A 54,437-nucleotide genomic window follows, 5' to 3' on the forward strand; every position below is an offset into this window, starting at 1 on the left:
TGATGTCAGGAATCAGGCTGTGGCTATTAGAAAGTGAGGGGTTTCTTACAGCCCAGCAAGTAGGCAGTTTCCTTCAGCAGGCAGGTAAGCCATGTGAGCAAGCAGTTATATGACACCGGCCAGCAGGTGTGGAACACTTACCAGCAGGTGGGTCAAATCTGCAAACAGGTGAGTCATGCTGGGAAGGGGACCAGACACTTCTTTAATTAGATGATGGTATGGGCTGAACTGTGTGTCCCTGCCCCCTTAAAATTCATATATTGAAATCCTCACCCCTAGTACCTCAGAATATGACTGCATTTGGAGATAGGGCATTTAAAGAGATAATTAATTTAAACGAGGCCACAGAGGTTGGCCCCAATCTGATCAATGTCCTTATCAAAAGAGATGAGGACATACACATGCACAGTGGAGTAAACCACATGAAGATGGAGAGAAGATGGCCATCCATAAGCCAAGGAGAGTGTCCCTCAGAGGAAACCCTCTCTGCTGACACTTTGATATTGTCCTGTTACCGGAAAGTGGGGGAATTTTCAGTCCTTAGTCATTTTGGGAGAAAGATTTCAGCCAAGAAACAGTCCAAAGATAGCAGAGAGCTTTATTGAAGGGAAATGCAGAGGAGAGAGTTTATTTAAAGAGACAGTGCACTCTGAAAGATGGGGCAGAATGGGCTCCTGAAAGAGTGAGTAGGCCAGCAGCCTCAAGAGCTCTGCATTGCAGTTTTTATTATGTGAAACCCTTTCTTGAAGTTCCCACCTCTGTTTTAAGTCTCTACCTTTTCTCTTTGTCTAGTTTTTCCGCAACTGCCTTAGGTCCCTGCCTCTCCCCCACCTAGTTCCCACACCAGGGTTGCGGGAGTCAGTAGTCCTTTACTGTCAGTAGATGTGCATGCGCAGCCCAGTGTTGGCTGCAAATTTTACCTAATGACAGCACTGCTCATCACCATCACCCCCGGCAGATGGGATAGCAGTCAAAGCTATACTTATTGCACTTGTGTATCTCTTAGGAATTTCTCTTTTGCCCTCTTTCCTCCTTATCAGCATGCATCTAGCTACATTCTGTCAGGTTAACTTCAGAGCATGCTCCATGCTCCTACTGGGTTAACTGCAGAGCATGCTCCACTGGGCATCCTGTGTAGGAACTCCTGTGTAGGTACTTGCCCTCCTCTCTGATCCTGTCTAGCATGCATGTTCAGGTGATCTCTGGTGTGTGAGATTTTCCAGACCTCCCTTTTTTGAAGGGGTCCTCCTGGATGCCTGCATCAATCTGCCTATTCTAACAGTTCTTCAACCCTTCAGAATTATGAGAAAATAAATTGCTGTTGTTTAAAGCGTCCCAGTCTGTGGTACTTTGTTATGGCAGTCCTAGCAAACTAACACAGGTGGACAACTTGCGTAAATCTCTGAGAGGTCCTGCATGTGTCTGAGGGCTACAGGAGCAGCTGAGGGAGGTTGCTGAGTGTATGGGAGACATGGGAGAGTGATATGGAGGTCATGGGTGGCTGGGGGATTCTATAAACCAGTGGGTGACCAGGGCAAAAATCCAGGGATGATAGCAAGACAGCTCTTTGATACAAGGATATCTGAGCACTGATGATGAGTTATGCGGAGAGGAAAGTGAGAAGACAGGGGATTTGAGTAGTAGCTTAGCAACTTCATTGAATCCCTGGAGACTGGACCACGGTAGGTGATCCTGGAGAGATTCTGGACCTCTGGTTGAGAGCTTAGGAGGATGGTTGGAAACCATGATGCTAAGTGTAATTTGAGGAATTGGGCCTAGAGGTTATTTATGGGCAGTCAATAATGACACCACTGTCATCTAAACAGGAACAGTGAGAAGCCAGAACTCTACTAGCTCCTAGAAAAGGGGTCAGAAATCCACCTCCTTTTTCACCAAGGCCACACCTTGTGGCTGAGCAGAGATTCTGACTTTCCCATCTTACCAGGTATTTTAATTTACCAAATTTCTTGCTCCGTAATCTGTTTCTGGGTCTGCAGAATCTGTTAGGGGTGTGAGCAGGCAACACAGATAAGCTGCTCCAAACTGTGCTTCCTCTAGTCCTCTAATTTCATCATAATTTTTTCTCTTTTTTCAGCTTTTGGGTTTTACTATAGAGTTACACTAATTAAAACTTTCCATTTTGTTTGTATGTTTTTACCTTCGGAAAGCACTAACACAATTACAGTATTGTTAACCAATTGTGTACGCCTTCTACAAAAAGTGACTTCAACAGAAGCAGCCTCTGTTTATCTCTGAAAAATTATGTCACTGAAACAAGTAGACCCTTTATTTTTAATGAATGTCAAAAGAGATTGTAATGCCTGGGTTTCTGTAATCTGGAGGAAAGATATTTACATGTATCTAACAAAACCAGTTACACCCAGGGGTCTTAGATTAAGTAAATCAGATGGCATTCATGCCAGGTCAGAAATAGGGCAGGGCCCAGCCAGTTTTTCACATGACATAAAAGAGGGAACCGGTATCTTCAGGGATGGAAGCTGGCCTTAAAAAGTTCAAGGAAGTTCAAATCAAATGTAAAATTACCTGGAAATTTTGGATATAATTATAAAAAGTCATGCTATTTTTTTATCCTCCTCTATAAATTATCTATATTGTTAGAACATGTGAGAGTGGGGCCCTGACCCCATTGGTATAGCCATTGCCAAGAGACATAGAATCATTAACAAGACTTTAGGGTATAACCATTAGCAAGACCACAGAGTCTGGAAGTAGCTGTGGAGATAATCTGAGGCTAGATGTATTCTGTTTTTTTCTGATTTCTTTAGTTTGTGCCTTGATAGGTTAATTCCAGTTTCAAGCCTCAAGGCTGGCCTGTGAATTGGTGAATATGGGCTGTCAAAGCTGGGGGGATGGTAAAGGTTATGTGGAACAATTCCTAGAACCTGCCAGACCTGAATTTGAATATTCACTCTGCCACTTAGCGGCAGAACAATCATGGGCCAATGTCTCAAGCTATTTGGGCTTTCATTTCCTCATCTGCAAAAAGGGCCCCGTTAAGTACCTATCTCTCGGGGTTACTGTCGAGTGAATGAGATGTTTTAAAGCAAGTACTCAGCACAGTATCTGACACATGTTAAGTGCAGGGGATTATTATCATTATGACCAGAAAAATGTACCCCAATTTGAACAATAGGGTAAGGCCAAGTTCTGGGGGAATGTATGTAATATCCAATTTAGCAGAACTTAAATTTTCTAGCATTTGGGGGATATTGTCCATATCCTCTTTGTTCATTCAGTAGGTGCCGGGTTGCTTAAAGGGTGGACAAAATTGATGGCCATCTAGGTCAGATGTGTGGTGAAGTCAGCTGCTGATGGCATCAGAAGAGACGGGCTCCCTTCATCCACTGCTCCTGCATCCCTGACACTTCCCATTGAACCTTAGGTGAACACCTTAACCTCTGTGATTTAGAAATAACATGGATATAAAGGGCATGCTTTTTCACAGACCAGTTGTGAAAACCAAGTAAGACTCTAATGTAAAAGCATTTTGTAGGCTGCAAAGCACTCAACACATTCAAGGTTCAATTACTATTCTAGACTTCCTTTCTTTCCTTAAGCAGTTAGTGACCTCAAATTGTCCCTGGCCAATCTGAGGCTCTTCTCTACCTAGTGCACAGAGCCCCATGTTTGACGCAATAGCTTCTCCCCTTCGTGCAAGTGTCCCCATGGTGTCCTGTCAGCCACACTCCACCATGTAACACAGCAGGATACCAGGTTACCACTTACTACCTAATCTGATACTTCCCAAACATGCCTGATCATGAGACACCCAGTGCTTGTGAAAAATAGAAGTCCTCAGACACCACGAAAGATTTACTAGATCCAAATCTTCAAAGGAGGGGCTTGGGGCATTTTTAACAAAAGCCACAGGTGATTCTATAATTCAGCAAGTTTGGGAAACAGTAAACTAATACATGCAAATGTGTTGGTTAACTATTACTCTATCTGGACTCAACCCAATTAAAATGTATAGCTCTTTTAATATCTTAAATGGGCTGTACTAATTCTGGAGATTTCAAGGAGGATCCAAGGGAGGGTTTCTGAGTAAAAAGAATTATTTTAATCATACTGTTAGGAAGAATGTTTATTAAATTCTACATACATTTTTGGAGTACCATAGTTTGAGATATAAATATCCTTGGGGGAAAGCTATAGGATGACCAATGATTAGAAACACCAAATAACAATTTTAAAAAACTGAAAGAAATTAAACAAGTCCAGAGGTGAGCCACTTTAGCAAGAATCTTTAAATCTGAGAGGAAATATTATCTTATTTCACTTATTCTAAAATAGACTTTTTTTTCACATTTTAACATCTCTGAAATCAGAATGTTTCTTAAAGCTGATTAGCAACAATTTTTCTTATACCTTTTAAGGTATATAAAATAATAGGATTTCTTAACAAAGGGTATATCTTGGGTTCAGTGAAATACTGAAACACAAGACAGTGACAATTTTCTCCATCTCTATTGACACATCACAAATGGCCCAGGTCTACGCCCTTGCCTGGGTGCCTCCTGTGCGTCTTTATTTCCACAAGCCTGACTACATTTGAAGCTCCAGTGCCAACTGTACATCTCACTGGCTGCAGCCTGCCTGGCTCACCCAGGCTGCACGGATGTCTCTCATCTTCTTACAGCTCTTGTTGTCTGTAGCACCTATTTTCTGTTTCTCTTGTTTAGCATTTATGCTGCCGCTTTGTTGACTAAATATAATTTATATTATCTTATCAGGTTATAAACATCTTTGAACTCTGAAACTAAATGGTAAACACCTTGAGCCCAGAGAATTTGCCTCTATCTTCTGCTTTCTCCCAGGGTCTAACACAGGGCTCCTACATGGTAATATTCAATAAATATTGATGATGATGCCATTTAGGTAGGGTGATCACATATTTCATCATCCAGACCAAGACATTTTGAAGGTGAAAAGGGGCACAATGAATATTTATGGGACACAACAGGCATAAACTAGGACTACCCTGGGCACTTTACATATAGACGCCTTTCTCCCTACTACATTGTAAACTTTTTGAGGGTAGAGATAATGTTATCCTCATCCTTATTTCTATAATACAAAAAGTATAGTGCTTTGTACCTCATTAAGTACTAAATGAAATATGATTCTTTCCCTCTCTACAACATATGATTTCAACCAACCTTTCTAGCCTCAATCCCAACGATCCCTCAAATATTTTCCAGGAAAATTAAATTATTTTCAAGGACTAATATACTTCTCTTATCTTGGTGCCTTTGCCAATGCTATTCCCTCAGCCAGACATTAATAGTCACCCAAAGATGTCTACATCCTACTCCCCAGAACGTACAAGTTACCTTACATGATAAAGGGGACCTAGCAGGCGTGATTAAGTAAGGGTCTTGAGAAGAGGAGACATTATCTTGCATCACCTAGGTGGGCCCAATGTGTAATCACGATGTGAATCCTTATCAGGGAAAAAGGAGGCAGGAGAGTCAGAATCAGAGAGGGAGAGATTAGAAGATGCTTTGCAGATAACAGTATGAGGCCACAGGTCGAGGAATATAGGTGGCCTCCAGAGGCTGGAAAAGGTAAGGAAATGAATGCTCTTCAAGATCTCCAGAAGGAATGTAGCCCTGCTGACCCATTCTCAACTTCTGACCTCCAGAACTACAAGTAAGAAATTTGGGTTGATCAAGTCACTAAGTTTGTGGTAGTTAGAGCAGTCATAGGAAACTACTTACACCAGGCTAATCTGCAAGAATTAATCAAACACCAGCTCATCCTGAATCCATTTCCTGACTTCTTGCAGCTGAATCTAACTTCTGCGTGGTTTAACCTCTTCTCCTTTTAGGACTCTTTTATAGCATTTACCTCACTTGATGGTATAGTGTAAACACATGGTCCCTCTTCTGAGCCCTTATTTAGACACAAGTAGTAGAAACCTAATTAAAACTGGTTTAAGCAAAAAGATAATTTACTGAGTCATGTAAAGTGAGAAGTTCAAGGATGGAGCTTCAGGGAAACTTGCACCACACGTGCTCAACGTCATCACGTGTCAGACTCCAGCTCTCGGCTGTGCTTTCTTCTGTGTTGCCTTCATTCTCAGGAAGACTTTCCCTTTACAGTGACAATGATGGCCACCAGCAGCTCCAATGATTGCTAAATAGGTAGAGTATCAACAATTGCCAAATAGGTAAGCTTATGCTCTACCTATTTAGCAATTGTTGCTGAAATACTGACTCTTTCCCAATTGTTTCAACAAAAGTTTCAGAATTGAGTCTTTATGGCCTGGTCTGAGGCATGTCCCCATCACTGAACTAATTCATGTGGTTAATGGATTAAAATGGGCTCCAAAAGGCCAAGCTTGAGTCAGGGTTAGGGTGACCAACTCACCCCGATTTGCTTGTTGCTTTTCTGATTTTAGGATTAAAAATCCCATGTCCCAGGAACCTCTATGAATTCGGGACAAACCAAGATAGCTGGCACCTTAGGAGTCTCCCCAGATGAGCAGATGAGCAGAATTACGATCAGCCCCATCTGACTCCCATAGTCAAAGAATGAAGGTGGGTTGGTTTCCTGGAGGAATCGCCAGAAGAAGGAATAAATGCTGGGCGGGCAAAAGCAACAGAGTTATGTCCTCTCCATTCACTTTCCTAGATTAGAAGCACCTTGAGGGCAGGGAATGAATCTTACTTATTTTTGGATCTTTTGAAAAACTGAGCACATTGCTCTCCACACAGGAAAGCCTCAAAAGAATTCATACTGATTCTTTCACAGCTTTATTAAATATTTGGAAAAATTCCTTCAGAGTGAAGGGTCTAACACAATAGTTCATGGTGGTTAATATAGAATCATTTTTTAAAGGAGCACTTAAAAATATTTTACAATCTTAACTTGATTGAGATTATTCCAATATAATCTTACTGAAAATGGAGTAGGTAAAAAGTTTTCACCAAAGGAACTTTCAAAATCACTAAAATGCAATGATTCATAAGGTCCTTTTCCCTTGTTACATTTAAGATAAAATCTGTATTATTTACTTTAACATCTAATTTATATTAAAAAGTGAACCTTAAATACTCTTATTGAAATTCATTTATTTAGTTTCAGTTGCGTTGTTTAATTAGAACTGAGCAGTGGACAGGAATTGTTTTTCTTTGGGCAGGGTGTGGCTTTTGCTTTGAAACCTTTTTCCTGTAACTTCTAACTTCTGACATACTCCTGCCAGCAATGAGTTATACAGCACAATTAGGAGTATAGAAGAGAAATAATTGTATAGAGAGCTATGTCTTTAATTTTGAAAACAGGATACAATGTTAAAAATATTTTGTTAATGAATAAATATTCAGTCTTAAGTGTAGTTCATGGGAGAAAAAGAAACTGCCTTTGACATGCTGCTTCTAAATCTGACATTGCCCCATAAAGGCAAATACTCTAGTTGTACTTAGTTTCTGTGAATTTTTTAATTAATAAATAATAATTCTAAATACATTTATAGGGCAGATGTGATATTTTGTTACATGCATTGAATGTGAAACAATCAAGTCAGGGTATTTAGGGTATCCATTACCTCAAGTATTTATCATTTCTATGTCATGGGAACTTTCAAGTCCTGTCTTCTAGCTATTTTGAAATATAAAATACATTTAACTATAGGCTCTCTACTCTGCTATCAGACATTAGAATATATTTCTTCTATCTAACTGTATGTTTGCTCAGTCATTTCTCTATGGGGTATATTGATTTGTAAATAATAAGTTTAGACTATTGCCTCTAGTTCATTTCAATCTCTAACATAAAATGGGTTTAAAGGCTCTCTATATTTCCAAACTTTATGTAAAATTCCATTTGCAAAAGCTGAGCTGGAAGAACATAACAAGTGAATATTATTTTGCCTACCCAAATAAAACAATGCTTATACATAAAATGGGTTTAAAGGTTTTCTCTATATTTCCAAAATTTATGTAAAATTCCCTTTGCAAAAGCTGCGTTGAAAGAACATTACAAATGAATTATTATTTTGCCTACCTAAATAAAACAATGCTTATGTCTAAAAATCACATTGTAAATAAGAAATTTGTTACTATTATGTTTTCTTTTATTATCATTAAATTCCTACAATGAAACTATAGTGAACTTTGTGGCCGACTTCCCAGCACACATTCCACCTCATTTCCACTGAGAAAAAAAGCAAAGTTTGGGCGAGACCTCAGTTTAAGATGTGGACTGCATTGGTCTACAGGTAACCATGTCCTTTGCTGGCTTAGATTTGGATATGTGACACAGTTCTGTCCAAAGTGATTGAAGGAGATGGTTGCTGAAGACTTCTAAAAGACAGAAGAAATCTAGACGTCATTTGTATCACCCAGTGGAAGTGCAAAATGAATTACATGGTTCTTGTTGCTGCTGGTAGTTATATTTCCCACTAAAGGAACCAGAAGGCAACTCTGTTAAAAGCCAAGTGTAAAGCTGCAAAGAACTGAGTACATTATGATATCGTTGAGTTGCTAACTCAACCAGTCCTGAAGTCTGCCTTACCTCTGGACTTCTTGTTCCACAAGATGATAAATATCCTTACTATAACAGGATTTTGGTTGTGGTTGAAATAGTAAATATATAGAGGATAACAAAAGTTTAGGGCCAAAGGTCCTTATGTGTTATTTTGTCCCTCTGTTCCTGACCACTTTATCTTACAGAGCAAGAGCCCTGGCGGCATGAGACGCCCTAATTTAACCCAGCCACACAGGCAGTAGCAGTGGATAAAGAAAATTCTTCTCTCCTGATGCCCATCCAGCTGCTATCTTCACCACACATCTGACCTAGATGGCATACAGTTTTGTCCACCCTTTAAGCACATATGCACCTACTGAATGAACAAACAGGATATGCACAATACCCCCAAATGCCACAAAATTTAAGTTCTGCTAAACTTAAATTTTATGTAATTGGACATTACCTAAATTCTCCCAAAACTTGGCCTTACCCTGACTATTGTTCAAATCGGGGTTTTTTTTTTTTTTGGTTATAATGATAATAATCCCCAACATGTGTCAGACACTGTGCTGAATACTTTACTTGCTTTATCTCATTCATTTGATAGTAAGAGGTTGGTATTGTAACAAGACCCATTTTGCAGATAAGGAAATGAAAGCTCAAATAGGTTGAGACACTGGCCCATGATTGCTCTGCTGGTGAGTGATAGAGGGAGTATTCAAACCAGATCCCAGGGTCTTCAGGTTCTAGGGATTCAGCTACATACCCATTACTATCCCCTCCAGCTTTGAAAGCCCACGGATCTAAGATGCCCATATTCACCAATGCACAGGCCAACCTGAGACTTAAAACTGGAATTAATTTATCTAGGTGCAAACTAATAATCTAACGGAATACATCTATTGCCAGATCATCTCCATGGCTGCTTCCAGATTGTTGTTAACAGCTATATTGTAAAGCTCAGACCAAGGCGACCAACTTCAGAATTTGTTATTTAAGGTCCACTACTGCAGTTTACTAATCCAGGTACTGGATTTACAGCTATTAAATGCTTAACACTTGAGGATATTACATGTCATTAATATTCTTATTTGCACTTTCTATTTGAGCTGGAGATACAGTAGTGAACAAGAAAGAAAATACCTCCTGAAGCCTGCATTTTAACACGGGGGACAGCGAACCTGATGCACCTTTAAATGTTCCATTAAATTCAATAATGATTTAGTAAGTACTTCTATACCAAGTTCTGTTTGGCACTACAGATTAAAAAGAGAAAAAAGATGCTATTCTCTCATTGCCAAGTGTGCCTGGACAACCCAACTATTAGTGAATAATTCTACTTCTGTTTGGTAATTGCTTTTTATGTTGGAAAGTTTAGTTACATTATTCTATTGAATAATCTTTCCATTAAAAGCAGGAGCACAATCCCACATACGCGTCTGTCAAAGCACCCATTTCTCAGCTGTAACTCATTACTGGTTCCCTGCCGCAGGGACTGTGCTGCTTTTAACCTTACTTCTAAACTATTACCCAACTTCCCCTGTAAAGGTGCTCGCTTATCCAGTAAGACGGACAGACTTCTATGGTAGATCCACGTTTCATTTATCCCAACTCACTGGATCTGGCTGAAACCTCTCCAGACTTGTGCCGGACCTTGGTGCAGCCAATGTTGCTTTCTCCGCGGTCACCTAAGCTGCCAGGTGCACATTAACTAAGTGGCAGAAGGTCATCGGCTTGGGAATTGCCAGAGGCCTTTCCGGGACTCGCTAGTTTTCAGGTTCCCTGAAGGGCATCCAGATCTAGGATGATAAGACAGGGGCGCGGTGGGAGAGTGGAATGAACCTCTCTACTCTTAGGTCCAATTCGACCCCTCCAAGAACCTGTCTAACCAATCGGAAAGAAAGTTACATTCAACTCTGGCTCTAGCATCCAATCCAAGGACGTGTCTCAGACTCTGCTGCCCTGTCCCAGCCAGTCCCGAGCTGGTGCCGTAGACGCTCGCCTGGCAGCTGCGCACATTCGGAGCGCCCCGAGCGGCGCAGATAGGGAGGTTGGGGCTGTGCCCCGCGGCGCGGCGCCCGCCACTGCGCAGGCGCCTCAGGAAGAGCTCGGCCTCGCCCCTCTTCCTTCAGGTCCCCCTTCCCCGCAACTTCCCACGAGTACCAGCCTCGAGCGCCGAGTTCCGCGTGTTGGAAAGAAGCGGCGGCGGCGGCTGGTGAGTACGCGCCTCGCGCGCTCGGCGTTCTGTGGGGCAATGTCACCCCCTCCCCAGTTCACGGGGGGCTTTGAAAACAGAGATGGTGAGACGATACCCTCTGACCCATTCTCCCCCACTACACGCACGTCCCCTGGGGCGCGGCGGGGACGTCCACGAAGGGACTGAAAGCCAGGGAGGTGGCGGGCCGAGGCGGAGGCCAGTAAGGGAAGAGGAAAGAAAATTTAGCAGGTGGTTGTGGAACTGGGGAAGGAAACCTGTGGTGTTAAGTGTGAAGGGAGGGAAGTCAGCTGAACGGTAGTAGAGGAACCTAAGGTGGGTCTGGGGTGAAAATGAGGGGAGCTGGGGAGGGGTCGCCAGGCTTTTGGTTTTGAAGGAGAACCACCCATGGCATCGACATCCGTCTGTCTGGGGAATATTAGATTAGAGTTTATGTTAATTATAGATATATTTAAGAACTAATTTCCTAGAAAACAAGCCAACCAAACAATAAAAGGTACATTTAAGTGCCTTTTTAAAGGGCTGGATTAAAAGCACGTAAGGACTTAAAAACAATGCTTTCTTTTCTTGTCACAACCACCCTGTGAGATCATAGCATTCCCATTTTACAGATGACGAAAGTCAGGCTCAGAGAAGTGAAGGGACGCGTCCAACCAAGATTGTACAACTAGTGACAGGCGGATTCAGCTTTACACCAGATCTGATTCCAGAAGGGCTTTGCTTAATCAGGCAATCTGGTGGACCCAAGTGTGAAGGGAAGATTTGCCAACTACTGTGAAATATCAACTGCTGGTTTCAGTATTATGATCTTTTATTTCTTCTTCCCCCCACCTCCGAGATTGTTTCAAGCTATTTTAAGGAAATTAAGAGGCCTGCAGCACTTGTGCATCTTCCCCCCCACCTCCACTTAGATTAGTTACAGGATATAATTTGGAATAAATTCTGATGAAACGACAAGGCGTAATGGAGGGAGGTATTTTACTATGTAGAAAGTAAGATAAGTATGTTTTGAAGATGCTAGAAAATTTTGTGTATGCTAGAAATTTCTGTGTGTTTTACAGAATCGGAGAATAATTTAGAATCCTACGATTTTTAAGACCAAGGAATTTTTTTTAGGGAGTGTATGTTTTATCCTTAGACTATAAGAAAGCAACTGATAATAATCTAAAAGTAACGGCCTTATTTATAGACATAGAATAAAGTTTTTAAAGGTGTATGAGAGTGTCATTGTATTACAGAGCAGATGGCATGCTAATGGTGACAAATCTCTTTCACCATATCCTGTAACGGTTTATCCTCTCTTGGCTTCACATGGGCTAAGAATGCCCCAGTCAGAGTTGACTGCATTCCATCCATGCAAGAAGGTCTTCCCAGAGAAGTTAGAAGGTAGTTTGTTCCCTGAATTGAAGACTAACTCATACTTCCAGTTGTTTTGGGGATATTTGGTTGCAGTCCAGAGAGGTCTGCTTTTTTTCTTCTCTTTGACACCTTTTGGGTGTGAAAAATTACAGAATTTCTCCCAATATTTTGTAATATAACAGTTTCATTCCCTGCAAACTTTATTTTCATTCCTTGGAAACTGCTTGAGAACTTCTCGTTGTTGGTTTGTCTGTAGCTTAACACTCCCTGTTAGAATGAGACAGAATGTGGTAGACATGGATCCAGCACTGCTAATAAAAGAAGAGTTCTGTTAATAGTTTGGAGATTATTACCAGATTTGTTAACTTGCTATTACTGGATTTGTAAACTTATTGAGGACATGAAATTAGTAAGAACACAGTAAAGCAACTGATTGCTTTCTGAGCCCAGCCAATCACTGGACTTTAGCTTCATCATATACAAAGTCATATGAAAGGTCATCATATGCGAGGAGATGAGACTAAATTTTTCCTAGTGTATTTTATAGTTTCACAATAATATTCTGCCTGTCATAGTATAGACTTGTTCCCCCCCCCCCCCCCCCAAACAGCTTCGTAACTAGAATGATAAAGGGAAACTAATTTTGAGGGCCCGTTCTGTAACCTTTACACATCCCCATTTTACACACAAGGAAACAGAAGCCAGGAAAAGTTGGATCTACCCAAGATCACCCATCTACTAGTTGTGAGCTCAGGTTCTGGGACCCTTCTGACTTCAGTCTATAGTCTTTGCACTTTGTCTGTAATCCTAATCCTGAGGACAAGGACTGCGATGCTTGGATGCCAGCAGTGTGCTGAGGGATTACTGAGCCACAGGATTAACAGCATGTGTTCCTGGAGCATCCTTTTAACTCAAGATTTGAGGAAGAAGCATTTTGATTAGTATTTCATAGGGGAGGATGGACACAGGTTTTTGGTCTGTTTTGCACATGGGAAGTGGTATAAAGCTTTCACATTAAAACACTCAAGTCTGTATTATGGAGTATAAAATTCACTTTTTTTTTTGAGGTAAAATGAGATTAAAGATGTTTCCTATTCTGTGGCGGGACATTTAAGATTACAATTTCACTTCTGCTCTTTTTAAAAAAATAACCGTTTTATTGAGATATAAATCACACACCATTCAATTCACTCATTTAAAGAGTACAGCTTTATGGAATTGTGCAACTGTCATCACAATCAATTTGAAAACATTTTCATAACCCCCAAAATAAACTTTATACCTACTGGCATTTACTACCCATTTCCCCCCCAACCCCTAGCCCTAGATAGTTACTATAGTTACTTTTAGTCTCTGTAGATTTGCCGATTCTAGACATTTTATCTAAATGGAATCATACAATAAGTGATTTTTTGTGACTGCGTTCTTACATTTAGCATATTTATCCAGGTTGTAAAATGTGTCAGCACTTCCTTCCTTTTTTTGTCAAATAATATTTCATTATATGGATATATCACATTTTATTTATCCATTCATAAGTTAGTGCACATTGAGATGTTTCTACTTCTTGAGTCTTACAAATAATGCTGCTGTGAACATTTGTGTACAAGTTTTTGCGTGGACATATGTTTTCATTTCTTTTGGGCACATGCCTAATAGTAGAATTGCTGGGTTATATGGTAGTCCTATATTTAACCCTTTGAAGACTGCCAGAATATTTTCCAAAGTGGCTGTACCATTTTACATTTCCTGTAGCAGTTTATAACAGTTTCATTTTCTCTATCAACACTTATTATCTCTTTTATTTACTCATCCTTCTGGGTGTGAAGTGCTATCTTATTGTGGGTTTGATTGCATTTCTCTGATGACTAATGCTGTTGAGCATCTTTTCATGTGCTAATTTGTCATCTGTGTCTTTGGAGAAATATCTTTTTCAGATCATGCTCATTTTTTAATTGGATTATCCGACTTTTTATTATTGAGTTGTAGCAGTTCTTTGTATAGTCTAGATACAAATCTCTTCAGATATATGATTTGCAAATATTTTCTTCCATTCTCTGTGTTGCCTTTTCACTTTCTTGATGGTATCGTTTAAAGCACGAGACTTTTTAATTTTGAAGTCCAGTTCATTTCTATTTTGGTCACTTGTGCTCTTGGTGTGGTATCTAAGAACCCAGGGTTACAAAAAGTTACTCCTACATTTACTCCTACATTTTCTTTTAAGAGCTTTACAGTTTTAGCTCTTAACCAAGGTCTGTGATCTACTTTGAATGAATTTTTGTGTATGGTATGAGGCAGGGCTCCAATTTGTTCTTTTGCATGTGGATATCTAGTTGTCCCTGTACCATTTGTTGAATTGTCTTGGCACCCCTCTGCTCTTAGAGGTAAATCTACTGGAAAATTTTTAGACATACTACAATATTCCATTTTTAGTAATTTCTCTTAGCATTAAAAATAATACATTATGGTGTATGAATCTCAAACACAGTTACAAATATGTACTCATAAATTTATGAGTATTTTTCCCGTGAGAAGATACTGTGCTACCTATTTGCTGATTGAAGTCTGTTCTGTTATTTGGTGTTGTAGAACAAAATTGATTAAAGTGTAAAGCTTGTCTTTTTCCAGATGACAGCCTGATTTATTATTTTTGTTATTTATGCTCCTGCTTTATTATATATTTGAAAAGTATAAGTTCTTTGTTCCCTAATACATGGCACATACATATACTTTTGTGTTATGGAATTAGTGATAGTAGATATTTGTTGAATGATTTTTTACAAAATGACCCAGGTGTCTGCTGAGCCAGCCTTCATATGTAGGAACTAATTTTAGGATATTCTGGAAATGCAAACTAATACTGAAGAGCTATTATAGACCACCAAGAGGAATGATGATTATACTTTACATGTTGTAATACATTTCAGAAAGATCGTGACAATGAAATATGGTGAATGGAAATTCAAGTTGACAGTTATTTCTGTATTTATTTCACAGTAATTTGCATGCAAGTTGGGCCTGGATATTGGAGGGAGGGACTTGAATGTGAGACTCAGGCATTTGGGCTTTTTGTATAGGCAGGGGGATCTGTTGAATATATTTTTAATTAAGGGAATATGAACAGAGCTGTGCCCAGGGAAACTGAGTTGGCAGTAGATGTGAGGTGAGAAAGTGGAAGGTGGTTGAGGTAGAAAGGTGAATGAAGAGACAAAAGTGCTCTGGACAAGAGGTATTGAGGTCTAAAGAAATATAGCAGTAGTAGAGATGGATGAGTGGGTAGCTGTTAAAAATGTTTGTTTCACATGCAGGTTTCTGGCCTCTACTGTGGGCTGACTGAATCAGAATCTCCTAGTTATAGTGACTTGACAGCTGCACTTTTAACAAACTTCCTTTAGTGATTCTTATGTCTGATGTGCTGTATTAGATGATGTGAAGATAGAATTGACTAGACTGGCAACTGATCATATACTCAGGGGATCTCTTTGTGACTGAGAGAATGGTGAAGCTGTTTTAAAGGATTGGGAACTAAGGAAGGAGGAAAAGATGTGGAGGTATAGAGAATGCATTCCATCTGACACATATCAGATTGGATTTGGCAGCAGAACAGCTGTGCGATGGGATAGGACTGGTTGGGAATGTAAAATAGTTACACAGGGAAAGAGCCAGAGAAGTAAATAGTGTTTTTCAAAAAGTAAATTTATGAGTATGTTTTCCCTGTGAGAAGATACTGTGCCACCTATTTGCTGATTTAAAAGTCTTTGTTGTTGGAAAGAAATATTTGGATATGGGGAACTATACTGAGAGAAACCAGGGAATCTACTCAATCCAAGCTTTCATGGAGACCTGCATGCCCTTGACACAAGTTCTAAAATTGTAGCAACCCACATGATACTATCATCTGATTGAATCCAGTTAAAACTCTCTGAGGGAGGAGTTAAGTCATACATAAACACTGTGTTGGGAGCATAAAATATTGAATGAAAGGGAAAGTACCATTGTCTAGTTTCTTGAAAGCTGAAATTGCTGAGATATGACTAGGGCTGTGTCTGTGGAAATACCCATATGCCTCCTCTATCCCTTATTAGGTTTGTTACTCTGTCCTTTGGAGAGGTGGTTTTGTTACTCTGCATTATTTTTGGTTATTGGGGAGCACCAGGAACAAATGTTCCATGCACCATATTCAGAAGGCAACCTGTCTCAGATTAAAATAGTAGAGATTTTCTAGACCCCAAGATCCTCATAAATCAGATTCTGTGCCTTTGGTCTTTCTAATTTTAAGTCAGTTTTTAAGAGGATCACAGCCACTGTCAGTAAGTATTTGACCACAAGTACACAGATCCTCCAGGTGGCATGTTTGAAAGAAAGAGAGAAAGTATTTCCAGTCTACTTGAGAGAATACACAATACATGACTCCTGAACTTCATAATCATATTAGTTACCTTGCTGCTCTTCATACCTGGGACCTCAACATGCATACCCATTACCATGTTCAGGGTCTTCTTAATCTGAAATAATGCATTCACTTGTTGCATTGTAACTGCCATCCCAGATCTTTGTAACTTTCACTAAAAGTTACTCTTAACTAATCTTAATTAGTTCTTTGACTTCACCAGAACCTCTAGTTGAAAAACTCTACTTCTCACATCTGTCCGTTTCAGCTTAGATGCTGGAGCCCAAATTTCAGCTGCTCTTTAGTTAGCATCTTCAACTTCCTTTGTCTTCCTTCAGTTTCTGGCAGAATCTCAAATCCAGGGAGGATCAGCTGCCTGTTTTGTTCATGCCTGTGCCAGGTTTACTGAGTTGCTAGAGAAAACCAGTCAACCGTGTCACTATGAAAATTCATGACAGCTGTCAACATTGACTCCAGTTCTGCTGTTTCCTCACATTTTCACCCATCCTCCACATTAACTATTTCAGACATTTTTTCTGTTCCTCAGACCTCTGAACCTTTTACCACTCTACTCCCTCTCAATAATTGACCCTACCTCTGGCAACTCTCTTCACCTCCAGCCCTCAAACCTGTCTACTCCCCTACCTGTGCCCCTTCTCTCCTGTTACAATGGAAGAGGCATCCCGTCCATGTAAAATGAATCATTCTGCCTAAATCACCTCCTACTTTCTTAGAGGCCAAAGAAGATAGAGACTGAAGGCAGGGAGATTTATTAAGGAAAAGCTGTTTTTGTCATCAGTGAATTGATTTAAAAAAAAAAGAACAAAGAATCAGAGATAGCTTTAAGTCTAGGGAAACTATTAGTGAAAATAGTTGTTGATCACAAAAAGGAAGTTTAAGAGGGACGTGGTAATAAAATTCATTTCAATAGCTATTGGATTTCTTCATAAGTTACTGGAGCATCCATGTCCCTGTAGGGTTTGTATGTTTGTTAATCAACTTCATGTGACTATTGGGGCACGTACAGACTGATGGGGGCTTTTTTTCAATAGCATTTATTTCTTATCCCCCCTTTTTTATAGCAATATTTCCCACAAGAACTGGCAATAAGCCAATATGGTAGAATTTCCACCAATTATTTCTGTGGGTTAAAGAAACTATAAAGTACAATTTATTAAACTGGAAAAATAATCATCATCTCTGGAGCCTCTGAAAGCTTGGCATTAACTTTATATTATATAAAAGAATCATTTTAGTGTCTGCATCTATTTTTATTAAGCCTTTAGAGGAATTTCTAATGCAGCAAATGCGCATGACAGCCTAGGAGGAGTATTGATGTGGAGTATAAAAATGGTCCATATAAAGGATAGAGTAGGGCATATATATTAACAGGAAACTGGATAAGTAAAGACAATTTTTATTTTTTCCAAGTTTAGCTTTATTTTTAAATAAATGGCATTATTTAAGTTAATATAGGTAAAGCTGGCATATAAATATTGGTTCTCTCCTCCTGTGGGCTAAAATTCTAAAACTTAACCCAAATGAAATAGCATTGCTACTTATGAATTGTGTTTTTACATTTTAGGAACCCTGATTGCTGTCGTCCAACGTGTTCATTATGAAGTTATTAGTGATACTTTTGTTTTCTGGACTTATTACTGGTTGTAGAAGTGACTCTTCCTCTAGTTTGCCACCTAAGTTACTACTAGTATCCTTTGATGGATTCAGAGCTGATTATCTGAAGAACTATGAATTTCCTCATCTCCAGAATTTTATCAAAGAAGGTGTCTTGGTAGAGCATGTTAAAAATGTTTTTATCACAAAAACATTTCCAAACCACTACAGTATTGTGACAGGCTTGTATGAAGAAAGCCATGGCATTGTGGCTAATTCCATGTATGATGCAGTCACAAAGAAACATTTTTCTGACTCTAATGACAAGGATCCTTTTTGGTGGAATGAGGCAGTACCTATTTGGGTGACCAATCAGCTTCAGGAAAACAGATCAAGTGCTGCTGCTATGTGGCCTGGTACTGATGTACCCATTCACAATACCACCTCTTCCTATTTTATGAATTACAACTCCTCAGTGTCATTTGAGGAAAGACTAAATAATATTACTATGTGGCTAAACAATTCAAACCCACCAGTCACCTTTGCAACACTCTATTGGGAAGAACCAGATGCAAGTGGCCACAGGTATGGACCTGAAGATAAAGAAAACATGAGCAGAGTGTTGAAAAAAATAGATGATCTTATCGGTGACTTAGTCCAAAAACTCAAGATGTTAGGGCTGTGGGAAAATCTTAATGTGATCATTACAAGTGATCATGGGATGACCCAGTGTTCTCAGGATAGACTGATAAACTTGGATGTCTGCATCGATCATTCATACTACACTCTTATAGATTTGAGCCCAGTTGCTGCAATACTTCCCAAAATAAGTAAGTAAACATTCAGCTGAGGGATACTATTATTTGAATGGGGCAATTGATTGAGGGGGGGTGGGTTGTATAAAAGAATGAAGCTCTGGCTTTTTATAGTTTAGAACCAAATACTCAGAGTGAGATTATATGTGTTTTTCCTCTTATTTACAAGTTTAGAGCAGTTGACTTACGGTTTAGTTATATGGGTTATGGTTTAGTTTCAAAGTGAATATTTCTTTGCTTTTGATATATCTAATTATTTGCACTAATGGAAAAAGGAAATTTTTATCCTTCAACATCTTAGATTTTAGTGTGTGATGTTTAGTGGTGACAGTGTGAGGTACCTTTCTTCTACTGATCACAGAATTAGTAGTTAGTAGTAACATGTAATTAGTTTATGTTTACTTAGGAAGATACACCTGAAAAATGTCCCCTTTCTATAAAAGTCCACCACGGTAATCCACAAAGTGAAACAGATTTGTTAATGTTTGAGAAAGGTGTGTGTTTGTGTGTATCAGTCCCCAACACTGTCACATTATTATTGCTCTGTTTTTTTAAGAAGTGATTTAATAGATGATATTATATATAATTCACTTCCAGTTATTCTAGTTAGACATATTTTTTCCTTATCAATTATAACTGTTTCCTTTGCTATTTCCTTTTTTTCTCAGATAGAACAGAGGTTTACAACAAACTGAAAAACTGTAACTCTCATATGAATGTTTATCTCAAAGAAGACATTCCTAACAGATTTTATTACCAACATAATGATCGGATTCAGCCCATTATTTTGGTTGCAAATGAAGGCTGGACAATTGTGCTAAATAAATCATCACAAAAATGTAAGTATTTAGTTGAGATATTTCTGTTGTATCGTAGGAACAAATCATGCCTTGTGATACTGTTGTGTTAAGAGGGTACTTCGATTTAAAGAAGTTCACACAGAAGAATTAGTTCAATTTTCAACCAGATAATTCCCAGGTCTTCATTTCATAGAAATTTACAGTAATCACAATTTCACCTTTAAATTAGAAAGTAGATTTAAGAGTGAAGGCATAGTCGTACTTTCTTTCCAAAACTGCAATTACTGTCAGTAATTTTCAAGATTCATTCTCTTGATTTATACAAAATAAAAGAGAAGTAAAGAAACAGTAAAAGGGGAGAGATTAGCTAATCCTTGTTCTTGCGTGTGTTAAAAAAAATTTGTCTGAGTAACCCTAAGTCTTCCCCAGTGACAAAATCATTTACCTGAATGCTACAGCTATTTAGAACACTGGGCAAGAACCAGAAAGTAACCAGACAAAAAAATCCACCAAGTGAACAAAACAGATACATCAAAATCTCTCCTTAAAAATGTATAGGAGAGAAAATGTATAGGGGAGAGTTACAGTTCTTGCCTCAAACTGAAGCTTATTTATCCATATTTCATATTCAATTCAAATGCTTTTTTTAAAATCTAATTTTGTGGCCTATAGTAAGGGTCAGCAAACTTTTTTAGTAAAGGGCCAGGTAGAAAATACTTTAGGCTTTGTGGGCCAGCTGGTCTCTGTCTCAGCTACTCAACTCTGCCTTTATTGTGTGAAAGCAGCCATAGACAACCTGTAAACAAATTGAAGTGGTGTGTTTTAGTGAAACTCTGTTTACAAAAAGGATGGAGGGCTGACCTTCGCTATGGGCTGTAGTTTGCAGTTCTCTGATATATAGCAATTTAGAAGTATCAGGCAAGCATAGGACAGACTCAGGGTCAATGAAGTTTGTATATTATTTACATCAATGTTATATGTTGCATATTCGTTGTTGAAAACTGCAAGTATAGAAAAGCATAGGAAAGAGAACAAAAACTATCCATAATCCCTCAGTACAGATTTATAGGCAAATGTTAATTGTGGGCATTTCCCCCCATCCAGTCTTTTTTCTTATATATATATATATGTGTGTGTGTGTGTGTGTGTATGTTTTAATATTGAAATCTTTGTATATATTCTGCTTTTTGTCATATTTTTTATTTTTATGATGAAATATTTCAAACATACCACCAAAGAATAATATAACAAATATCAATATACTCATCACTCAGTCACCCGTATGTAATATGAAAGTGGGAGCTTATTAAATACAGCTGGTGTACATTAAATGGCAACATTTGTTAAAGCTAAAAATTGGAAATTTATTATTGGAGTTGTATTAGGGACTATCATATGCTTTTCTTTAAGTCTGACTTTTACTGGGATGGAGTCACCAGGTTAGACAACACATTCAATGCAAGATCCTTCCTGTAACAATTGAGATAGGTTAGGCTGCAGATTTTTTTTTTCTCCATTTTCTGGCATTACTCACTTCTGCTCTTCCCAGTTACACAGAACCCTCAGCCTGACCACTGTCTTTATAACTAGTACTGTTTGCAGCGAGCTTTTGCAAACAGTGCTGAGATTGCCAGGTGAAGTAAGTGGTACTAGGGCTGAAAGATAAGTACATCAAGTTGAGAAGTGGTGGTAAAGTCTGAGGGTATGACCAATTGGGAAAAGGGGCATGTGTGTGTGTTTGTGTGTGTGTATTTGAGAAAGAGAGAGGGAAATAGGGAACATAGCTGAGTTGAAGAAATAGGAATTTTTATTTCTGGTCCCTTTCTGAAAGAATTGAATGTGTATATACTAGAAACAAGTTATTTTTTCCTAAAAAGTCTGATCTTATTTACTGATGTTGTTTTGTTCTTTTTCAGTAGGTGACCATGGTTATGATAATTCTTTGCCTAGTATGCATCCATTTCTAGCTGCCCACGGACCTGCATTTCACAAAGGCTACAAGCATAGCACAATTAACATTGTGGATATTTATCCAATGATGTGCCACATCCTGGGATTAAAACCGCATCCCAATAATGGGACTTTTGGTCATACTAAGTGCTTGTTAGTTGACCAGTGGTGCATTAATCTGCCAGAAGCCATCGCGATTGTTGTCGGTTCACTCTTGGTGTTAACCACGCTAACATGCCTCATAATAATCATGCAGAATAGACTTTCTGTACCTCGTCCATTTTCTCGACTTCAGCTACAAGAAGATGATGATGATCCTTTAATTGGGTGACAAGTGTTAGTGACAAAGTGTCTTTGATTAATCACAAAACTAAGAATACATCCAAAGAATAATGTTGTAACTATGAAAAAGAATACTTTGAAAGACAAAGAACTTAGACTAAGCATGTTAAAATCATTCTTTTGTTTTCCTTGTGTTTTGTTTTGGTGCATTTGCTAATAAGATAACCCTGACCATAGTAACATTGTTAGTAAATCATTAGGTCACATCTTCTGGTAGGAAATCATTAGGTAACATCAACCCTAACTAGAAATACTAAAAATGGCTTGAGAAAAATATTTCCTCTGCTTTTATTTTGCAATGAAGATGTGATACATCTTTAAATGAAAATATACCAAAATTTAGTAGGCATGTTTTTCTAATAAATTTATATATTTGTAAAGAAAACAATAGAAATCTTTATGCAATTTGTGAATTTTGTATATTAGGGAGGAAAAGTTTCCTATATTTTTATATTTACCTTTAATTAGTTTGTATTTCAAGTACCCTCTTGAGGTAGGAAATGCTCTGTGTTGGTTAATAAAGTTGGAGCAGACAGAAAAGATATAGCAAATGAAGAAATATTTTAAGGAAACCTATTTAAAAAAAACAACTGAGACCATTTGATAAAAGCCTGAGTTGTCACCATTACATCTTAAGCTGTTAGTCTTAAAGGTTATATCTTCTGAAGATTGTTGTTAATAAGAAATTCAGAAGAAAAGAGAGACAAGTGCTTTTCTCTCTATGCTTAATGCCTTTATGTAAATTACTTAGTTGTTTGTGCGTGCCTGTGCAAGTGTGTTTGTGTGTAGTTGTGTGGACATTATGTGACTTACTATAGACGGAGGTCAGAGATGGACTGTGGCCAGGCTTCCACATTCCTGAAACACACAGATCTCAGGAAAGGTTATTTTTGCACTTCATATTTGTTTACTTTCTCCTAACTCACAAGTTAAAATCATAACTTAATTTCATTAACTTTTATCTTTTAACTCTCTCATGTTTGTTGTAACCTGAGGTATCCAAATGCTACAGAAAAATTTATGACCCAAATACAAATCTCAGTTTGACTGGGACAGAATGAGGAATGGAGATTTTTATATTTATCTTTGGGACTATACCTTACGTTTTAGGCTATAGAATAGTTAAGAAATTTTAAACAGAATTTAGTATCTTTTGGTCTTTCACACCATTCATATGTTAAGTGGCAGAATAGCCTTAGCGCTACCTCCACTTTTTTCTCCAGTCTTTGCATCACAGAAATAATCTGTTTAACGTTTGTTCAGAGCCAAGGGTTTATTGTGAAGAACTGTCATCCTGCTTTTGCTAGCTGGTACCTTCTAGTAGTCAAAATTAATATGAAGAAACTAGGTTGTGACAGACTAGATTATATTTAATAGGGGAAGAATTGGGCTCAAGAACCATTCATCAGTACATGAGATGAGCAGTTAATAGTATGATCTGTAAAGTTTTGACAATATAAAATAAACTTGGTAACTGTTTTACAAATATAAGAGTGTAATAAATATGCAGCCCAGTTAAATGTTGATTATCTATGATGGTAAAGAAGAACAGTGGTGCCAGTCATCAAACATACAATGCATCCTATTGAGTCACTGCTAATTTCTTGAGCCTGGTATTTGCTGCCTGTTGTATTTGGGGTTGTTGAGAGGCATTTTCAAACCCTATATAAATAATCCATGCTGTTGGTCATAAATTGACTTTAAGAATAGTAAAATAAATGAAATAAAAACCAATAGTACTAATTTTGCTTTAAAAAATTTCCAATTTTTTTTCACATAAAACAGTAATCCTAAAGGTTAATATTAATAGTTGATCTAAACAGAATAATAGAAAAGTTCTACTTTAATTTCCGTTAAAAAGCGAATAGCATTGACACATTTAAAGCTTTTCATTTAAAGAAGTAGATGTTTTTGAAGTATCTAAAATAGTAGCAGAATATTTTATACTTGGTCCTTGCAATGGTGTGAGTTTTAATGATTGCATTAGCGTGACTGGTGGTTATCAGTTTCAGAAATCTATACTTGGCATCCAACTCATGAGTGGATTTTATATAGGATGGAATAGGAAGGGATGTCCTGTCAGTATCTTAACCCTTTCAACAAGATATTTACATATTTGTCTTTCCTTACATTCTCAAAATATTGACTTGTAAATTAAGCAAAAATTTAAAAAGTATATGTTGATGGAACAAGAATAGTATTTATTTAATAAAACATATATATTCAACTATGTGTTGATTCATTTGTATCTTTAAAAAAATTATCACTGTTAAAGCCATTGACTCCTTTAGTACACTGAGAAAATCTTATAGTAAAACTAGCCTTTTACATTAAGGTTTTGGTGTGTATTTTGTTAAATAACTAATATACTGCTCTATTTTCTGGGTGGTAGAAAGCATTTGGCTCCAGGAAACAATACCGCAAGGTAATGGGAAAGGTTTTGATTAAGTGTTTTTAATTCAGTCAGTGAATTCAGAATAAGTATATTCATGTATAACATAGGACAGTTCTGCTGCTGTTATTTATATGCAGTTCTTCTGGTAAATAGCAATAGAAAAAACTTTCAATGTTTGTCTATAGGTTTTGTATTATTATTCCATTAGGTTTGGCTTAAGAATTTATAGAATTCTTGGAACATTAAAGGATTAAAATGTTTTTACATTGTTCTTGGGTGTCTCCTCCTTGTGCCCGTATCTGATAAGCTTTATGGATGATTGCATTTAATTCCTTTTATTTGGAGGGTTTTACTTCCTTGTTAACACGTAAAGTTATAAATGAAGGACAAGGAGATGGAAAATGTGTATTTATTGTCAATTCTTAAAATAGTGTGTAAATAAAATAACATGAGTGTGCTTTAAAGAAATGTGTTATGTAGTGCCTTAATTTAAAATATTTTTGACTTACTTGAATTCAGAATTAATGACTTTGTTCATGATTTTATAAATTTGTGTGAATAAAATCTACCAAAACATTCTGACTGTAATTATTAAATGTAAAGTTCAGTGCCACTGGTGATTTTTACATTTGTTACCTTCTTGCAAAATATACTTACTGTGCTAGATGTTGACATGACTTAGTAATATAGAAGCCCAAATAGATATTTATCAGGATTTTTTAAACTCTTTTAACAAAAATTTTAAAACAGTGTATAAATATACAATCCAGCATAAGGACATCATTGGAAAGAAAGCCAAGGTAAGTTTTACAGAGCCTCCAGAGCTGTAATTTATTGGCTTACGGTAGAAGAGAAGAGATTTGAAAAAAACTGATTATAAAATAGTGGGGATGATGGGGGAAGCAGTCTAATATTTAAACTTTGTTTTGTACATAGCCATAGGTATTTAATGACTTGTCCAATTGCATATGGATTCAAGAAGGTTCCCTCTATTAGAGCAGTGATTAATTCATTTCCTATTTTTGTATTAAGAGAACACTGCTAAGACTTGTAGGGAAAGAAAAGAATAAATGGCACTTTTTTTACTCTGAAAGAGAATTATTTCAAAAGTGGTAAAATGTTATTTATACCAACAAATTACCTATGTGTACTCATGGGTTAACTCTTGCTGCTGAGAGCCTTGTATCCAGAATCATTTTCCAGACCCTGTGCTTCCTGAGGTTCAGATGCTAACTTTGCCTCTTTCCCCAACTCCCAGCCTCCTTAGTGCCTATGTTTGGTTATTATTACATCCTTCTCACTCCATCCATGCCAGTAGTGTACTCCCACACACATTCACAACCATTGCTTGAAAGAATATGTGAGAATCTAAATGATCCAACTGGGCTTTGGAGTCCTGTAATAGACATGCTGATCACAACATATATGTGTATGTGTGTATATATGCATGTGTGTATATACTATATAGGCACACATGTGTGTATATATAGTTCTGTATTCTAATGTATAAGTATGTGTATATGTTGAAATGACTAGATCCTCTGACTCCTGTCCCATGGTCAAAATTACCTACGAGGTAAAAGCAGAGTCTATATCCAAAGAGTAAGCCAAACTGCTGTGCAGGCTTTCTGTGTGTCCACAAGTCTTTTTTTTATTCCTTTGGCCTCTGAAATGTCATTTCCACTGTCAATACACAACCTAGTGAGCTCTTCTACTGACAGCTCCATGATGATTTACAGACATGTGTCTCCAGTCTAGACTTTCCTCTTGTCTTAAAGATACAATTTGCTGTTAATTTAATCAGCATTACATTCATATCAACCATGCTCTATCTCACTTTCGTAGGTGGGGTGGTGGAAAGGAGCAATGGAAATTAACCCCAAAACAAGTCTAGAAAATTTCACTATACAGGCCGGGCGCGGTGGCTCAAGCCTGTAATCCCAGCACTTTCGGAGGCCGAGATGGGTGGATCACGAGGTCAGGAGATCGAGACCATCCTGGCTAACACGGTGAAACCCCATCTCTACTAAAAATACAAAAAAATTCGCCGGGCGTGGTGGCAGGTGCCTGTAGTCCCAGCTACTCGGGAGGCTGAGGCAGGAGAATGGCGTGAACCCAGGAGGCGGAGCTTGCAGTGAGCCGAGATAGTGCCACTGCACTCCAGCCTGGGCGACAGAGCAAGACTCCGCCTCAAAAAAAAAAAAAGAAAAGAAAATTTCACTATGCAAATAACCATTTTATAAAGGGGCTTCTATAGGTTAGAGTACTATGGATTTACAAAATGTTTGAAATATCCATTGAGGAGAGTGAGAATGTTTTTTACACTCAAAATTTCTGTGAAGATTCTCCCTCCCCCTTCTTTTGTAATCTTAAAAAGACATATTGGGTACTGTATCGAGTACTGCTAGATTGTGTAATTCAAACCAATGCTCTTACTGAGGACTAGAAAATCTGGACAAATAAAAGATTGTGTTTATGCGTTGAGGAATTTCCAAGAAAGTGAAGAATGAAGAGGTTAGGATTTAGAAGGGAAAAAGTCCCCATAAACATGAGTCCCTAAATGGCATCTGTGAATTGTAGAAGAGGCTGCTGAAGGGCTGAGAAGCTAACCTAATCCAAAGAGACTAGGAGGGGGTGGTTGAAGGAGAGAAGGCACAGATGTGAATGTATCTATTAAAGTCATGCATCTGCACTATTTGGCACAAATAAATTTGAAAATATAAATGAATAATTTCCTAGGAAAAAATGTTGTTGGATAAAACTGACTCCAGTAGAGGAAAAGAAAACAAAAACATACCAGTTTCTGTATTTAGGAAAAGGTTGAGACAGTTATAGTGTACAAAAAGTATCAAACCTCAAAGACAATAATCCTTTTTTTAGTGACTCTATCAGGCTTCGATATCACTTTATATTTGCCTCAAAAAACTAATATTTTAGAAAATGAAATATATTATTTTTAAGGTGAAGAAAACTGATACCAAACTTAACAAAATAGCACACAAAAAAAACTATGGACCAATCTTGAATGAGAGAAACCTTTTTCAAAAATGAGAATTCAACTACATCAGTAGTTAGATGTAAATAGACTGAACATTCCAGTGAAAAGGCAGAGATTATCAAATTAGATGAAAAAGCAATATCCAACTACATGTAGTCTACAAGAGAATCACTTTAAGTACAAAGAAACAAATTGAATTTTAAAAAAGGATAGAAAATAATGTGCCATGGAAACTGTATTAGTCCATTCTCACTCTGCTAATAAAGACATACCTGGGACTGGGTAATTTATAAAGGAAAGACGTCTAATTGACTCACAGTTCCACAAGACTGAGAAGGCCTCAGGAAACTTACAATCGTGGCGGAAGGGGAAGAAAATATGTCCTCTTCACATGGTGGCAGCAAGGAGGGAGGTGCAGAGGAAAGCGGGGGAAGCCCCTTATAAAACCATCAGATCTCATGAGAACTCACTATCATGAGAACAGTATGGAGGTAATTGCCCCCTTGATTCAATTACCTCCCACCAGGTCCTTTCCACAACATGTGGGAATTGTGGGAACTACAATTCAAGATGAGATTTGGGTGCAGACACAGCAAAACCATACAGAAACTAACCATAAAAAAGCTATAGTACATATATACATATTAATATCAGACAAAGGAGTCTTCAAGACAGTAATTTTCAGAGATAGGGAGATTTCATTAATGTACAAGGACCAATATGAAAGGAAAGTATGACAATTCTAAAAGTGTTCATACCTAAAAACAGCTTAAAAACACATTAATCAAAAACTGATGGAAGGGCCGGGCGCGGTGGCTCACGCCTGTAATCCCAGCACTTTGGGAGGCCGAGGCGGGCGGATCACAAGGTCAGGAGATCGAGATCATGGTGAAACCCCGTCTCTACTAAAAATAGAAAAAATTAGCCGGGCGCAGTGGCGGGCGCCTGTAGTCCCAGCTACTCGGGAGGCTGAGGCAGGAGAATGGCGTGAACCCGGGAGGCGGAGCTTGCAGTGAGCCGAGATTGCGCCACTGCACTCCAGCCTGGGCGACAGAGCGAGACTCCGTCTCAAAAAAAAAAAAAAAAAAAAAAAAAAACTGATGGAAGTAAAGAAATAATTCATAAACATAATTGAAGAATTTAGCACTCCTCTCTAAGTCATTGATACAACCACCACACCAAGAAAAAAAGACGATAAAGATATAGAAGACTTGAGTGATTTTATCAAACACCTTGACTTAAATGAGATTTAGAGATTACAGCTCCAAACTGCAAAAGATATTCTTTTGGTAAGTACACATTGAAGAATTACCAAGTTAGGCCATACGCAGGACCAGAAAACAAGTCTCAGTAAATAATCACAAAGAATTGCAATTTTACAAAGTATATTTTCCGACCACAGTGGAATGAGAGTCAATAACAATACAATTTAGAAAGTCCTTAAATATTTGGAAATTTAAAAATACACTTTTAAATAACTTATGAGAAAAATAAAAATAAGGCAAATAAAATATTTGGAAATGAGTGATCATGAATATGTAGCACCAACATCTACAGTATGCAGCTAAAGCATTAGTTAGAGGGAAATTTGCAGCTTTGAATGCCTATCTTAAGAGAGGCTGAAAGGTTCGGAATCAATGATTATAGCTTTCGCTTTAGGAAAACAGTAAAAGGAAGAAATAATCCAAAGTGAGTGGGAAGAAGGATATAATAAAAATAAGATCCAAATTAATGAAATAGTAAAGAGAAAAATAATAAACTGAACATTTATTTTTTAAAACATACTAGAAATTGGTAAGACTGCCTAAAGAAAAAGGGAGATAGCAAAAACTAGCAATATCAGTGATAACAGAAGGGCCATCACTGCAGATCCTACATATATAAAAAAAAATACAGAATATTATGCCAACGGATTTGACAATTTAAATAAAAATGGATAAATTCACCGAAAAATGCAACTTACCAAACAAATACAAAACTAAATAAAAATTTTGAATAGCTTTATATCTATCACAGACATTAATTTATTGAAAACATTCCTATGAAGAAAACTTCAAGTCCAGGTGGTTTCACTGATTAGTTCATCACACATTTGATGAAATAAATGATACTAGTTTTACATAAATTCTTATGGAAAATACAAGAAGAAGGAACACGTTTTATTTATTTATTTATGAATGAGATGGAGTCTCGCTCTGTCACCCAGGCTGGAGTGTAGTGGCAGATCTCGGCTCACTGCAACCTCCGCCTCCCGGGTTCAAGCAATTCTCCTGCCTCAGCCTCCCGAGTAGCTGGGACTACAGGCACGTACCACATTGCCCAGCTAATTTTTGTATTTTTAGTAGAGACGGTGCTTCACCATGTTGGCCAGGATGGTCTCCATCTCTTGACCTCATGATCCGCCCACCTCGACCTGCCAAAGTGCTGGGATTAGGGGCTGGAGCCACCACGCCCAGCTAACACATTCTTGTTATAAGGCCAGTGTAACACTGGTACGAAAATGATAAAAAAATATATTAAAAGACCAGTATTCTTATGAACAAAAATACTTAACTAAATATTATCTAATTGAATTCAGTGGTAATTCAAAAGGATAATGCACATGAATAAGTGGAGTTCACTACAGGGCACAGAATTGTTTTGATCACTGAAAATCAATCAATGTTATGCTGTATATTAATAGAAAAAAGAACACATTATCAAGTCAATGAAAATGCAAAAGCACTTGGCAAAATTCAACCCTTATTTATTAGTTGAACAAACTGATTAAATTTGGAATAGAAGGAAACTTCCTCCAGCTGATGAATGACATCTATAAAAACAAAACAAAACAAAGCCAAAGCTAATATACTGAATGATGAAATATCAAATGTTTCTCTCCTGAGATCAGGACCAGGGCAAGGATGTCCACTCACCATTTATATTTAACATTGTACTACAGGTCCTAGGAAGTGCAATAAGGAAACAAAAGAAATAAGTATTGGAAAATGAAACTCATATTGACAAATGCATGATAGTATGCACAAGAAATCCAATAATCTACAGATAAACTCTGAGTTTAAAAAATGGCTAGATATCAGGTCAATATACAAAAATCAAGTGTATTTCTATATCTCAGCAGAAAACAATTAGAAAAGGAAAATTTTAAACTCATATTATTTACATTGCTATCAATAAGCATGGAATATTTGGGAATAAGTCTAACGAAATACATGCAGAATCTTTGCACAGAAAATTATAAAGGAGTTAAAGGAGACCAAAATAAACAGAGGGCTATATAATGTTTATAGGTTGGAAGGTTAAACATTGTAAAGATGGCAATTCTTCCCAAATTGATCATGGCATCCAAGCAATTTCAGCAGGTTTTTATTTGTTTTTTGTTTTTGTTTTTGTTTTTGTTTTTTTTTATGGAACTGTGGAAGCTGACTCTAAAATTTATGTAGAAGTGTGAAGAGCCAAGACAATTTTGAAAAAAATAAAATGGTAGGACATACTCTGGTGTCAAGAATAATTCTAAAAATGTAATAAGAGAGTATGGTATTGACACAAGGATTTAAAAATAGATAAACAGAATTAATTACCTTTGTTAAAATCAAGAATCCATACCTGTGTGGGTGTATTAGACTTCTCTTGTATACCCTCAAATGCAGTCAATATACTCTTGCTCCAGTTGTGTTTTGGCTTTGACTAGCTTCCCACAGATGCAACCTGACAATGCTTAGCCTCTTTCTTCAGTTCAGGCATGACTGGCCTGAACACTAAAGTGTTGAGTGCTTCTGAGATCACACTTGGCACTTGTGCATGCACTTTTCAAGAAATATAGGGAGTTAATGCCCATGGGGCCATGTAAAGGTACGAAGAGAAGGCAGCTGTTTGCAAGCCAGGAAGAGAGCCCTCACCAGGAAACAAATCTGCTGGGACCTTAATCTTGGACTATCCAGCCTCCTGGAACTGTGAGAAATAAATGTCTGTTGTTGAAGCCACCTCATATTTGGTATTTTGTTATGGCAACCACAGCTAATATAATAAATAGTTCCAATACCATAAGAATCTCTTGTGTTGCCATTTTATAATCACTTTCCATTTCAAATTTTGTCATTTAAAAAATAGTACATAAATGGAATTTTACAGTATGTAACTCTTTAGCATTGGTTTTTCCACACAGCATAATTCCCTGGAGATCCATCCAAGTTGGTACATTTGGGGAGTTGGCCCTTTTACTATGTGGTCTTCCAACTTTTGCACATGGTATGTCTCTTTATTTATTGAAAATTTATTTGATTCGAAAGCTTCTTTATTTTGTCAGTATTTGGTAATTTTCAGGATCCTGAACCCATTTTGTTAAGTTTATATCTAAGTATTTTATTTTCTTCGGAGTGAATGTAATGGTATTACATTTTTAATTTCAGTTTCCATATATTCATTGTTTATATATAAAAATGGACTGATCTTTATGTGTTTATCTTGTGTTTTCAGACTTTGCTGTTAGTTTGAAGAGTTTCTGTTTTGTTTTTTAGATTTTTTGGAATTTTCTGCAAAGGCATGCCACCTGGAAATAGGGATAGTTTTATTTCTTTTTTATCACGATGCATGCCTTTTTTTTTTTTTTTCTTGCTAGAAGGAACTTCAGTAGCTAGAACTTCCAGTACTATGTTTAATAAGAGTGATGATAGCAGACATCCTTCACCCATTCCCAATCTTAAAGAGAAAGCATTCAGTCTTTCACCATTAACTAAGATGTTAGTTGCAGTTTTTTAAAAAAGATGTTATTTATCAAGTTGAGATAGTTTCCTTTCCTAACTTGCTAAGAGGTTTTTATTTTTCTTTCTTTTTTTAAAGAAAGAAAAAAAAACCACCTTAGAATTGGATATTTTCAAGTGCTTTTTCTCCATAGATTGATATGATTGTAGGTTTTTCTTTAGCTTGTTGGAGCTTTTTAAATAATGAATTCAATTTATTTATTGTGTATAAGGCTATTCAGATTGTTTCATCTTGGTTGAGGTTTAGCAGCTTGTGGGTTTCAAATTTAAGTTGTTGATTTATGAGGTAAACTTGTTCCTAATAGTTCTCTATTACCTTTTCAATATCAGCATGGATAGCCTCTATTTCATTTCTGATATTGTGATTTTGGCTGTTTTTATTTTTGTCAGTCTTGCTATAGGTTTATCAATATTATTAATTTTTTTAAAGTAATAGATTTTTATTAATTTTCTGTTTTTCTAATTTCAATTTCATTGGTTTCTATAGTTATCTTTACTATTTTCTTCCTTTTGCTTCTTTTAACTTGCTCTTCTTTTCTAGTCCCTTGAGGTATGAATTAAGGTTGTTGATTTAAGACCTTTTCTCATTTTATGTAAGCCGTTAGTGCTATAACTTTCCCTCTCAGTACTGCTTTAGATTCATCCCTTATATTTTGATATTATATATTGTGTTTTCATTTTCATTAAATCCTACATAGTTTTAAATTTTTCCTTTGAGACTTTCCTTTTGACCCAGGGACTATTTTTAAATGTGTTGTTTAGTTTCCATGGGTTTAGAGATTTTCCTGTTGTCTTTCAGTTGTTGATTTCAAGTTTGACTCCCATGTGGTCAGAAAACACAATTGGTATGATTTCAATTCTTTTAAATTTGTTGAGGTTTGTTTTATGACCCAGGATATGGTGAATGGACCTATGGTGGTGAATATTTTATGAGTGCTTGAGAAAAATGTTTACCCTGGTGTGTATTCTTGTCAGTTATGCTGTTGTTTGATCGAGTCCTCTCTGTATGTTACTAGACCCTGTTGTTGATTGTGTTGTAGAGATCTTCTATATTCTTTCTGATTCTCTGTCTAGATATTCTAGAAGTTATTGAGAGGAGGGTGTTGAACTCCAATTAAATAGGGATTTATCTGTTTTTCCTTTCAGTCCTATCAGTTTTCCCAACATATGAATCATTTTGGTGCTGGTGTCAATTGTTTTTTTCTCATTGTAGTTGTGATTTTCTTGGTTTTACGTATAGCAGGTAATTTTCAGTTGTATCCTGGATATCTTATATATTATGTAATAAGATGATGAGTTCCCTTTACATTTTTTATTTTAGCAGAAAGTCACACAGTTTAGGTTTAGCATGTAGATCTAGTCCTACTTTTGTGGGCTGTGATTCCAATGGCAGCTTAATTTTCACAGCCTTTGGGGTGCTATTGGATTACGGTCTGCTTGGATTGTGGTGCTCCTGGAATTCCCACTTGTCTCTGCTGGTCCCGCCTGAGGAAAGCAGAAGGGTTTTCCCCGGGCCAGCTGCCAGGTATCTCTTGGTAGGGGAATGGTGTAGTGGGATTCCTTTATTGGTGCACTTTGCCCATTGCAAAGTCTCTGGGTAGAGCAGGAGAGTCTCAGGCCGTGGGAACAAAGAGGTTCCCCAGATTGTCTGCTGTAGCTTGGTCTCTTTTGCAGATTTGTTGTCCACCTCTATGTCTCTCAGTGGAAGAGTGTTTCAGTGGCGGGAAGGATAATGCTCCTCTTGGCTGCTCTTTAATGGGACTCCCAATCAATATTCCTCATTGGAGGGTTATGGTAATTCCCCTTGCTGATGACATGGGTTACCCTGATGTTACCAGAGATTCTTTGATCCAGGGGAGGAATAAACCTCCCTGGGCTGCTGTCTTGGTAGGCGGGGGTTAAGAAATGCTGGCTCTGTGTGGCCTCCTTCCCTTAGGTGGGAAGCATGTGAAGCCCTGCCACTGTGCTGTTTTCCCAGCCCCAGGTTCCCTAATCAGCTTGCAGCCTTATTACTAACCTTCAGAGTCTCTTGCACCATTTCCAGGCTCTATAATTATGCTTAGTGTGGAGGAACAAGGAAAAGCAGGACCATGCTATCCTGTCCTGACTGGAAGTCAAACTATATTTTAAAACGTCTTTTTAAAAATAATCAAATTGCCCACAAGGTTATGAGGAATTACCAGGCTGACATTCAAAGAAGCCTGAAATCCTAAAAGAGTCTAGCATTCAGGACTATTTTGTCCTGGGGCATTGCCCTTGGGCATTGGCCAATCTGGAAGAAAGCTATAAGCCTTGTGTAGCTGAATGTAAAAAGTTGGACTAGAGAGCCTGCCAAGGGTGGGAACATCGATCGGTTACCCACCTCCTGCTAGGGGTAGGATCTCAAGGGGCTACCTTAGGATGAACCAGAAGTAAACCAACCTAGATGGCAGCTTGACTTTGAGTATAAACTCAGTCACGGAACCTGGGTCCTGCCTCCAGCTCTGGCACTAATATGTCGTGCAAATTTCACAACTTTGCAGGAGCTTTTGTTAAATCAAGGATTGAATGATCCCTTAGAGCTTTCCCAACTCTATGATTATCAAGTTATGTTTTTCTGCTAATGAAAAACAAAACAAAACAAAATGTGAGAACTAGAAGAGCTGGGGTCTTTCATTAGATTTTCTAGAAATAATAGGTGCTTGTAAGAAACTAAGACTAATAATGGGATACTTACAAGGTCACAGGACATTTTGAAAAGCAATTTAAACTTAAACTGCAGGGGATGGAGAAGAAATTGTAAAATACAAACTGAATTTTAAAAAATCCTAACGATTAATAAACTTTACAAAATGGTTGATGTAGCAGGATGTTGGAAAAAAAACGGGGGCACAGGAGAAGCTCCATTTCTCTGACCTTTCTAAAATTCTTGCAATTAGTAAGATTAGCTAGTCTTTTATTTGCATGTACTAATTTTGAGTTCACAGCATACAAAGCTTGACCATGAAGACATGCAGGTAAAACAAAACAACAACAAAAAGATGTCAATGATAAGTGATGTGATTTTCCCAGAAAAGTTTAAAGTTTTATTTTCCTTCAGGTAAACTCTCCTATTTTATAGGAAAATAAGTATCTGTAAATAAACCATCTGATAATCAAATACTCATATGTGAATTTACTTTCTTACTAATAGCACCTTCTAAAATGAATTTAATGCAATTATTAATTTAAATGGACAGATAGCATAATAGTAATGCTTAAAAATGGACCAATTTCACCTTCCAGTCATTATGCTGACATTTCAATAATACAGGGTAAGTTCACAGCTAAAAAGCAAGCCAACATGAGTGCTCATGTATTCGGAGATGTCTAATCCAGAGTCCATACTTCTGGGGAGTTTGCTACCTACCATATAATTTCCTAGCTTTTTAATCCGTAGGCCATTTCCAATTATTTGATTCTATTCTATTAAGAGGTTTTATAATGAAATGGGAATTATGTGCCAACATTCCTTACTGGTATTATCATTTTAAAAAATAAGACATTCACCAACTTTTAGGAAGCACTTAAATTTGGTTAAATTTTTAACTATGTTACTTCAGTTCTTCACATCCAATTTGTCCTTTCTTTCTGGAATAGTTATACAATTTTACCTACTCATTAGCCAGTTGGTGCATATATATATATATATGAAATCACAATACTATCCAAGTGTCTGTAAAATGCTATTTTCTTCAAAGAAAGCCTTTCTTTTCAGGGCTTCCTCTTTCCTCTAAGAAGCCACATGTAATACCATGCCTCTCCCAAACTTCTTGATTACTTAGAAATCTAAAGCTCAGCCTTAGGTTGTTGGAATGGAAAAGACTGAGATGACCAGGCAGGTCAAAAGTACTACCTTGGAAGTAGAAGTCTATTTGTGAACTTGGATTCAGCTTTGATTCCACTGAGCACCTGGTAGGTGGGTATTCACATATTTCTTGAAATAGGGCTATATCATCTCGGCTCCCATGTTTTGATACCTGTTACCACAAAGAGTTATTTTGCTGCCTTTTTCTAGTATGCACATTTTACCACTGTTCTGGGTGTCTTGTAAACATCTCACATGTGGTCCTATTTTTTTTCCCAGGCTCCACAGTTCTTTTCAAGGATTGAGTGGCCAATATTTTACCTAATACGGCTTGTGCTCTTTTGCAACTTTGAATCTTCAAATGTTCAAATCTAAAAGATGCTCGTGCTGTTATCATGTGCTACCAGAAAGAAAACAAACATTCTTTTATCCAATTAGATTTTTAATGTAATTAATAGTGATTTAATTTTCAAAGGAGCAAATAATTACAAACAAGAGAAAACATTGCTGAGATGGTGCCTGGTCACTTCTATTCAGACTATTGCTGAACTATATAGAAAAAATGTATATTCATGGTGTGCTCATTATTATGAAAATCACAGTAATATGACTCATCAGGAAATCATAATAATTTTATGACAGAAACAATATAGTTAGAATGAATCTGTCAGTACTTGACTCTCCTTTGGGGAAAAATAAATGCAAACCATGTTCTTTGGAAAGAAATATGACAAGAAATGCCCATAATTGCATTCTGCTGTTGGGAATACATCTCCAAAATTCAAGGTTCAAAGGTTATCACATTCAATTTTCAACACTTATCACTTTCTTCTTCTCTCAATTTATGGAGATAGATTTCTACATTCGTTATTTGGGATTATTAGAAATTTCATTCAGTTTGAACAATGAGTAACAAGTATTCTGTGACATGGGCGCAAAAAGTTGTCATTTTCAATCAAGTTATAAGACATAACTGTCCATAAAGTGCATTTCAAATTAAAGTACCCATCTGGAGAGAAATTTAAAGTGCAATATATAAGGTACTTTACATAGTACAAAGTTACTAAATATATACATTATATGTGCCAAGTCCAAATAAAGCAGGATCTTATCTGTCCCTTTGCTACAGTGAACAATAGAGACATACTCTTACATCTTTATTCCTTTGCAGGTGTAAGTATTTTGGTCTCTCTCTCTCTCTCTGTGTGTGTGTGTGTACCTAAATATGTAACTGCTTAATGGTTTCTGCAAATGTCTGGAACTGGTTTCCCAGAATTTGAAACCTTTAAACACTGACATAATTATGAAATCTCCACTTCAATATGCAAATCCACTTCAGAGTAACATTAGGCTTGTAATAATGGTTGAGCTATTTCACCATGTATATCTTGTAAGGCAGGTATTTGACTGTGAATTAAATGTTTAATGAAAATTATAAAAAATACAATCACTATAATGCTGCCAAGAGAGACCCCTACGAAATAAGGGTATGACTGCTCTTGGTCATATTCTGCTGGTTTGACACTACCAGGGAGGAGTATAGTACTCTGTGTATAAGGGACTGCCCTTGGTATTGCTGAATTGAGCAGATCTTGGACATTCCAGAATGATCCATTGTGTGGCATGGCGGTGATATTAAGGAGGTGGCATAGTAGTGGGTACAAATCTGTGGAGTTCATGGCTTCTTTTGAGAAATTCTTTCTGAAGGCAGGACCATGGGCTAAAAATATTGGATGCATTTCTGCTAACGCATTATCATACCCGTGGTTGCCTACTGTAAAGAGAAAATACGTGAAAAAGTTAGCCGGCTATGCATTAAAATGGACATAATTGTTGTATGGTCAAGTTCTGAACTTAAATGCACATCTTATCTGACTGTAAACATAAAATAATCTTTGACAAACAATCTCTGCTGTTGTCCACATCACAATTCTCTTCAGGAAATGAAGAGTCAAATGGTTGTGAATCTTTCTCACAGGCCAACAGTGACTTAAACAGCAGGGGAAGAAGGGTAAAGAACAAAGCAGAGCCAAGTTAGGGAAAAATTAGAGTTTTGTTTTGTTTTAACTGGTGGCAAAGTAATATTCAGCAAATACTTATTGGGTACCTACTGTGTTCCAATGATTGTTCTAAAGATAAAGAGATAAAGGTGCTCTTAGTCTTACTCAGAAGCCAATAAGCTCACAGTGAACACAACAAAAGGGGAGATACAATACATAAAAAAAAAACAAAAGAAACCATAAAAATCAAATCTGTACTTAACAGCTATAATCTATTACTAAAAAACAAAGGTCAGAGTGGAGGAGAGTAGGAAACTCTTGATTTTGATGCCTCTAATCAGGATCCAACTTAGCATTATGTGCTTTTAGAGTGGCTACACATAAGGTAAAAACTTGGGGGTCTTCTGACATATGTATCAAATGACATAAAATGGATATGAAATTGATAATAGCTGGATGTCAAAGGCATGTGTGCCTAGCACGGTATCAAGGTGCAAGGTGAAGGAGCTACTGCTAAGATGGCACCCAAAGAAAACTGACAGGCTTTATCTTAAAGGTGGCAAGGAGAATGACTAGTAAATCCATCTCTAATACCCATACGTGCTACAGGGAACTATGAAATAGTAACACTCCCTGCCCCTGTCCCCCTCAAAAAAATCCTAAATCAGTTTTTCTAAAAGTCATAAACTGACCCGTAGTCATTTCAAAGTAACTTGAAATCTACCAGGCAAAATGTATCTAAAGAAGTCATTCTAGATGCCATGATTCTTTTAGGTTTATTTAAGTAAAAGTAACACTGAACTTTTGAATCACTAGTAATTATCTGACAGGGTACTGTGCTATTCCATTAATTAATAGTCACATTGGGAATATATCATTATATACTTTGTAATTGACTGGATGATTGCTGCGTTCATTTCTATGAGAAGTTGGGATCTAGACTCTCACTCATGAAGGCAAAGATAATTACCTCATATTGCACTTCTTATTAGAAATTCAGACTTAAAATTAAGTCATTGTGACTTATGTAAAATTTTTCCTATGAATAGAGACTTTGTTCTGTAGTGGTAGCCCTGATCATAAATGCTTGATCAAGTAGATGGTATTTTATAATGAATGCCTAAGGGCAATGGTTCTCAAACTTTTGTGTGTTTCACCAGGGCCTCACAGTTTCAGATTCAGCAGGTCTGTGTTGGGCCCAATAATTTGCATTTCTAACAAGCTCTCAGCTGATGTGGATGCTGCTGGGCCATGGAACACACTTTGAGAACCACTGCTTTGGGGCATTAGGGTTTAACTATTCTGGCATTAGGGATGCAGTGGTCAATCTTTAAGTAATTACTGAATCATTAAACATAATGTAATATAAATTGGAGTGTTATTAAGGTTTTCTATCAAAAATAGAGGTGACCAATCTATTGTGTAACCGTAGTTCGGCAAACCATTTCTAGAGGGCCCTTTGAATTTATATTAAGTTTAAAATACAAATCTTGCCAAAGATAGCAGTCCTTTTTTGAGCAATCCCTCTAATATAAGAGCTACCTGCACAAGACATAAAAATCTGAACACTGGGTTATGGACCATTGTCTGTATGTAAAAACTGTTTTAAGAACCAGAAACCATCTATCTGTACACATCTGCCACTATGAGTCACGAACACACTACAAATGACATTGTCAGGCACCTGCTTTTCTTTTAATCAATAAACATGATAGAAACCCAATTCTACCTAAGGGATATTTTGTATATATCTTCTATAAATGAAGGACCAATGTCTAAAAACAGTATTTCTAGATAAGTACTAAAACACTGTAGTTCCTTAACATTCAAATAACAGAGAGTAAAAATACCAATCAACAAACTGCTGTATTACGTATTAAAACTGTTGTATTTTAGCAAAAAGCGATGCAGAATGGAAAGAAATACTATAACATACTCACACAGAAAGTCATCTGACTTATTCTGTAAAATGTGCCACCCTTCGTCAGCCACTGCTATGATTGGTTGAATTCGACTGTTGTATTTGTAATGCCACCTTTCTGGAATCTCTTCTCTTTTGTAAACAGTAAGGTTAGGATGAGCATGAGTTAGTGCTTCATAGACTTCATCAAATTTACCTAAAGAGAAGGGAGGAGAGGCACTCAGAACAAAATACTCATAGCTACAATCAACCAACCAACCATGGGCAACAGACTTGCTACAGAGGTGAAAAGCCACAGAGCTGAACATAAGAAAAAATTATTTTCCTCCTTGGGAAAACAATTTTGGGAGGGGAAACTAAGAAATAATCTTCTGTTCTAAGTTCACCTTATAGAATTAAGGAAGGGCATTTCATAGAACCAGGAACCTCTAAAGACTTCGATATACACATATATTAATTAGTGACACTATGTAAAATATCTAGGGTACTGCAATACCCAAACAAAAATAGCTAGGTTCTGGTAGTTGTAAGTGCAGACACAAAGAATCTCCAGACAAGAAAACATGGTGAGTGGTGGGTGAGGGCTGGGAAGAGAGACTGGAGGTGGAAAGCAGTTTGTAAAATGGAAACATCCAAAAACACTGGAGGTGTTGCCAAAGTACTCCCTATAACTACAAATGCAGTCACCTGGGCACTGTCTTTCATCCTTCTCCTGTCTTTCAAATCCATTGCTGAGGTTTCATCCTTACCTTCCACATCACCACAAGAGGACATTTCAATTTTATAAAGGAGATTGAAGGGTTAACATAATTTTCCCCCCTTCCCCTTCCCTTCCTCCCTCCCTCCCTCTCTCCTTCATCCCCTTCTCTTCCCTCCCTCTCTCTCTCTTCCCCCCCGACTCTTTTTTTCGTTCCACTGGGTCTCCGTGTCGCCCAAGCTGGAGTGCAGTGATACGATCACAGCTCACTGTAACCTGGAACTCCTGGGCTCAAGCAATCCTTCCACCTCAGCCTGGGATGCAGGCATGTGCTACCACGCCAGGCTTTTTTTTTTTTTTTTTTTTTTTTTTTTAGCAACAGGGTCTTGCTATGTTGCCCAGGCTGGCCTCAAACTCCTGGCCTCAAGTGACCCTACTGCCTTGGCCTCCCAAAGCGCTGAGATTATAGGCGTGATCAACCACTCCTAGCTAATTTTCTTAAACAACAAAAAAAGGGCTGTTTGCTGAAAACTGTGTGTGTAAAACACACACATAGTTTAACATTTGCTGTTTCATATGATTCTCCTAATTCCCCTCTGAGGGATGGAATTCTCATTTGTGAGATATTATAGCTTTTCAAAATCTGCTCTCTCATTTGATGCCTAAGACCAACACTGCAAGGTGATAAAATATGTCAAAGAGCATGCCTGAGTTGTGTTGTCACTTATTTTGTGACCTCGGGATATTAAATCTTTTGAGGCCATTTACCTGTCATTTACTTGTCTTTAAAATGGAGACAATGCTGAGGTGACAGGTTTGGTATGAGGATTCCAGGAGAGGTTTGTAAAAAGTTTAAGATATTGTTATCACTTTCCACACTTATAAGGAAAATAAACCTCAGATTGACCAAAGCTCTTCCTCCTTCTTATCCTCCACAGCTTCCTTGTTAAGCAGGTCCGAATTAGGAGTCTATAAAAGGCTTTGGGGCTTCTATGAAATAACTGTACATGTATTCAAGTTTTGTATGTATCTCTCCATCTCAATTTTTCTGAGAAGGGAGGCTATAGCTTTCATTATATTCTGATTCCAAAATGGTTAAAACCTACTGCCATACATATATAGAGCGCATCAATTTCAGTATTCTAGGAAAAAGGAAAAAAAATTAGGCTTTGAGAAAAGAGATTTTGTCTTTTCAGAGTCTGAGGATTAAATCCCAGAATATTACCATGACACAGGCAAGTCTACTTTAAAGGCGCAGCAACAGAAATCCCCTATTCATTTGATCACACTGGGCAAATGCACATCTAGCCTCAGCTCACCATTCAGTCAGCCTTACCTTCTTTTGGCAAGATGGCTGCTACTGGTGATTGATCAATCAGGGTATAGTGGTCTTTATCCAAGTACTGGTCAAGTTCTATTAACCTTTCCTCAGAGCACTGCGTCATTCCGTGATCACTTGTGATGATTAGGTTCAGAGTGTCCCACAACTTTGCCTTTTTTAGCATTTGTATGAGATATCCTAACTTGTTGTCAATATCTGAAATGACAGGCCCCATGAGCGGACTGTCAGGTCCCAAATGGTGGCCCATGTCATCAGGGTCTTCCCAATAGAGAAGACCAAGATTTATGGGCTCTTCTGATGTAAACCATTCGATAATTTTGGCAACTCTATCTTCAAATGAAACTGACTCATTGTAAGGCATGTAATGAGTAGGAAAGCACTTATGTATTTCTACATCTGTTCCGGGCCACATGGCTGCACCACTAGTATGTCCTGCCCTCTGATTTGTGATCCATATTGGTGTCGCTTCTTCCCAAAACTTGGAATCATAAATATTCATGTGATCCAAGGAGAAAGATTTGTTCTGAATAGGATCAAACATATCATTTGCAACAATCCCATGATTCTCTGCAAAAAGGCCAGTTACCAAAGTATAATGGTTAGGGTAGGTTTTTGTAATAAAAACATTAGTAACTTGCTTCACGTGAACACCATATTTCATAACATAATGAAAATGGGGCGTTGGAACTTTATATAAGTAATCCCAACGGAATCCATCAAAAGAAACTAGTAGAACATTTTGCTGGTCTGGTTGGTGAGAAAAGGTGGTTAAAAGACTCAGTGCAGCAAGTATGAAGGACACCAAGAGAAATTTCGAAGTCATTTTCAAAGTACTTGATCAGTTCAGCGTAAAATAATCTGTAGAATAAACACATAGAAATTAATGGCAATAATTTTGTTTTGTATACTTTACCCCAAACTCAGAGTAACAGTGTTTAGCAATCTTAGTTATATCATAAATCACAGCCTGGAAGAATTATGTCACAGAACTCCATATTATACAAGAGACCTGGGGCTAAATGAATAATAAAGCTAATAAGTTTAATTGCATTTAAACAACTTTTTCCCTTCTGATAATTTATCTAAATATCCCTCAAAAGAATTAAGTGAGCTCTTCAACAGCATTTTAAAATACGACATCATTTACATAAAACTTTTTAGAAACATTTTCAGTTTGATCCAGATTTCTGACTTCTGGTCAGAAACTTTTTTATAGTCAAATACCTGTGAACATACTTAACATTATGGCTAGAACAACTATGGCAACCTAGAAACCATGAAGTATCATTAGCAAATCAAATAATGGTGCATATATATACTGTGTATATATATGTATATGCACACTTCTATTTTCAACCCCTATGTTTGGTTCATCACAGATGAAAGAAGTATTACTAAAGAGAGAGGAATACAGATGAATTTGGTTTCTTGAAATGAAATGACATTTGTGACATCCAGATATATTTATTGAAAAGTAATCTGCATTCATTTATTAATAATCAAATCATAGCCTTCTCTAAACTAATTAGATTGTAACTAAATATTAACAGAAATACAATTCTGAAATTTGTTGCTGACTTTCCTAATGTTAAAATTTGTCAAAATTTAATCTCATCATTAATATGTGTAGTAAAAGCATTTCCCTGGTTTAAATCTCTGAATCAAGGTTGTTGGACTTTTCCCCTCATCTGTGTATATTTCTAAAATACTTTCATTCTATTGGAGAAAGCTAATAAGATGCTGTATGGATAAACAATAGATATATACATTTTGTCAGTTTTCATCCAGCAAGGATCTTTTGTTCTCTCCTTTTTCTGTCCATTCCTGCATGAAGGTATTTATAAATCCAGCAAAAGTTAGATCAAACCATACTTGTACAAATAAATCTCTTGAAACTGGCTTTTGATATCTTCCTAAGCAGAAGACTTTTGTTTGTTTGTTTGAGAGGGAGTCTCACTCTGTTGCCCAAGCTGGAGTGCAGTGGCACGATCTCAGCTCACTGCAACTTCCGCCTCCCGGGTTCAAGCAACTCTCCTGCCTCAGCCTCCCGAATAGCTGGGACTACAGGCGCCCGCCACCACACCTGGCTAATTTTTGTATTTTTAGTAGAAAGGGTTTCGCCCTGTTGGCCAGCCTGGTCTCAAACTCCTGACCTCACGTGATTCACCCACCTCGGCCTCCCAAAGCGCTGTGATTACAAGCATGAGCAACGGCAGCCGGCCTGAACACATTTTTAAACTTCAAAAATACATCCTGTTTCGCCTTGCTGTATTATAGCTGCAGGTAAATAAAAACTACTTGGCATGCTTGCTTTGCTTTCAGGAGTACAAGGTATATGTACATTGTGGGTATTGGCTGAGGGCAATAAATTCTGTTTTGCTGGTTTTAAACTGTGCTTTCACCGTACCTAGACATTTCATAAACTGAAATTGTTTTAGGTATTGCTCTCAAGATGATGGCTCAAATGTTATATTTAAAAACGATTTCTTAGATGGCAATACTCTTTCTGATTCTGGAAGGAACATTAAAAATAGTTGCAGCAGGGAATAGCATATAGGTTACTGCAAATACATTTACTCACCTATCTGACTATGGACGGTAGTTGCTCTCTGTCCTTTCTCCCCCTAATTTTCTCTCCCACCTTTTTAAAACAAGGAAGGCTAGTATCAACCAAATGTAATTTAAAGCTAAAAACACAGAAAATAAACTACATGGAACACCTGATTTTCATCTATCTTAGCAAATTAATTCGGCAAAAGTGTAAGCAGGAGAAAATTGCTTTCTTGGGACCAACGAAAGTCAGCAAAGATTAAGTGTTGTCTAAAGCTTAGGAATGTCTGGCAAGAAGACTCAACATCACATCCATGACACAGAGAAATAAATACGTGGGGGTGGGGAATGAAAATCAGACTTTTTTTTTCTTTTTCGTGCACAAAATGCTGCACAAAACAGTGGAATCCCTGGATCTGGCTCCAGATTTCCTTGAGTACTTTCCAGTTCTTTCTCCCCTCCAACCCCTCCTCCATAAACAAGACTTGGAGATCAAGAAGGAAGGGGCACCAATTAAAGGGAAGAGGGAAGGTGCAGAAGGAGTAGGTTTGTGTAGCTCGGATAGAAGTCAAGGGCAGGGGGTCCATCTTCTCCACCAGGATTCCACCCTAGCCACCCAGAAGGGTCGCGGCGTAGGCTATGTTCCCAATTTCCAGTCATCCCGCCCACCGAGGCCTGGGCTTCTCAGATGTGCAGTGGCAAGGAGGGGGCGTTGCTTTAGGGGCCCAGAGGAGCCGTGTGGGTCCCCGGGAGGGAAGCCACCCACACCCGTGGACTCACCCTCGCACCGATCCGTTCAGTCAGCATTAATTTGGGGCAATGGGAGGGAGGGCCTGGAGGAGACTACCTCTGGGGCGCCTCGGGTAACGGCGGGAAGGTAACTCGAGGAAGCGGCGTCCCCGGAACGCGCAGGAGCTCACCTGCACTCAACTCTGGAGCGGAGCGCCTGACCGCGCCGCTCTCCCGCGCCCTGCCTCCTGGCTCCTATTGGCTACTGCAGAAATAGTCCCCTCTGCCCGGGTTGCGCACGAAAGCCGGGCTCCCAGGAGTAGCTGCACGGCCTGTCAATCAGCGGGGGCAGGGGCGGGCGCTGCCTGGGTTTGGAGGATGGAGGGGGAGGGGACCCGCGGGGGCCAGGACTCAGCTGGGAGGCTGAAGGCGTGGGGTGGCCAATTGCTTGGTCACACACAAAACCTTCCTGCAACGTCCCTCTTCCAGGGGACCAGCTGTGCTGGAGTCAGTGATGCTGAGAGATTATTACGTGCTACCCCAATGGTGGGTGTACTCTAACATTCACTGTTTTTTGTTTAAAAGAGACTTGTATTCTCTGATTTCTTATCTCAGGTTTTTTCCGTCCGCCGCCCCCCGCCCCCCGCCTCCCGCCTCCCGCCTCCCGCCTTGTCAGGAATCGGCGATGGGGCACACCATGGATTTTACTCTGAAGAACACCTGCACACCAGAGGATGCCAATGGGACAATGAAGTTTCATTCTTTTTATTGGTGGGTGTTACCTGCTTTACCTCAGAAAGAATTTATTAACCTAGTTAACTCTGCAGCCCCAACGTTTGTGGTCCAGGTTTTTGCAATTGAGGTCCCTGAGGTATATTTGTGGTATACCTAGCATGGTACCTGAAATTGTGCGAATTAACCCAAGTCAGGTTCAGGATTAGGTTAATTTGCACAGGAGAGAGGCTGAACAGCTACCCTCTCTGGTGGTGGCATCTGAGCTCCAGACTCTGTTTCTACCTTTGTTTGCAAAATAAACTTTAAAACTACAAACATCAGGCCTGATTACTCTTTCAGAAAGCCTTCAGTGCTTCTGGTGTGTTAGTGCCCCTATTTTGTCTTTTTCCGTCCTGTAGTAGATATTTTCTCAGTTTTTGGGGGGTAATCAATGGCATTTTTAGGCCTGAGGTAGTATAGGCAGGTACTTAGTTTGCCAGTATGATCCCAACTGTCTTTACCATAAATTATAGCAGTGATATCAAAATATCCTGAAATAATTTGTCCACCTACACAATCCCAGCTAGAATTCTGACCTAATTACAATTCTAGTTCTATCTGCAGTAGGCAATAATATCAGGTTGATTGTTACAATGTAAGTTTAACATCTAATTAGCTGGTGAAACTGGGAGCATATCTGCAACGGTGGTTTTGGCTCCTGCCTGGATCCCTTGTCTGGTGCGCTGGAGCTTTAAAGTGAATAGAGATTTCTGTTGATATTTAATTAAACCATGCAAACATTTTGGTCATAGCTTTTTCTCTGTCTGCTTCTAATAGAGGGACAATCTCAACCCCAAACATTGCTACCTCCTAACTGGGTCATCCCATCCCGAAGGGCATCTGGGCACTCTTCCATGGCCTTTTATTTGTGGTAACTTGAGTTTATGGTTTTCAACACGTGGGATGGGGATTAAGAGGGAGTCTGGTTTCTATGTTTAGTGAGACCCAAAGACAATGAAGTTGAACAAGTTGTTCCAATTCCCCAAAGCCCTATCCTTTGAAATTGCCCAAACTTGGAACAGAGTGGTCCAATCTTATAAGTCCTTGTCCCCCAAAATAGGTCAACTCTGTGCTCTCCCAAAACACTCAAAGGACAATGAATGCTTATCAGAGCAGGAGTGGTGAAAATGGGCCGGACTTTTGTTCGGATCACTGAACATTTTTGGACTCTGTTTGGATGACAGCCTGCTTTGCTCTGCAAATTTTATGGAAGTCATGATTGTATTCACCAGCTATTCCTGTGAAATAGGCATGGTACAGCTGGTAACCACAGTGCACAACATAGAAAAGTGCTCATAAGAGGCTCAGTGAGTGCCAGACTCCTCCCAGAAGTCCATATAATGACATCTAATGTTCACCTGGTAGGCTTGTTATTACCTTATGTTGTTCATGGGGAGAAAGTCTGGTTTATATAGTATAGAGGAATGAATGTAAAAATGTGGGATTCCTGCTCCCACATCTGCACCTGCCCTCCTGTGTTACTATTGCCTCAGTATCTATTTGCAATAGGTTTTCAGAAAGTTTTAGTAGCAGAAACCACAACATGCTATTGACTGTAACTATTCTTTTATTCTCTGTTATTGAATTAGTAGGTTTATAATTGAATAATAGTGTAACAGAAGAACCAACTTCTTTCTTTCAAAGGTTTTGGGGTCGGTTGGGGAGGGAGATCCCTCTGCCTGCCCAAGGAAGTCTAATAGGGGTTGAGAGCTGGATAATTTTCTTCATCAGGGGCTAGAAGAGCTTTGTGCTAAAACTGAAATGTGATCTGTTCTTTATGAAACAACCAAAACTGTCTCTACCACCGAAGTCTTGTTTTTCACAACTACACATCATGGTAGGGAAGATAAACACATAATTTTACAATTAAAAATCTTTAAAGGTGCATTCCAGTACATTACACCACAAATGACTAAACTAAAAGACAGTTCATCTCCTAATTCTTTGTAGAACGTTCTGCAAAATGTGGGTCTCACATATTCAATGGACACAGATAGGAACCACTGGGATTGTGCTTCTGCACTACTCTTAATTCATGATAAACAGTGTAAACAGTGGTCTTCACTAATCTTGGCTCATTAGCAGAAGTTCAGTCCAATGAGTGAAATGTTGAATTATAGAATAGCCAAAAACTTAGCCCAAGAATTTGTATGCATATTAGTAAATTAGGCTTCTAGTAATATGCTTGAACTAATTAGAATGAATTTTATACAAACAATTATTATGCTTTTATCCTCAGAAGGCTTCATATGAGTCAATTATAAACCTATTTGTATTGTTGTAGTCTGTAAATTGTATCATAGTGTTTTAGTTCTAGGGCTGCCCTAACAAATTATCACAAACTGGGTGACTTAAAACAAACAGAAATGTATTCTCACATAGCTCTGGAGGCCAGAAGTCTGAAATCAAGATGTATTCAGGGCCACGCTCTCTCCGAGACTGAGGAAGAATCCTTGCTTGGCCCTAATGGCTGCTGGGGATTCTGGTATTCCTTGGCTTGCTGCAGCATAGCTCCAATCTCTGCCTCTACTGTCACAGGATGCTGTCTTCTGTGTGTCCCTGTGTCACGTGGCCTACTTATAAGGACACCGGTCATTGGGATTAAGGCCCTCTTCAACCCAGTATGCCTTCATCTAAATTTAATTACATATGCAAAGATCCTACTTCCAAATAAGATCACATCCTGAGGTTCCAGGTGAATGTGTATTTTGGAAGGACGCTTATTCAACCAAGTACACATAGCTAGCAGAAAGTTTAATTTTATGGCCCAGCCTAGATCGAAAGTTCATGGATTACTAATAAAATGGCTCAAATCAAGGTAACTGACAACATCTGATACTGACAAGGATTCAGAGCTATAATACGTTGCTGGACTATCATACACTACTGGTGGGAATAGACTTCCACTATGGAAGTCAGTTTTGAAGTTTCTTATAAAGTTAAATTTACACAAAACATACAACCCAGCAGTCTCACTCCTGGGTATTTATCTAAGAGAAACAAAGACAGATGTCCACTGAAAAACCTATCAACAAGTTTTTACAGCAGCTTTATTCATAATCATGAAAAGCTGGAAACCAATGTCCCTCAACTAGTGAATAAACAAATTGTAGTGTGTCTGTAAATGCAATACTGTTTGGCAATAAGAAGGAATACAGAACTGATGCATGCAACAACATGGAGAATCTCAAAAGCATTTTTCTAGGTGAACGAAGCCAGACACAAATGGTCATACACTGTATGATTCCGTTTATATAATATTCTAGAAAGGGAAAAACAATGGAAATAGAAACCAGATCAGCAGTTGCCAAGGACTGGGGGTGAGGGGAGGGGATTGGCTAGAAAGGGGCACAAAGAATTATTTTTTGTGGTAGAATTTTGATTGCTTTTGTACTCACATCACTAAGTTTGTCAAAATTCAGAGAACTGTGTGCCTAAAAATGTTTAATTTTACTGTGTGGAAATTATACCTCAGTAAACAGCAGCAACAATAAGAAACCCTACCCTGCGATAATACCTCACACCTCACCAAAGTTCACAAATTAGTGTTAGTGGTGTTTGACTCTCAGTGGCCTTTTCCTGTGTGTACAGGTGCATACCAGTTCTTCCTGCAGGATGTGAGCGCTTGCAAGTGCAGGAGCTCCACAGGGCCTGCTCTGCTGGCTGTCATTCCTTTTGCCTCATGAATGAAGTCAGGAAACGAAGCAAAACCAAAACAAGGCAAAACTATTATTTTCTCCTTCCTTCCTTCCTTCCTTCCTTCCTTTCTTTCTTTCCTTTTTTTTTTTTTTTTTTTTTAGATAGAGTTTTGCTCTGTCACCACCCAGGCTGGAGTACAGTGGTGTGATCTTGGGTTACTGCAACCTCCGCCTCTCGAGTCAAGCAATTCTCCTGCCTCAGCTTCCTGAGTAGCTGGGATTACAGACAGGCGCCACCACACTAGGCTAAGTTTTATATTTTGCAGATCACAAGGTCAGGAGTTCGAGACCAGCCTGGCCAACATGGTGAAACCCTGTCTCTACTACAAATATTTTCTAGGCTATAACTGAATGTCATTTGTTGAATAACTAACTCAGTGTAGGATGAAGTAATATAGCAGGAGAGACAGTCGTCTTTTGGCATTTGGTTTGAGGCCTATTTTGTAAGACATTTTCTCAGGAGCCAAATACGAAACTGCACATGCGTTTGTGGTGTCCGGGGTGAAAACATTTTGTTAAAACCACATTCTCAGTTCTTTGTAAAGCACATAACACGCCTTAGGTGCCTGAACATACTCAGTTTAACATCACTATTTAAAAAATTATTGGCTCCTTGTGTTTTAATTCTGTAAATTTACTAACAGCAGGGGAGGACCTAAAAATATTGTCCTCCATCCAAATCAAAAATACATGTTTCCACTCTAGGTATTTGCATTTAAGATGTAAATGTAAATATTCTTCGCAACAATTTTGTAGCTTGAGGTTGCACCAAGGAATTCTTTGGTAAGTATGAATCTTCATGAACAAGCCAACCAGGCAGCAACTGCTTTATGCCTTTAAGGCATTCTTGGCAGCAAAGGGGCAGGATGATGTCATAGGAGGGTTCTCTCTGCCCAATTCCTGGATGGTTGCAATTTCACAATTGGAAATTAATCTCTTAGCCTTAAGGCTTTTCTCCTAGGAGCGATGTCATATGCACATTTATTAGCTATTTATGTACACGTGTATGACTAAGGTTGTCTGATTTGCTCCAATTTGCATAATTGGTTGGGGAGAAAAGCCCTTAGAAGAATGCAGGTGGGTATTGTCTCTTAAAGGTTAGTAAATAGAGGGGACAGCTCTAGAGGAAAGTGAAAACAGAAAAAGGAAGGGAAGCAAACTCCAAGCTGTCATCCCTCATAATTTGCTCAAAGCTAGTCCTGTTCTTTGCCCATCATTAAGCAGCAGATCACTGTAGGGAAGTACGAAGTCATAGGTAACAGAGGAACCTGGCTTATAAAGGTGCTCTGATTTGACCTTTGTAAAATTTTGAATAGCCTTTCATCTCGTAAATGCATATAATGTATAACATCCATGAGAGCTTTGCTATTCTTCTAGTCACTTTCATCCTCACTCCTCCACACGTGTTGTCACCTGTTGTCTGATTCCACAAAGGACTCTCTCCTACCACACCTTACTTGGGCAATCTCCTGGCCTATATACTTCTCTGCTTTCCAATGAGAACCCTATTTTGTAGGAAAATCCATTCAGTGTGAAAAGATTTATGCTGATCTACTCATCTATTCTTGCTGGGACGTTACATGTTGGGGTTCTTTGGCCAGAGTTAGCTGTGCTAGTCATGGTGATGGGGCTGTTTTAAAATAAGAGGCTGATTTAACCTGTTATTTTATTTTTGAGATGGAGTCTCCCTCTGTTAGCCCAGGCTGGAGTACACTGGTGAGATCTTGGCTTACGGCAACCTCTGCCTCCTGGGTTCAAGTGATTTTCCTGCCTTAGCCTTCCGAGTAGCTGGGATTTTAACCTGTTATTGTTTTAAAAAAAAAACAAAACAGGTTTATTTGTGATTTGCTTAACATAAAATGAAATGTGATTCATTTGATATAAATTTATCGATTTGAATTATACGATTCAGGGTTAACTGGCCATTTTAAGGCCTCATTGGCCTGTTTAAACCAAGTGATGTAACTGTGAATGATCATCTGTGGAATCACTGAAAATGTCCATTTATTCATAGGGTAAAAATTGAGTCATGATTCTATTTTACACTTGTATTGTGCTTGCTAGTTTTTGAAATCCATTTTGAAGACAGTTAACAGCATTACTGAGTTCATTTCTCGTGGACACGCACTATGCTCAGTGAGAATTGGTGACTTAACAAAAGCTGCATATCTAAACATTTGAAATCAGGGAGAAATAGAATAAGTTCTACAAGAGAGGAACAAACAAAAGTGTTATAGAAATGCATGGGACAGTGAAATTAGCTCTGACTGAAGAAGACATGAGTATTCCACCACAGAGGTGGGAATGGAGAGTCTGGTGTTGAAGCAGAGCCTTGGAAGATGGTGGGATTTCAACGAAGTAGATGAAACAGAGAAGACTGTAAGAACGTGCACCTGGTGAGAGGGCCCAGGCATGCTTGTGGAGGGCCTAGGAAAACTGAGGAATTTGGCATCAGTCCTGTGGGCAGTGGGGAGCAGTTGAAGGTTCTTGAGGAGGGGCATGACATGACCAGAGCCATGAAGATAATTTCTGAAGCACAAGTGGTGCGAGGTGGCACAGTAGTTTAGCACCTTGCATTTATTTATTATCAGTGTGTAATTGATATTGAAATTCACATTGCTTCTTTGACTATCTCCTTTGGCAGGAACTACCATTGTCATACCATACCCGGGCTAACCCATTCTTATGACCTTTCTATTGAAAAATGCAGAGTACCTTGGCTTTTTGTTTAGTGCATATTGAGAGGCAGAGAGAATTTCTCTTCTTGTTTCTTCTTGGCAACATGTATTAGCCTATTCCTAATGCACTGTGTAGCATAGCTTATTAGGTTGTGTTTTTGGTGTTACCCCAATTTTGGGATATGAACCTGTCATTAAAACACAGCCCTGTGAGTCAGAAAAAATAGACATGTTAGTGTGAATGGATGTATACTTTCTGGTCATTTAGAGAGGTGACATCATTGTCATATGCTCTAAGTTTGTTTGCAATATTTTGTTAATCACAAAGTGAATAGTGAAGGGGATGGTGTGCAAGACAAGGAAAAAAGATAGAGGGGCATTTCAAAACTTGCCAGAGTGTATAGTATAATTTCATTGAAAAAAAAAATGATAACAAATCAACTCCACTAAGCAACTGTATGTAGGAGTAGGAAGAGTAGAAAAGAGATGGGTGTCAGAGAGACAATTGCAAAGCTAGAAAAATGGTCTGTATGGGTGGTGAAGGTATTATAGTATGAAATGGAGTAAATAACAATGTTACTAGAATTATAATAACAATGCTTATTAATTATAATAACAATGCTTATGAATTAATTAATAACTTAATTAACCAAATAGCAGACACTGTGCCGAGCAACACATACTCCTTATATCACTTAGTTCTTATCATAACCCTGTGAAATACAAATGAGTCTTTTCCTATGCCAGCTCAGGAAAGAAAATCCCAGAGAGATTAACACACTGAAGATCACTCAACTAGTAAATAGCAGAACTAGACTGTTCATTAACCTCAGTAAGACCCAAAGGGGGGACACGAGAGAGACATTCTGGGGACAAGCTTGATCTTCAGACTGACACAAACTTAGGTCCATAGAAACCATGCCCTGGGGTTTACTGACAAGTAGTCTGTGAACTTCATATCAGAGTCAGGGATTCCAGATTTCTCCAGGAGGTCCTCAATGGTGGAATCAGAACAGTGGAGGGCACAGTAGAGGAGTAACTAAGCCCAGTTTTGGATCCATGAAGGGAAGATTTAGTATTTTGCCAGCCAGTGGAATAACTCCTTTCTGTTATCAGGATATGTGGGGATAGGGAGCTCTCGCAGCCTCTTCCTTCAACAGTCAGTAAACAGAAATGGTGTGAGAGAGACAAGCAAACAAGACTGGAGTTGCCATCCAGAGATGGGCACCCCCATGGTGGACATAGACCTTGGAATTAAAATGACCTTGGTTGAGGATGGCTACTCAGTATTGAAATAAAAGGTAGAAAGGTTCATTAATAGGGATTTGAAAACCTGGAAGGGTGGTTTATAGGAGGAAGCATGGGCATCAATAGTCAAGGCAGCACAATCGTGACAGAACTGAGAGTGAGAGCCCTGGACTGCCTAAGTGAGGATCAGTCAATTCCACACTATTTAAAACTAAGGTGAGTAGCTGCTATGATCCTAGCCCTGTGATGGGAACGGAGAAAGCTGGATACAGGGAGGCGTAAGATATACTTCCTGACTCCAAAGGGATGGAAACACTGCTTAGAGAGGTGACACAAATGCACATGAAATCATTACAAACGGAACAAACTTGTATTTAATCAAACACTAAATTGATGCTTTATGAAGGTCTCATTTTTGTTTGCGGGAGGAGTTATTCTCCCAATGTCTGAATGCTCAAGAACATTCTGCCTTCCCAGTTCGCCCTGTTTTCACTTCCCCTTAAGCTACCATGGGCTCTTTTCTTTTAGGAGATTCCGCTACTAATGAATGCTTTGAAAAAATAGTATTAGTTTAGAGCAGAACAATGGTGGTCTTGGGAGGGGTTTTGGGCTAGCTCCCATAATCTTCTCTATCACTTGTATAAAATCTCTGTATAGAGCTTTGGGCAGAGCTTTGAGCAGCACACTTGATTGCCCACTTTGTATGGAAGGAAAAGTGACCTTAGGTAGAAATAGGTAGTGGTGAATGATTTGGCTGGTTTGTTCAGAGCCTGAAAGGACCAGAATGGGAAGAGTGAGGACAAGGAGGCAGGGGAAAGACATATGTGGGCCCTATAGATGGTG

At 38.3% G+C, this 54,437-nt stretch overlaps 2 protein-coding genes across 7 annotated transcripts; one reads left to right on the forward strand and one right to left on the reverse strand.

Moving 5' to 3' along the window:
• Positions 1-10,488: 10,488 nt before the first annotated feature.
• ENPP4 (ectonucleotide pyrophosphatase/phosphodiesterase 4) lies at positions 10,489-24,949 on the forward strand. Its single transcript, XM_007972357.3, has 4 exons — positions 10,489-10,708; positions 18,043-18,901; positions 19,555-19,725; positions 21,603-24,949. Exons 2-4 carry the CDS (start codon positions 18,076-18,078, stop codon positions 21,965-21,967), a joined length of 1,362 nt encoding a protein of 453 aa, XP_007970548.1. The 5' UTR covers positions 10,489-10,708; positions 18,043-18,075; the 3' UTR covers positions 21,968-24,949.
• Positions 24,950-36,381: 11,432 nt separating this feature from the next.
• On the reverse strand, positions 36,382-45,487 carry ENPP5 (ectonucleotide pyrophosphatase/phosphodiesterase family member 5). 6 transcript variants are annotated; one of them, XM_007972352.3, is made up of 5 exons: positions 45,248-45,425; positions 44,499-44,558; positions 41,912-42,775; positions 39,898-40,074; positions 36,382-37,731 (listed from the first exon to the last, which is right to left on the reverse strand). In XM_007972352.3, exons 3-5 carry the CDS (start codon positions 42,738-42,740, stop codon positions 37,304-37,306), a joined length of 1,434 nt encoding a protein of 477 aa, XP_007970543.2. In that variant the 5' UTR covers positions 42,741-42,775; positions 44,499-44,558; positions 45,248-45,425; the 3' UTR covers positions 36,382-37,303. The 6 variants fall into 6 exon arrangements, with proteins under 6 accessions (XP_007970543.2, XP_037862070.1, XP_007970545.2 ...); XM_038006142.2 differs by having other exon boundaries at positions 45,388-45,419; XM_007972354.3 differs by having other exon boundaries at positions 45,315-45,419.
• Positions 45,488-54,437: the final 8,950 nt, after the last annotated feature.

The sequence above is a fragment of the Chlorocebus sabaeus genome, chromosome 17 (assembly GCF_047675955.1).
Source record: "Chlorocebus sabaeus isolate Y175 chromosome 17, mChlSab1.0.hap1, whole genome shotgun sequence".
NCBI classification, from domain to species: Eukaryota; Metazoa; Chordata; class Mammalia; order Primates; family Cercopithecidae; genus Chlorocebus; species Chlorocebus sabaeus.

Bases quoted from the DNA above. Each gene is read 5' to 3' on its own strand.
- ENPP5 (XM_007972356.3), bottom strand. From the start codon at position 42,740: ATGACTTCGAAATTTCTCTTGGTGTCCTTCATACTTGCTGCACTGAGT. The intron at 40,075-41,911 runs GTAAGGCTGACT...CCTTCTCTTTAG, and splicing joins AGCCATCTTGCCAAAAGAAG to GTAAATTTGATGAAGTCTAT. The intron at 37,732-39,897 runs GTGAGTATGTTA...TTCTCTTTACAG, and splicing joins TAAGTCAGATGACTTTCTGT to TAGGCAACCACGGGTATGAT.
- ENPP4 (XM_007972357.3), top strand. From the start codon at position 18,076: ATGAAGTTATTAGTGATACTTTTGTTTTCTGGACTTATTACTGGTTGT. The intron at 18,902-19,554 runs GTAAGTAAACAT...TTTTTTTCTCAG, and splicing joins TGCAATACTTCCCAAAATAA to ATAGAACAGAGGTTTACAAC. The intron at 19,726-21,602 runs GTAAGTATTTAG...GTTCTTTTTCAG, and splicing joins AAATAAATCATCACAAAAAT to TAGGTGACCATGGTTATGAT.